Genomic DNA, 61,460 nt, shown 5'->3' with positions numbered 1-61,460 from the left:
AATACTCTACAATGCAATCTCTTTTGCCTTTGCTGGAGAGTAGGGATTCCATCCTCTATTTAAGCCCTTCAGAGTCCTTTCAGCTGGTAGAAGGGGAGAAGCAGAGCTCACAGACTCTCTTTTCTGCAGCAGTGAATGCAGTCTGACATTTCTAGAGGTTGGCTATTGCTGTTTTTAGGGTCCTTCTTTTCAACACATCTGACATCATAGCTATAACAATTGTATGTCTGGAGGATTTGGGAAAAGATTTGACATTGCCAGCAAAACTCCAGCCTGAAATAGAGTAGAGTAGAGGCAGAATTCCCACCAATAAAAAAGCTAACGTTTTTTTCTACACTCCTACATATCACTGCCCAATTTGGAGGGAGATATTTGAAGGTGTTCCCAATGACAGAGCTGCCATAGCTGCATTTTTAAAGCTCCCTCCTCCTATGCTCAAGAGATAAAACACCTATCACATCAAAGACACATGTTATGCGAGTGTTGGGCATGCCCCTGCCCCAAAGTGGGGATCCTTAGCCATGACTAACATATGTGACACAGATAAAATGGCTGATAACCCATGATGACCTTTTTATCTACCAAATCTGCTCCTGCCATGCAGGCGGGGTAACATTTTGTAGATGGGTCTGCGTAACAAGCCATATTCATTTAGGTTCTTTCTATTTGTTCAGGGGCATATTCCAAATAACTCTTTAGGATGCACTCCAAAATTTCAAAAAACATAAAAAGCACTATAAAGGCAACATATATAAAAATCTAACTTTATTGCTGGTGTGTTGTGATCAAGCATAGGCTAATTCACTCTGTACCATTTCACACTTTGAAGGAATGAGAGATAATCTGTAGGAGATTAGACAATTATTTGGTATATTACAGTGGCAAAAGCTGCACTGTGCAGCAAAATTCGTTCAGCAGTCTTAGGGTTTCCTGCAGGAACTGGTCTGGTATTTCCTGTTATTTTCCGCAGTTGAAGTGTCCCGGTGAAACACACTGGATCCACAGGATTACTATGGATCTCTTAGCTTGATGGGGCTAAAACATGCTGTTTTGTCTCAATGATATTAAATTGGGGCTCATAACGGGTTCCTTAGTTAGGGGTAGTATCCGGGGAGAAGTTGGTGTCATAAGTAACCTGATAGCCGTCATTGTACATATAAAGCTTTTGGTCGTTGGGGTTGTAGCTCAGGCTCTGCACTGTCTCCATCATCTTGTCAAGCATTATGCTCATTTTCCCTTCTTTGCTGGTCTTGGTGTCATACATGTAGAATATCTCCTCCCGTCTGGTGTTCACCGGCCTGGTAGCATAAAGAACTCCACAGATCATAAAGGCATTGGTCACCCCAGGTTTATACTGAGTGGTGGTCCAGCTGTTCTCCACAAACAAGGATGAGTTCAGCTTTCCGATGATAATATTTCCTGCACTTTCCTCTGTGGAGTAAAGGACCCAGGGGCCTTCTTCATCGGCCGCAAAGTCAATATCCTGCCAGGTGACTGCAGCATAGGAGAAACGGTTGTTGAACGCAGCATTGACCAAGGTCTTGCGCTCCACTGCACTGGTTTCCAGATTCAACTTACACATGTCCCTGCTGTTGTAGCAGTTGTAGTAAAGGGAATTGTTAAAGGCAATCATGCCACCACCCTGACCGCAGCTGTTGTAGTCATACGTGCTGCCATAGAGTAATCTGGGAAGTGACTTGTCTGTAGGACTTTTGTACAGGAGGAGGTCGTCATAGGACTGGTAACGGCGGAAGGATTCCATCAAACGCGCATCTCCGTTCAATGGGGCCACCCAGTACATGTCCTTATTAGGAGCCTCAGTGTAGGAGTCCTTACCCCAGCCACCATATTTAAAGCCGAAACCTCTCCAGTTGAGCTGCACCACAAAGGGTTTGCTGACATTTGTTAATCCACCATGATTGCAGGAACCTGTTGTAGGGGACAAACAAGGAAATAAATTCAGCATGGTGTGGTGTGACCTTCTGCTTTTATGGTGTGCTATGGCAGTTCATGGTATGTAAAGTAAGATTTAAAATCATCCCTAGATTAATGTTTGTCTGCATGGTTTGTACATTAAAGATTTCCCTAATGTTATTTATTACTGTGAACTGGTGAGACACAACATTGTGTTAAGTTAAATCGTGTAACATGTAATGCATACTTACTTTAAAAACCAGGGGCCTTATTTATGAAAACTGTTGCATCGCTGTGTGAAAACAGCGATGCAACAGTTTTCACTGCGCCCTCGTTGCGGCACGATGGATGCATCATATTTCCTGTATGACGCATCATGTCGCAAGGAATGACAGATACGTCAGTATTACTGACGTATCTGTTAGGGCTAAAATGAGCATTGCTGGAGTTGTGTCGGAAACGTGACGCAACTCCAGCAATGCAGGGGGGAGGGCTATGGTTATAGCACTGCATCACCCTTACGCCTGCTATGAGGCAGGCGTAAGGATTTGACGCAGTGGAGTCCTAGAATTGGTGCCTTGAAATCTGATAGGGAAAACCTGGTCTTAAACAGGCGCAACATTTGCTGTTTCTATGTGTGCTGCATTGCGCAGCATACATGGAAACTGAAAAACGCCATTGATTGTTTATGTGCAGGATGGTGTCCCTTCCAGCACATAATCAATCATTAAAAAAAAATTATATCTTGCAACTTCTATGTGTGCTGCATTCAGCAGCACACATAGACGTTACAAAACACCATTTAAAGCTTGTTTATGTGCAGGAAGTGTCACCTTCCTGCACATAAACAATTACTCCCCTCAACGCCAGCACCTGTGCACTATGGTGCAAGGGTGCCTGTGTTGGCGCTGGGCAGCTAAATTTAGCGCCAGCTCAGGGGGAAATGCAGGGCTGCACCATTTTCTTGTAAATGTGGTGCAGCCCTGTGTTTCTAAAGTGATGGAGCGTGTCGTTATCCTAACGTCACGCTTCGCCACTTCCTTGTAAATATGCCTCTCAATCTCTGTTGCCTAAAAACTGTTGAAGGCTTATCAATGTGCTCTTTCTATGTGCATATGTGGCTGTACGTTTCGCACAGGTTCATGCATAGCTATGCATAAGCTAAAACTATTGTTCAGAACCTAGTAAATGGCCTAAACTTTGCTGTTTACTTCTAGGATATGTTCATTCCTTGCTTAATGCCTCACTTTATGAGATTTCACGTTGCTGAAGCAGGAACATTTAAGAAGCTTTTGGGCCAAATGTACTATGAAAGCGGTCACAAACAGCAGTCGCCAATTGCATATTGACATTTTTCAACCACTATTTTATTTTGCAGAACAAAATGTATACGAATAGGCCACTTCACAAAATAATGAATTGAAGGGGGTGTGGAATGACCTACCTAACTGATATTCATTTTTTGTTTTTTTTTGTAAACATATTTTATTAATTTATATTACATTCATCAGTATTATCATTAGACAGAATCATTGTCCATACATCAATGAGTGACTTCGCATCTTTTACATGTATTATGATACAGTCTTGGGAACAACTTCTCTTTTGATGTCTCCGCCTCCCACAACGTACCTGCGACCATCCACCTGGGCAGCAGTTCTAGGACAGTCATGATCTATATCCCTACCTGGAGGATCAATTCCATAAGCATCTCTGCTAGGCCTCGCTCTACCTAACTGGTATTCATTCGGCAGTTTGCAATTTGTGACCTCTTGTGATTGGCTACAGTCACACAGATGATTGCATCTCAAAACAGTAAATATTTTTTCTCAAAAGAAGCCCATCTTCCTTAGGGGAATACTTCAGAGAGGAGAGGCCCCCACAACCTACTCCCCCTGAGCCTGCACCCTGATTTGCTAGGAGAAGGAGGTACAAAGACAAACTTTCCCCTTCGGGAATCAGTATCACCCCATTTGATAGTCCGTTACTGATTAATAGTTTGCAACAGTGCTTTAAATGGGCCGGTACTCACCGGTACTGAGTACCGGCACTTCTTATTTTTATCACCCTGAGTACCGGCACTTCTCCACAGCCATGGAGAGTACCGGTAATCATGGAGGGTATGCGCATTGGCCTTTAGTGGCAGTCGCCTGTGTCTTTAGCCAAATCACTTTTAACCCCTTCGCTGCGGCGTGAATTCCGCCGCAGCACTGGGGGGGTTTGGGGGCTTGACTGCGCCGCTGTGCTCATGACGGAACCATGACGTCATGAGTCACGGGTGAGCTGTGCTCATGACGGCGTGGTTCCGTCATGACTCCACCCACTTGCGCTAATCGCCCGCACAGGCGGGGAATTAGCGCCGCGTGGGAGGAGCAGCCGCCAACGGCCGCGGCATGAAGGAACCACTCCGTCATGAGCACACGGCCCCCGTGGCTCATGACGGAGTGGTTCCGTCATGAGCGGGGAACGGGTTAAAGCCCTGAGCTGAGCCTCCGCTGAACTATTCAGCATGGGCTCGTTTGCATGATATCCCAGTGTTCGCCGTCATGCTGTGTTGCAAGGAATCGAGGCAGCCCAGTTACAGCACAATGAGAAAATGGGAGGTTAAAAGGGCTTTAATCCCACCTGATTCTTTTGTGTGAGTGTCTGCTTATGTGGGTCTGTTCGCCTGCTTGGATGTGCGTGTTTTTGGGAGAAATATCACAAAATAAGGAAAGGTTAAAATATCACTGTTTGACTTTCATTTTGTATAAGGAATTAACCTGATTTGTTTATAAAAAGAAATTTCTCGTGTGTATTGCAACTAGTATATAAGCCAATAAACTTCGCATGTCTTGCATTTAGCACTGCTTGTTTGCAAACCATTTATACATAGGTGACCAAATCACTATTCGGAACAATTACCCCTAACACTCCTTCCAAATTGCTATGCAGTAATACTTTGTAAACCTATTTCTGAATCAAAAAATTGAGTTGACCAAAAAGGTTTTTGCATTCGCAAAACCTTTATTTTTAACATTGGTACATCTGGCCCCTTGTTCTCCAAACGCTCCCTCAACCCTAGCAAGCGACACATTTTATTTTAAATCTAATTTGTTGCACACGGCGCCATCTTTTGACTTTTTGTACTGGCCCTTTATATATCTTTATAACTTTAGCACTGTTTGACGAAACTTCACAAAACTTTCCAACAAAGTGCCTTTTTGCCTTGATAGTGCACAGAAAGTTTAAAGGTGATTTGTTGAGTGGGGCGGGGGGGGGGAGGACTACCCCAAAACATAAAATCCCATGCATTTTCCATAGACTTCTTTAAGTAGCACTATCACAAAAACTACTCAACAGAATTACACCACATTTTGCAGGAAGCTAGATCTTGGTTTGCAAATGGTGCATTTTGTCATCTGGTGTAAATCTGTTCAGGAGTTTTAGAGAAATTAAGGTAAAAAAATATTTGTATATCTTTGGAAACATGTCTGATATAGCCTTGCCTGGTTAGGGGAAATCGTAGATAAACTGGGGACAAGAACAATTTGCAGGTATCTGCTTGTCACGATGAAACAGCCATTTGCAAAGCTGTTTAATTGACCACATTATTTTACGGGAGATGGTGGTGCACGAGGGTTGATTCCATGGTGGAGCTGATACTTTGTGGCAGGTGGAGAGAAATTGAATGGAATCGTGTTTGTATTATATTACATTGTAGCATTTGAATAGCGTTTACTACCCCTATTTAGGATGTTGAAGCGCTTACTTTGTAACCTGTTAGTGTGTGACTGGGAGTGTGTAGTATTTGCATTGAGTATATATGAATAGGGGCAATGTACTGTATTGATGGGAGAGGCGGGGAGTTTGCAGCGGCAGGCTAGTAGAGAGGTACAGTGACAGCTATATGTGTAGGTTAACTGTACAGGGAGTGCAGTATGGTTCGTTTTCCGAATTATATATGCCGGCTAAGCAACTGGAAAAGCAATTGGGTGCTGCTGAACAGTTTTGCGTTTGCTTGACTGCAATTTATGTGTGAGTCTTAGTACTGGAAAGGCTGAGGTACAGAAGAATATGACTGCCCATTCCCATCTGTTTAGAGGGAGCCAGTACTGAGTGAATAACCAAATGTTGCCACATGACAGGATTGAGATGCACTGGCATATCTCACTTTTTGAAGAGCAGGGATGGTGAAGACAAGGTTGAATTTGCCTACTCTGCTGACTAGGGGGTTAACCCCTTAACTGCTGCCCCCTACCCGTTTCTTGGCTATTTGGGGTAGTTTGAGCTTAGGGCTCCATAATTATCTTTTTACACAGAGGGTATCCACACCAAACGTGTGTCCTTTTTGCCAAGATTTTGGGGATTCTAAAGGTAACCAGGGTGTGTGGATTCCCTGGGGTGGGGGGGAGAAAATAGGTAAAATATAGCCACATTTTGATTTTTGGGGGAAATATAGCAAAAAGTGCCCTGGATTTAAGTGCTGTGCTAAAGTCACCATCTTCCCAGCTTTCAGGAATATGCAGAGATGTAGAAAAACACACATTTATTACTACAGTTTTTGCATTTTTCAAAGAGGTAGCTAATTTTTCCAATATTTTGTGCTCTCAACCTACTTCCAGTTTGTGGTGGAAACCAATGTAAAACTGCTAAGTGATACAGGAAAGATATAGATTTCGGAAAAGTAGACACAATTTTAAATTCAGCAAGGGGTCACATGTAGATCCTTCAATATTTGCTCAATGAAACTAACTGTAGAAATATAGAAATATTGAAAATGAGTAGGAAAAATGGGTATTTGTTACATTGTTTTCATCTGTAACCTTTTGTCATGATGGTCGATTTACAAAAGTAATGTACCATTATGTCCGCTAGATCCTTCTTGTTGCGGGGGTATATAGGGTTTGTAGGTTCTCCGAGAACCCAAGGTACCCAGAGACAACAACTGACCTGCACCATACAAAGGTTTTTCATTGTACTGAGTATAGACCAATTCATATGGTGAAATATTTAGAGTGGAAAAACGGTATCAAGGAAACCTATGTATTTCATAAATGGGCACAAGATTTGGAGTTTAGGAGAACTGTTTTTCTTGGTAAAACTCTAAATTTGTAGGAACCCGTACTAGCATATGATTTAGAGGGCATTTTTCTTTCTTACACTCTAGACTTCATTTGGAAGGCTCATGTTTCTGCTGCTGTGGGAAATGGCCAAGCCCGTTGTGAACAGCCCCAACAATATATTTTATTTAAAATATATAACCTGGTGTCTATTGGGCTCTCTGAACCCCCAGGGGTGCAGATTGGGGGTAATCACCCCATCCATCCCCCGGGGGAGCAGAAAGAGTGCTGTCCTGTCGATTGGAGGGTTGGAACATGGCCATGCTCTAGTGGGCAGCTTCCACTCCTATATTTTTACTTTAAAAAATCCCTGATACCTAGGCGGGGTAATTAGCCCCATCTGCCCCCAGTAGGGCAGAAAGACTGTCTGGCTTTTTTGTTTTTGGTGGTGGCATGGCCATGCCCATTGTGGGCAACCCCACCTCTATATTTTTATTTTAAAAAAATAACCTGATGTCTAGTGCGCTTTCTGCCTGCCCCAGGGGTGCATATTGGGGATAATTACCCCAATCTGCTCCCCTGGTGGGGCAGAAAGACTGTTGCCTTATCCATTTGGGTTGGGGACATGGCCATGTCTTGGTAGGCAGACCCCAAGCCTATTTTTATATAGCAAAAAGTAGGCAGAAAGACTGATATTTATTTTTGAGGTGGGTTTTGGGGGAGCACAAGCCCTTGCCTAAGGGGCCACTCCACCTATCCCTGAAGGCTAATGGGTGGCTCCCTGTTTGGGGATCGATCTCATGTGCTGAAACCCAAGCAAGGATACACTGGGGGGAGGTACCTCTAGAAAGGGGAGATATTCACCTTTCCTACGATACTTCTCCCAAGAGAATCAATACTCGCGGCTGAGATATTGCCTCGAGCACTGCTCATTTTACTTTCACTTTAAGAATTTATGCCCTGTGCACTGATCATCATTACAAACAAAAAAAACAGACAGGCTGCTTGGGAAGCTCTTCCTGAGCAGCCCAAGCTGCATAAAAAAAAGTAAACCCTCTAATGCAAAGCACCAGAGGGGCCTTTTTAACCCTCCCAGTGTCGGTCAATGGCTGACAGACGCATTGGTGAGGGAGTGCGCTGATGGCCGCACTTAACGGGTTAATATGGTAGGTAACTCTACAGTAGGATTAAAAAGCAGTCTCATTACTCACCGTAGGTGGGAGTTGAAGGAGTGGGCTTCCCTTGGTTTGTCTCGCAGTCCTGGAGCCGCTTCCGCAGGGCCATAATGTCACGCCGCACTGCTAGCACATTGTTTTTGTCGTAAGATTCCAGCTGATTCACCATCAAGGAGATGTTTTTTATCTGTACGAAAAGAAAATTTAAATGGCATCACAAGAGACTAAAGCAATCCATTTTGTGGTGGGGTGCCAATGGTGCAACCAAATGTATTTTTGTCTGTACTCATAAAATCTTTGCATTTATTCATAAAAACTTTTGTATCTATTAATACAAATTTCCACAGGTCTTTCGATGCCCGAAAAGGATTCAATGGGCTTTAGAGAAGTTACATGGAAAACTGCATTCATTTCATGAGGTAATTGAATTAATAAATGTAGGGGTGATGAATGGAGGAGGTAGCTAGAGTGAGTGTGTACACACAGCTTTAAGATTGAACATCGCAGACTGCCATTTTTCAAGGGGACCACTTGTAGCTTGCAAAGATGAGTATGGGTGGTGTCTTTGCTAGGTAAAGATAGGAATTTAATATTAGTACAAAGTTCAGTAGGTTATGGGGTGAGATCAGCAGTGGCATGCATTCCTAATGAGGAGTGTCCCAGAGTCTGCCTTGTGCGAACTACAGGCATTTCCAGGAAAATGAATTGCCATATATGTGGGTGGCAACCATGTCTGAACAGAGTGAGCTCTCATACCAGGTACAATATTCAGCCTGTTGGTACTGAATTATGGTCTCATTTCAAGTTTGGGTGTCCTTGGATCGCCAAATCTGCGGTGGCACATCGGTGGCGGTCTGGCCACTGCTGCACCGGCGGTCCAACGGCCAAATTACAACTTGGGCAGTCGGACCACCGTGGGACTGCTGAAACTGTCAGGGAGCAAAGATCCCTGGTGGTGGCGTGGCAGTCTTGAGGCTGCAATATGCTTGGTGGTGCCCTGCAGCAACGCCAATCATATTGCGACTTTCCTCACCACCAGCTGTCTCATGGAGGTTCTTACTCCATGAAACTGCTGGCTGTGAGGAAAGTAGGCCCTACAGGGCCCCCTCTTGGCCCTTTGCACGTGGGAGCATGCAGGGGGGCACATGTTGAGCCCCCTGTGTGCATGCACCCCATTCCTGCATGGCATGGGCGTAACAGTCCATGCCATGCTGGAACGTGCACTGGCGGTCCTGCGGTGGTGCAGTTTAAGGCTAACATATGAGACTTTAAACTGCACCACAGATGGAAAGCCACACTTCCCGCCCCCCAGACCACTAAAATACTCTGAATCTGGCGGGTGGGTGGTTTGTGCTGCAGTTTGGTGGTCCTGGAGCGGGGTGGTGGTGTGGCGGCCAACTCCAGGATCACCAAACACGAAATCAGGCCCTTAGTCCGTAAAGAAGGAAGCCTTGATGTTCTTCGAAATATCATAAAGGTGAACGTCAGCATTCTGAGATTAAAATCAGACTGTGCGAAAGTCTCCTTGTAATGGTCATGTTACAAGCTGAGGCATAAAATAAGACTTGTAGCAATAACAAAGAGAAATTAGATAGATAAACTCAAGTTTGTCCAACACAGGTCCAGGAGGAAGTGTTCCATGTCCTATTTTCATGATTTCCACATAATATAATATCCCTTGCAATTGATCTAAGAGCAAATTATTGCATAGTTAGTGGGTATCACCAGAATCTGAAGGGCATCTTTTACATGTGGACCTATGTTGGACACTTCTGGAACAGATACCTGAATTGCCCCCAGTTCAGGCTGGAAGACATCTGGGCTTGAGAAGCATCAGAAACCTGTGACTGGAATTAATGGCTTTACCACCCAGCAGAAGACTATTGGTGAGGCGCAACAATACTTTTATGGTGGAAGAGGAACAATAGATTTGGATAGATTGTGATTCTGAAGCATTGTCAGTAGTTGGATGTAGTGGAGGGGTGCAGTCCACATAGGTAAGAATGGGTAGCTATTATATTTCTTTTATGTGTGTGTTTGTAGCTCTTCCAACAGAAGGCCTCTTTATAGAAACAAAGTTCAGTGTAAGTGGGATGGTTTACAAGAATCATAGTTGGTGAAACAATCATGATGATTAAGCTAAACATGAACATCATATATAAAGTTTGTCCCCATAGCAAGCAATAGCACTTGATTAAATATAGATGTGCACCCTAGGGTGCCTTGGGGTGGTTGATAGGAAGTGCTTTCAAGGCTAAGAAAGGGGAGTTGCTTGCACACAATTGAATTTGGAGCACATCCTATAGCAAAGTTCTGAGTTGGTCAAAGAACCTGACTCTTGGAATTTAATAGAGTGGTCTTAAGATTTTCAGCAAGTTGTTGTAATAAGTTGTCGTACTAAGTTACGATGACCAAATTGGTGCATATCGTGGAATGGTCTGTGAGACGTGGATAGTTGTTGGGACTGAGCCCCATTGTACCCATCCTACCAACAAACCTCTCACCCCATTGACTGCAGACAGTGCTTACCCACTGACCCGCACAGCCTGGTCACAGGGAAGTGTTGGTATCAAGAGACTGCAGCAGTGTGGATGCATGCCTTGAGACTGTAGTCATTTCGGGGATGGCAATGCATACAACAGGGAGCACCGACAAACAGACAAGATAGAAGGAGCTAGAAGCTTCTAGCAAGGAAACTCTGCCTATCTAGTGAGGCCTCTCTGGAGGTGCCCCACCATCTCTCACAGGGCCAAGCAGAGCACATGACAGCAATTAGCCACCAGGGAAAGGCCTAGGAAAAGGCACAACTACAGAAGGGTAGCTTCTCAGTATCTCACCTAGTACAAGATTAAAGTTGCTGAGCCTGCCTATGTTGTCTAGATCTGCTCCTGCTTTGCAGCCTTGACTGCTTATTTATTTAAACTTTACACTGCCCTTGTTTCAGTTCCTTCCTTACACTCCAGACTCCATCCTTCATTCGGACATCTCCTTTGGTTCTTGTTCTTGTCCACTTTGTACCTCTCCCCTGACCTATCCGATTTTGACACAGTCCATTCCAGATCCAATGCCGCTATCCCTTAAGGATCCCTCTGTCTCCTCTCACATGTGCTTGAGTCAGCTTCCTGTCATTCTCCAGTGGGATTTATCAAACTTTCTGTGACGATTCTACTGATTATTCAGATTATCAGCAGCAGTGCATTCTGGATCAGGTAGTTCACTTGGGAAGTCTGGCAGTGGGGCAGGGATGAATTAACTAGAAAGCAGTCTCACATTGTACCATAAGGACTTATTGATTATTGCCCTTGTCTCCTTTCAGCCCCCTTGGTACCATGGTCATGTGACTCTCTAACCCTGGGGGAGATCCATGCTGTCTATTCTGATTAATACTAGTTAACAGAGGTCCCTTAAGGGGTAGGGAAGGGTGAAATTCATATAATTTGCTTTCACGTAATCACGTGAAATTTCAAGAAAAATAAACATAGCTTTACGTAATTACGTGAAATGCAAAACCATCATTTAATGCTATATTTTTGCATTCAATTCTGGAGAATTGTTTGTCACAAGCATGACACAAAATTCCCAAAATGATGCCAGTGTCATCTAGTAGAAAGGCATCTCTTCAGGTCCACTACTGAAGATCACCTGTTTCCAGTCGCCAGACCCAGACGATGAGTGATTTGACTTGAATAACTTTTAACACTAAGCCGTGCAGTTTTAACGTGGTGCTACATTTGCCTGATAACCAGCTTGCATGAAGTCATTTTTATGGGATGTCATGATGAACTGAGTTTAGAGTTTTAGTTGTTGTGTTGTGATGTATGGTTGTAAGAGATTTTCACCATGTTTTGAAGTTGCCACAGAATTGATGCACAGGATGACGAATATATGTCGTTACTACGCATTCCGTTGCAACGCATGCCTTTACCACGCATGCGTTACAACGGAATGTGTTTTCCACGCTTTGCCGTTACCTCGCTTTTACCTTTACTCCGCTTTTTCTTTTTTTTGGGGGGAGACCCCCCCAAGCCCCCTTTCTTCTTTTTTTTCCTTTTTCTGCAGGTCTCCGCCGACACTGAAAACGGACTGATGCTTTTTTTCGGATTAGGATGACGTTGTTCCGTGATGACGTTGCTTGCGTCGTGAAGATGGTCGTTGAAGCATTACCCGTTGTGAAGACGTTTACAAGGTAAGTGTATCATTGTAAATGTAATGCGTGGGAAATGCTTCGTGGTAAAGGCTGTTTCCCCAGGATGACAGGGACTCTGTGTAAATACTTGCTTGTTGGAAAGAACCTTCCTCCTCCTCAGTCTTTGTGCTTCAGCCCTAAGTGCCCTCTAAGGTCCTCTAAAAAAGCCCACCTGTTCGTTGTGCCCTCTACGCACTGGTGGAAGTCATAGGAGTCCTCCCGCATGAAGGATGATTTCCAGTTTTTTAGTGAGATTGCCAACATTATGATACGATACATAGTTGGTAGACCACGGAAATTGTACCTTGAATAGAAAAAAGATGAAAAGCGTACAGTACCTCGGTGTAGAGTGTCTCCACAATGACGTTGCTGCCATCCATGGACGCCCTCAGCTGTGTCACAAGTGACTCCATCTCCCGCATTTCGACCTTCAGCATCTCGAAGTCCAGCTCAGTGTATGAGACACCACCCAACTCCATCACCTCCACCCTGCGGGTCAGGTTCTGGAGCCGCTGCAGGTACAAGTTAAAGGTGCCCCGGTAGCTCTGTATCTATAGATGCAAAAATATGGGACAGGTCACATAAATGAGAGAGAAGGCACAATCTAGTGCATGGAAACCCTATTAGTAATCAAGAACTCGGAAAGTATGTCACAAGAAAGGATATAGTTCTTTGAATATTTACAGAGATCTATATTTCATCTATAACCGCCCCCCCCCCCATGTTTTGTTAATTGCCGTGCTACTCATGGGGTGAACATGATATCTACTGTAAAATATTATCACCTCAAGATTGTTAAGCGGCAACACAGACAGCATGGGAACCGCATGAGCTGTTGTTCATTCTGCTCATGACTGCCACATATCAGCAATCAGTTCATAGGGTCTGATTTAGAGTTTGTACTCCTTCACAAATGTGACGGATATCCTGTCCACCTTATTACACGTGCATTATGTCCCGGACCACTGCAATTTTACAAGTCTGTGGAGTTTTACCGCATAATTATGGATTAGTCACATTTGCTGTATAATTCAGCATCTGCTGCATAATCTGCAGATTTAACAAAAAAATTGTTTTGAGCCCAAACGGATCAAAAATGACTAAAAGCACAGTGGACATGTTACTGCGCAAACCAAGGCCCTTCACAAAGTTTGGCTGATCACTCCTTGCTGTATAAGGGTGTAAAACAGTACAAAGTAGGTGAAACCTTTACCGAGGGAGTGTTAACATGTAAAAATGAAGTTCCAAGCTATGAGGTCACTATTGATGAAATTGTTCCCCCCTTTGCACATAAATTATTTATACAATTCCGTTATAAGACCTTACCCACCAAATTATTTTGGAGCAAGCGGTGCGGTAATGTCTCCAGTGATGACTTATGCTCATCCTGCAAAACCTGTTCAGAATCCATTGTGCACCTGTTATTTTGTGTCCCCAATACAAATCTTTGAGGGGAAACTGAATTATCCCATTGTGTAGATTTGTAGGCCCTGGACACTACCTTGAGGTGATGAAAACTTTGCTTACTGACACACGCAGGGTAGTAGTTTTGGCTTGGTGAAATATTGGTATGCACTATGGACCCAGCATTTTAAATGTATTGTATGAATTGTTTATCTATTTTTTTATTTTTTATTTTTTATTTTGTGGTAGCCTTGTGCTTTTTTAGAATGTTTTTAAAACTTTTATCTTTATATTGTTCTAACCTAGTTTTGTGCTGTGGACTTTTTAAGATCCTTGTAATCGAAATACAGTTATACATGACTGACTGAAAAACTGAGGAAATAATGAAGTAAAACTATTGCATTACGCATTCTAGTGAATGGTTTCATATGGACTCCTTGGACTTAAAGACCAATTTAAAAAAATCTTTTGTTATGTCCTATGGTCCGAGGAAATGACATATGGGTGGCATTACAGTGGGGACAGAAAGACTGGGGTCTACTAGTAGTTTCCCGTATTTGGGAGTGGTCTTTGCTGCGAACAACTCCTGGAGTGGGCATATTGCCCACTCCAGGGGTTGGTTCTCAAAGGCCATTAACTCAATCCTGAGCCTCCCCCGCCCCAAAAAGACCGTCGTGCTGGTTGCTACCTTAAAAATATATAAGGCCCACTGCTTCCCGGTTGCTACTTATGGAGCTGAGGTCTGGGGAACCGCCAGTTGTTCACACATACTTGCTGAGGAAAATAGATTCTGCAGGAAGGTCCTTTGCGCCCCCATTTCCTCTCCCCACTATATATGCCATAAGGAATTGGGGTTGCATTTTATAGGGGACTTTATTCGCGCCCGCCCTGCTCTTTTTTGGCTGGCGATTTGGAAAAACCCTGCCGCCAAATTGACTAGGGACATCATTGAGGATTGTTTACGTTGTGATAGAGGCATTGCCATTCCTTGGCTCTCTGGGGTGCTGAGTATCCTTCGTAGTGTGAATTTTCAAATTTTTTTTTTTAATCCTACCACTACCCAGCTACCACCCAAGTCTGAACTTAAACAAGCTCTTTATACGTTGTTCAGTAATGAAAGGGTTGCGAGAGAGTCTATGAAACCTAGTGTATCTAGATATCTAGGTCGCAATCTTTTAACTTATCCCAAACCTAGTTATTTAACTCTTCCAATGAGCCACTGGGAGCGAGGCCTTATATTCCGCCTTAGGGCAGTCACTATCAAATATGCTCTCAGTTTTCCGTTATGGAACTACAATGATCAATTTGCCGAGCCATGTCCCTGTGATTGTCGGAGTGACCAAACAATTTTACATTTTTTATTCTTTTGCAAATTTTATATTAAATATATTAAATGGTTTTTAACCCCGTATTTTAAAAAATTGAAACCAATCAGCCTGGATCTTGCATTTTCGATGATATTGTCCTTGGATGATCATGAACTTGTTTTTCGTATGAGCTCCTTTTTAAAAACTGTGGTTCGTGCCAGATTAACTATGTCTTAAAGTTTGCATGGATTGTTGTTTTTATCCTTATATTGTGTATTTGTATTGTTTACTGTATTTTGTGCTTTTATGGATTATTATTAATCCGAATAAAGTTTTGAAACTTGAAACTTGAAGTAAAACTATCACAAAGAATGCCTCAATATGCTTCATAATCTGCCTTTTCTTGCCATATAATTTAATCAACCCTGCAGCATAATTTGGTCATTTCCTGCCACATAATTCTAGTGACCCTGATTATATCCGAATGCACTTGTAACCAGGCAGATGGGATGGAGTATCTGTCTGCGAAACTCTAAATCATGACCATAGCCTTTAATTTGTCAGCAATATCCTATGATAACCAGAAAGTAACCTGTGCCTGTTAAGATCTTGAAGGGTGTTTGAGTACTAACTCATTTTAAGGATGGGAGGGGGTAACCATTTTTAAAAGCCCAAAGTAACCTCTGTGCTCATTTCTAGCTGTTCTGCTCTAATATTTCAAACGCACCTCGAAACCTAACCTCCTAATAGAAGAGCAGACCTCAGTCAGTCTAGGGGCTTCTGCATATTTCTTTGTTTCCTTGGTCCTACAAATGGCAGTAAATGGTGAGCCCTTCTATAACAGTGTAACACACTTGACGGGTCATATCTTCTTTCAAACCCCTTCAGTATTTCCAGTCAGCCCATGTGACTGCTGCTTGTGGCATTCACTCCTGTCAATCATGTTGTAGAAGGAAGAAAGGCAATAGGGTGCCATTGGTGGAAGTGCCCCCTATTCCCTTGGTAGAGCAAGAGGCTTAGCAACCATCGTGCTTTAAAAGGCAGTTCGCTTCTTCGCTTTGCTAACATTATGCATGATCAAATCCCTTTTTGAGTTTGAATTCACGTAGTGGGAGTAAATAACATGAACTTATGCTCATTTAACAAGCATTTTCACCACAATGTTGAATTTAGGTGTGCAGATGACTCAGAATTAGAGCAAACGTGTTTTCTTTTTTGTTTGTGTATTAACATAGCTGAGATGTGTGAGTGTTTGATTGGTTCTGATGCTCCGTCCATCACCACCCCCTTTTGTACCGCTTTGTTCGCCATAAGTTGGCAGGGTATGCTCAGACGTGAGTCCCTTGCTCACTTTGCCACTGGACTCTGAACTGGGGAGGCAGAGTGGGCTAAAGAACGGTGATGGATCAAACCCAGATCTGTTGACTGGGTGTGAGTGTTTGATTGGTTCTGATGCTCCATCCATCACCACCCCCTTTTGTACCGCATAGCTGAGATGTGGCCTCTGGCATGTGTGGTGACTTCAGCTAGATCTAACTTTTTTAGCGAACCTAAGTTTAAATTCCACCATTGCGGATATGGACTTAAATAACTCCACATGCAAAATGCTTTTGGTCAATGTCTAGGTCTGGCAGTAACAAGTATCATACCTGACATGGGGTCACTTTCAAGGTAAAAACATGTGCATGTTAGCTGGTAGTGTATAAGTCTTCCCTTTATGTTGCCTATATGTGTCTTATCTATGCCTATGGGTACTTCTATGTGCTGTACGTCTGCATAAGTATCTGAATCCGTGTTGATATTTGCATGAAAACCTGCAACTTTCTTGCTTTTCCTCATAGATGTATGTCAGCGTGCATGTGACAGTATAGATTTGTGTTTGTTTACAAGCACTGTATAAAAGCAAAACCCACTGTCCATATTATTATTATTAGTACTGCTTCCCATTCAGAAATACATGGTTTACATGACAATGAAAATAATATAACGTAGGATCTCAAGGATTATTTTTTTTAAAAAGGAACACCAAATAAACTCATACTGCACAAAATGTAATAGTAATAATATCATATAATCATGGAATGTGCCATAGAAGAAGTACATTGATCAGCGGCGATGAGCACGTACGCGTCATTCAAAACAGTTTAAGGTTGTGCGACTAGTATAAGCCAGGCTTGCCAGTTTGAGGTGAGTAACGTACAGGGCAAGAGGGTGAGTATGAGACTGAGTTATCAGTGAGATAAGTAACCAATATTCAAGCCTGTTGGACCGGTAGGAGTCAGAGTGACCAGATTAAATGATTGGGTGACCAATATGAGGTTGAGTGGCCACTGTACCAGACTGGTTGACCAGTGTTAGGCAGAGTGGCCAGTACAAGTGTTGTTGACTAATGAGGAGTCATACATGATTGGAAGAGAACTTTGAGGTATAGTGACTAGTATGTAACACTGAATGACTAGTGTCCGGCATACACACTTATATTCAACCCTGGTTGACCCACATGAGGCACAGTGACAAGTGCAGAAGACTTGGTGATGACCAATATGGGGCGGAGTGACTATTATCAAAGATTGGGAGGTCATGATGAGGAGGAGTGGCCAATGTACAAAGGACAACTCTTTTTTAGGTCACACCTAACAAACAGTGCAAGTTGTCTTATTGCACAAGACCTACTATCAACTTACCAAGATCTTCCTGCGGGCTTAAAGCCCATCCATTGCTTACCATTGGTTGGCTTTATTGTCACTGTCGCTTGCTTGCAATTTAGTGGTTTTCCTTGTTAATTCAGAGTTTGCCCTTCTCCTGCAGCAGAGCCTCTTTATATGTATCCTTCCACTGATCACCTTTAGGAAACAGATTTTCCTTTCTTTTTGCTTAAGCACTCCATTGGGGTGCATGTTTTTTCCGTTTGTCTCCCTCATGTGCTTCTCTCTTCCCCCTTCATATTTCTCTCTCTCTCTCATCCGGCTGCTTTTCACCCCACACATTGCTCTCTTGTTTCTTTTTGCTGAAGCACTCCAAAAGTGTATCCGTTTCCAACTGTCTCCCTTCTGTGATTTTCCTCCCTCCAATTCTGTGTTACTTGCTCTCCTCCATGCGATTCTCTCACCCTGCAAAACACTCCAATGTGTGTGTTTCTCTCTCTCATCTGTGTGCTTCTTATTTGTTCTCTCCCTCTTGTACTTCTCTGCCCCCACCATCCATGTGCTGCTTCCCCCTTAATGCCCCCTCCCACTCCTCTTTTAGGGGATGAATGCCCCCCAACACTCAGTCTTTTTTTAAATAGGCTATTTTGTCTAAAAAATATATTTGTTTTTATTTACCAATCAAAGGAACATCTGCCATCATGGATGTGTAAATAAAGAATGAAAGCAAATGGTGCCTGCATCATTCTGCTGGCACATTCATGAATTCTGACACAAGTGCCCGTCCGTGGAATGACGCAGCCACCATCGCACCTTTGTATTTTTCTTTATTTTGATGATTCTTAGCTGAGTGCCAGCCCTGTACTGCACTATTAAAAGCAATTGACAGAGCCAGTAGGACCCGCAAGCTTAGACCTTTTAGGTTTGCCAATGACTGTATCAAAGGAAGGCAGCTATTTTGTTCACTCCCCTGAAGTTTCTGCTCTTTGATCTAGGGCTACCTTGCAATATGATATTTAATAAGCATAAAGAGTCACTTAGCAGACACTGGGCCAGATGTATTAAAGGGTTTTACCCATTCTGTGTCTATGGGAAAATGTGTTCGGACATATGTCCCTCTGTTAAATAAAAACTACTTTGATATGAAAATCAGCAAATGTGGTACCTGAGGCAAATGAACTACATTTGTATTTGTCTCGAAAATTGATATGAATAATGATGGTTTACTAAATATTACAATTAGGCGGCAGCCATTTTGTCCCTCTCACTGATGGAGCAGCACAAATTTGGTTCCAGCAGGGTGGCGGGGGCATTTTTCTCACCTTTGAGAGCTCCTGTTGGACGCTGACGTTCAGATGGTACGCTGTGAACTCCAGGGACTCCATTCGATGCATTGGGAAGGTGTTATCTGGGAGTATCACCTTGCAGAGGCAGCTTCCACTGTCATCTAATGAACCGCTGACATTCTGTCCATCCTGTAGCAGAGAGAAAAAAATGTAAGCAGATGTTAGACTTGTTGGCTCCTTTCAGGTCACGATTCCAAAGACCGCTTGTTGCGTCCGGCGGGTTTAGGACAAACAGACCCAAGCTTTGACAAAGTCATACGATTTTGATTTGTGCTTATCGTGAAACGTAGTCCTTAAAAAACATGAGGATGTGGTTTGTTAAAAAATTTGATTCTGACAAGTTAGTTGCAAAGGGAGTATTGTACACCTGTGAATTCATGAAGTATTTGGTAATACTTATGCCATATACTTTTTTAAATAACTTTATTGGCATATAGGGGTATCACATAGACAGTGCATATCATAAGGAGTCCATCTGTAACTCCCTGCATCCCCCTCACCCTGTCCACACAGATATAAATAAAGCAAATGACATTACTTGTTCAAAGGTACAGTTTTCTCAGAGACAGGGCTAAAGCTCAATGTAGTAGTCAAAAAGACATATGTCCTACCCCAAAAACAATTTAACTATACGGGAGTAACATAATCTGTGCATCATCTACTTAACTCCCTTAACCTGCTTTCGTATTAGACCAGCATAATAAAGAAAGAAGCAAAACATTGTAAGCAATTTCTGGTTACCCTCAGATTTCATAGCCTTCTCCCACCTCTGTTTTTTTCCTGTATTCACCCCGGGGGGGGGGGGGGGGGAGAGGTGGCAACTCGTCAGCTTCTCCTTCAGACACAGGCTCCTCCCCCGGCTCCCTCAGCTCAGACAGCATTGACGACCAGGCAGTCAAATCATCCTCAAGTTTTTTATCTCTTCCCACATCCGCACCTCCTCAGCAGTTACCCACTCACAGTCACCTCTCAACCATGCTATAGGTGTAGGGTGTAGGACTAAGCCATGTGATGGTAATACGCCTCTTCTCCAACACAAGACCCAAAGTAACAAACTTCCTGCTCATTTTCTTTTTCGCCGGGAATGGAAGCAATCCGAGCAACACTTGTGTAATCTCCATTGGGATATCCCACCCTGAGGCCTCGTGAAGGGGGCAAGTATTTACTGCCAATCGGTGGTCAAGTATAGGCAAGTCCACACCATATGGATAAAATCTGCCCTTTGGGCTCTTCAACGTGGGCACTCCTCTACTCCTCTGGGTTGGCAGGATAGATTACATGTAGTGTCTGTGGAGCAAGGTAGGTCTGATGGACAAAGTTAAATTGGAGGACTTTGAAGCACCCATACAGCTGACTGTTTGGACCCCTTCATGGACCTTCACTCATTCTTTAGCCGACAACGGTTCGTTCAACAGGGTGTCTATTTCGTTTCCATAGAAATCACCGCCCGTGGCAGGTCATCTCACAGGGCCTGATAAAGGTGGGATATTAATCGGCTTCCCTGGGCGATATTTAACATGACTATCAACACATTAGACTTGGGAGGCTCTGCAGGAAAAGACAGCCACACCTCCCGGGCAATGCTTGAAATTTTCATATATTAGTGATATTGCCCATTACCCAAATCAAAGGAAGCCGTCGCATCTGCTTGAGTAATAAAACAGTGGTCAGCTTATAGGTCTCCCATTAGATTGCAACCTCCATCCCTCCAACTTTGCACCGACATGGACTCAGCGATGCAGGAGAAGGGCCGCACCGCCCTGAGAGGCATATCCAGTGCATAGGGAGCCAGCTGGATGAGTTGCTTAACACCACTTTCCCAGATAGTTGCAACATGCCGTATAATATAAGTAGGCTTTCCTGTATTCAGTTTCTATTTTTGGTAGATTCTGGTGGGGTTTTTTCAGTGTTTTCAAGTGAGTTCAATACCTCAAAAAATAGTAGTTATCAGTGGTTTCACATTGTCGCGCCATTAAAAACTAGGCCTGGGCAAAATTTCCGTTCCGTTCGCGAAATTTGCGATAATTTGGCATTTCCGCGTTCCGCGGAGAGCGCAGAAATGTCAAAATTTCCACATTCCGCAGCTTTGCGATAATTTGGTTCTTGCTCGCGCTGTAAAATAATACACTCTCGCGCGATCGCCTTACCTGAATCCCCGCGTTCGCCAACAAGTTTTCCCGATCCGGTCGCGTTCTCCATGAGATGTTGTATTGTTTTAGCCATTTGCGCTGTCTCGCGACAGTTCGCGTCCGCAGTGACGTCATGCGTCGCGCGATCACGTCTTTCTTCTCGCGATCATGCACCGCGAGACAACTGAAAACAAGAAGGCCGCGCCCGCGAGCAACTGCAGGGGTAAGTTAGCAACCCGCAACCATGCAGAAAATATCGCGAACGGGCGGGAAAAAAAATTCCGCATCTTCGCAATATTTCCGCTTGTTTGCGGAGATTTTTAACATTTTCGCGATAATTTGCGAAAGTGGCTTCCGCAAATTCCGCCCACCCCTATTAAAAACTACAGAAACAGTGTTTTTCCGGTGTTTATAGAATGTTTTGCTTTTATTATTGCTTGCTTTCTGCACTGATAGAGCATGGTATATAGACAGTGTAAGTATAGTGTAAATGAGGTCCAAATAGATTTTTGAAAATTAAACCTATTGTAGTACACCATACAATACTTCTTCAGTGAGTCGTTGGTCATGTATGCTCGATCTTTCCTTCCCATGTAAACTTCTGTGAAAAGGCCCTCTCAACATTGGCACTTGAGATGGGCAACACCAAAACAGCCAGTACACAATTTGTTAACTCTGGCCACTGACATAGCTTTCCATGCCAATACTGGTTCACATGAAGATTGCGATTCTCAGGGCTGGTTCTGCAACATTTGCGCTGATCTGGGCGCTTATGCCATCAGAGTTATCAAAGTGGTACCACAGTGAGGTTTCATTGACTTCAAATGCCATTGGTGGTGAAGGGACATTTCTATGCATCATTGCAAGTGATTTCTCATACATTGTAAAATAAAAGTTCCTGAATTGCTCTTCACTATCGCTTTGCTTACCAAGCGGCCAGCACTGTTACATGTTGCAGTGCAAAGTCACTAAGGGTGTCACCCAGCCTACTCTCAAGGAGATGTTTCACATCTACACCAATTATGCTGAACACTTGGCAGACAAGGGTGTTTTCCGACTTTAGTTTTTTTTTATTATGTTCACTACAGCAGTTATGTTTTCCTGTAAAAATCTAAGAATGCAGTAAAGTATACTTTTTCACATCACTATCAATATGTGACCAAAGGTCCTCACATTTCTTGCCTTTAGCATCCTCACTCAGCAAACATTCTGTAAACAGTTTCCACGTGGATAATATAGCATTCATAGCCTCTTGGACTGAGAACCATCAGCTAAGGGACACAGTTGGGATGACTCTTTCTTTGATGCCACACAAAGCACAAAATGATAAATATTTACGTTTTAGTTCTTGTGCATAAGAAAACAGTGCACTGGAATGGACTAAAAAGTCAATAGTATTACTCATTAACTCTGAAGATTGTAAGGATGCTTTCAGCATACCATCTAACAAGTGGCAAGGATCTCTTAAAGGGAAGCACTTCAGCTCAGGTATCAATTTTGACAGGTCATCACAAAACTTTTTCATATACGTAGCTGAATCAATGCAAATACAAACAATATCACTCCAATCTTTATTGAACTTGGAAAGAACCTTTTTTGCAGAGCATTCCAAGTGACACAGTGGCCATGTTTTCTAAAAGTCTTGTGTCATGTTTTAACCACTTTCCCAGATGCTTGGTGATAGCACTCTTTTAACATATACTTGTCACTATACCTTGCATTGAATGTTTAATGACTGAGGTGTTGACAATTCGCCTACTATCAATACTGACTCACTAGAAAGTGGGAGCTGATGTATTAAGGGTTTTTACCCATTCTCTTTGGGTAAATGTGATGACACATATTAGGAGAGATTCTTGTGAAACTAGCTATTTTACCTATCAGTGAAAGAGCCAAACGCAGCCAAAATATCAAATATGATTTAGCTATTTCCTGATTCTCTACAGTTTATACAATAATTAAACAAGCCCTAAAACATGCTTCTAAAACCTGCATCTTTAGACCAAAGACCACAAAACAATATTTAGTGGCATCCCTAAACAATAAAACTCAAGCAGAATAATGCTAGCCCAGACTTCTTACTGCTAGCTTGTATAACAAAGTTACATTGTGTTGGCCCCTTCAGGAAGAAAGAAAATGACTCTTTCACTCTCTTTTTCCTTTCTTTGAATTGCATATAGTTTGTGGTTGTGCAGGTGTTTTATCAGTGTTTATATGTTTTCACTGGTGAGGGCTATTTCTCTTTCAGTGGGGTTTTATCAGTTAGTATAGGTTTAAACCTAAAACCGGACAGCCTAAATATAAGGAAACAATGAGGGGACTCAGGATCTAGACATCAGACGAGCCGGCAAAGGCCTCCCATCAAAGGTGCCCAATAAGAGACGCTTTTCCCAGTTATCATCTTCATCCAACCAATATACCGCATGCTACAGCTGGGCTGCCATGAGTAAAACTTCAGGCAGGGAACCTCAAGCCCCCTCTGACTCCATGTTCCCTGTAAAGTAGCAAGTCCAACCCTTGTACGCCCAGAACCCCAAAGGAGGTTTACCATCAAACTGCCTAGTGTACTAAAATAATGCCTGGGGATCACATAAAAAGAATTCTGCACGGTGTAGAGACAGCACCGTAGTATAATTTTCACTATTGGGAATCTGCCCATAAAGGACAAAGGTAATTCCTTCCAGAACCTGATTGAGGCTCGTATTCCCTTCACCGCTTTTCAAATGTTGAGATTTAAGAATTGCAGAGCTGTGTGAGTCAGGTGAACTCCCAGATAGCGAATATCACAGGTAACCCAGGGGAACCTCACCAAAGGCAGCTCATCTTCCCGTACCCCGGTCAGCCCTCCCAGGGGAAATAGCTTAGATTTATCCCGGTTAATCCGAACGACCAAGATCTCTCCAAATGCCTGCATAACTCTGAGTAGAATGGGTGCCAAATAGGCCGGTTGTCGAAGATATACTAGAGCATCATCACCATAAAGGGAGACTACATGGTTAGCATCTTGCTGCACAGGGTCTCCACTCATGGGTCCATGGTAACCGCAAACAAAAGTGCTGACAGAGGGCATCCCTGTCTGGTGCCGCTGTATAACTGGAATGGAGCAGAGATCACCAGGGTTGGATTGGAATTAAAAATCGGCCCAGGCATGCTAAAAAAAAAGTGGCCCACATTAGCATAATGCCTTTCCGCAAAACACTGCTTCGGCAAAATATGCACAGATCAGTTTACACTGGTAATACACACGAAAACAAGTGAGGTCACTTTTGCTCATGCCCCCTGCCCCCGCTCAATATGCATATATTAATGGGCCGGCCCAGCGAGAGAAAGGAAGTGACACCTCTGCCTGTTGATAAAAGGGAGGTAATGGACGCCCATCTACCTCCAGAAAGGCCTCTCAGGCACCCACTGGGCCGCTCGCGGCATCGAACAATGCAGACAACACCCAAATCGGCCCCCCAGGCTGCTCAAAAAAGCAACCCACAGCATGAATTTGGATACCAGCCCCTCGGGCATTGCCCGAGTGCCCGCATTACCAATCCGATGCTGGAGATCACCCCCCTGATCGTACCTAAGCATTTCGAGCAGATTAGACTAAGTGAACCTATTGAGTAACTCCAGAGCCCAACCCTAGTTTTCGGAGCACTTGCCACAGGTAGGACCAATGTGCTGAATCAAATGCTTGGTCAATATCTGGGAGCACCAAAGCCAAGTCATCAGCCAAAAGCCGCAGGGTATGCCATGCATGAGCCAGTTGCAGGGCACCTTTTTGCAATTTTAATGATAATAGTGAATTTTGTTTCAAATGCTGGCACACTATTTCAGTATAGGAAACAAAAACAACTCTGGGACAAAGCCATGAATATTTTAACATAAAATAAATGTCTAGAATGCGTGCTCCAAGAAGTCCTTATCCGTCTTCAATACCTCTTGAGTTAGATATCTCAATAGAACTGTTTTCTTGTGAAGATTCTAGCATTGTGTTTTTACGTTGGCTTGCTCCTGCAGCCTGCAGAGTTGTATCCATTGCCTTGCTGCTTGAAGTCAGCTACTGTTTGTGCCCTGAGAGTGTGTCCTGTATTTCTCAAATCCACTGTAATGGAAAAATCCGTTTTTTGGCAGAGGCACACATCATATACCGAGAAGAGGATACAATTACTGGCAGAAAATGCCATTTTAACTCGGACGACATAGTCAGTCCTTTTTTTATTTTTAATGTTAACATAAAAAGTGTAAGCCACAAATAGCTAACATTCATTATAGCTTACCTGAGAAGTTGCATATTTGAGTGTGTGTTGGATATTTAAATATATACATAGGCAAATAGAAAACACACTTTCTGCACCATTTTACCAGTGTTATACCTGTCTCGAGATTTCCTGTGCATACTGCTATCATGGTTGTCACGAAGAGTGCCACGTCAACACAAAGACAAGACCCTCCTACGTCCCCTCATGTGAAGAAGGAAGTGGGCGTGCCCAGTGCCTCAGTCTGCAAGGTGCAGTGCAGTTATTGTTCTTCCTCAACCCGCCAGTCCTGCTGGACCCTCTTTGGGCCTCACTATGAGGTCCCCGGTAATCCAAATTCCGTTGGTAATGGGAGTAACTGGCCGAATCAAGATTACAAGATCCCCAGTAGCTCTCCTGTTGTGTTTGACTCAACTTAAATTTAGGTGGAGTCACTGTGTAAAATACCAGGGAAATTAATAAATACCAGGAATATGGCCTCAAAATAACAATAATACTTCGTATTTGTAAAGCGCTAACATATCACCCCTGAAGGGTTTCAAGGTGTCCCTTCCTGCACATAAACAATCCTAAAATGCCATTCTGTCACTTTCATGTGTGCTGCTTCATGCAGCACACATGAAAGAGACAAAATTGCGTTTTTTTCAAAGGTTTGTTTATGTACGTCCTTTCCTGTACATAAACAAACCATGGCATTTTGCTTTTTCCATGTGTGCTGCCCAAGGTAGCACACATGGAAAAAGTAAAAACGAGGAGAAATAATGCATTTCTCCTCATTTGGCCAACTTAAGACAAGGGTTTTCCTGGTCATAATTTTTGTGCTGCGTCCTATGTACGCCACCCTTGTCCATAAGGGGCAGTGTCAAATACAATGGATGTTGCGGTGGAACGCCCACCACAACACCCACAGCACACCCCTGTCACGCTAACCATAGCGTTAAAGGGTGCCTTATGTACATGGCATCACTAAGCGCGCAGCCCCTATCGCCACCACATCGTCTGTAAAAGTGAAGTTGTGGTGGCGATAGGAGCTTGTACATATGCCCCATTGTTTTTCTGTGTGAAATTCTTATCACAAAATAACTTTTAAAAAACGCCATTTCCATGCAATTCCTTGCATTCTGGTGACACCTAGTGGTAAATAAATGTCTTCTTGCAAACATAAATTTGTTTTACTAGATGGGCCCTTTGAATGGACGTTGTGGTATATTTACAGGCTCCCGGCAATCCTTATATATTCTGTAACTCCTGCTGATGATAATTGTGCCAAAAACCGCTCAGTAATTTGACCCTGGGTTAAAGGTCATGCCATATCTGCTCTCACATCACTCATCACACTGCTGAAAACTGAAAACAAAGCAAGCCTGGGGGCACGATTTTTTCAAGTGCAAGACATGTCGACGGCCCCAATTGTAATCTGAAGGTACAATAAGAGCACAGACACTGGCGCAAATACCTAGTGAACTCCCGGAACCCTTTCCGTAATACAGCACTTTTAATACTGTACGCCTGCATCGTGGAACAAGCAGAGGTGAGATATCTGTCCCTCTGATGATATACAACTCCCTGAATGGCAGGGCAGGAAGCATTTGATCTGAGGCCGTACCGTGTAACCCACGATGATCCTTAATCAGATTGATTGACATACCCAAAGCGAGGTGATATATTACACGAAGCCAAGTGTTTAAGTGGGCCGGGTCCTGCCGGTGCTCAGCACCGACAGTTCTTAAAAGCTGATGCTAAGACGGGCCCCTATCGGGCTCTCCATTTTTGCCCCCATCCTCAGGGTGAAAAACATATCTTAACTTCTGCAGTACCACCCTTCACTGCCTGTGATGCATCTTTAACGGGACTCGTTATAGTTCTTTCAGAGTCTCATCATTTCAGAACTGAAGCATGTTCAGTATAACATACAACGCCATAGTTGTTGCTTATTTAGCTTATGCAAGGAACAACCACTGACAAAGCCAATAGTCCTGGCTTCTTGCAGGTGTTGTACTATATATCTGGATGCAGTGACAGAATCGGCAAAATACCAGTCAAGCAAGGCGGGACACTATGTTAATGACAGATTCTTTGCTTACTGATTTTAAGCCACGCCCTTTATTACATCGGCCACGCCCCTTTGAGAGACCCCTCTGTTTTTTTTCATCCCACCTAAAGCCCTGCATGAAGCTAAGCTCTCCACCAATCGTAAAACACAGGTTAGTTTATACTTCTTTTTACACTGGAAGACACCGTGCCCCGCCACTATCATATGCACCACACTGCACCACAGCTTTCTCCCAGCCTAGGTGTTTTCACCATAGCAGCACATTCAGTACTTAATTTGGAAATAAACAAGTGCCAGGGCAGAAGGAATAGGTCAGGGGGCCGCTGTAACGTACACTACCGATTGAAATTTCCAGCACTGGCACATACAAGTATAAACGCTTCCTATTTAACATCACAGTCCTCTCAATGTTCCGCTTTGTAAATTTCAGTTCATCATAGCATTAAGAATGGCCCGGGTGCGCTGGAATTACTTTTGAAGTCTGTATTTAGGGTCTTATTTACAAGCCCATTGCGCCACCTGTACATCACTTTTCCCATGTTACAAATGATGCAAAAATGGTGAAAGAGGCTTGTAAATTAGCTCCTTAGGGGCAGATTTACAAGCCTTTTGAGCCACTTTTGCATCATTTTTAACATGGAAAAAGTGAGGTAAGGGTAGTTCAAGGGCTTGTAAATAAGGCCCTCAGTCGTTAAATTGATTTTCTCCCTCAAAAATTGAAAGATGACGCTACCATGTGGTGACTGTCATAAGTGCCTTTGTTAAAAATGTATTTCCAGTGCTGAGTAATGTCAAACCCCGGCCCAAATTAACCAATGAGCACATTGTTATCCTCTCATAAGCCTCCATGTTAAAACCATCCAAAATATGTTACAAGAAAAAGAAAAAGAAAATGACCTCCTTGCCACATCTCTCCTACGTTGTCTCTCTGCGTCCGGCCGGAACTGGAAGCACCCAGGCTGCCCTAAGTCAATCACAATGCTGCAATGCAGCGTTGTAATTGGTCTGAGCCCCGTGGTTCGGCGCTTACAGAGGACTGGGAGCCTGGGCATGTTCTCCACCCAAGTAGTAATATAGCCTGGGTGGAGAACATGCAAAGTGCACATGACTGTTTGTCCAGCCTGAGACGGATGGCAAAACATTCATGCGCACTTACAGAGTGCCCACCACTCCTACCCCAGCTCTGCGAGTAGAGCAGACCCACACGCAAAGTTGCCACAGCAGGAAAAAATTAAATGATAATAACATTGAGTTATTATAATTTGATTTTTCCTTTATTTACACTGCTGAAAAGCAGTGAGACGACGCTCCTCTGCCTTAGCTAAGGAGCCACCACTGGATTTAACATCCAGTGTCCAACGCCCTGTTGACGAGTGGTTTATAAAAGACATAAATACATCGAGAGTTCAAGGTTATTACCACAATTTACATTTTGTTCACCCCCAAACTAGCACCAGATTTCAGGTTCTCAGATGTAGCAAAATAAAAATAAAAAGTCAATCGTGAAAAAAACATGTATCAGTGAAAAAACACACTTTTAATACAATAGATTGAAGAGGGTGTAAATGGCACCGTTAACGAACAAGGGGGCATATCAGCAACAACCGGCGATAATTATCGCTAAGCGCACTTAGCGCTAGGATAATTATCGCCAGCTAGCGTGGATTTTTATCGCTGAGATAGCGTGCTATTAGCAACGCTTTTCTCAAAAGCGATAAAAATCCTAGCGCTAACTGCCAAACGTGAGATTATCGCTGGAAACCCTGCGATAATCCCACGAAGTTTGGCGATAGGTTGCTGATAGGGCCTCACATACTTAGCCATGATATCCACCTTCCATAGGATATCATGGCTAAGTCAGTTTCAAAGCAGGAGTAAGGAAAGTAGTGATAACAGAGGTTATTGTTACTTTTCCTGTCGCTATGCTGCTTTGCGTGAGGCTTGATAATAGGAGAAATGTCGCTTAGTGACATTTCTCCCGTTATCCTGGGGAGGAACGCCCACTTTACATCTCATTAGAGATGCACGTTAGGAATTCAGGCGCTAAGGCAAGGTTTCACGCGTTAGCGTGACCTTACTAATATAGCGATAAAATTATCGCCGCTTTTCGGCCAAAAACGGACGCAAAAGCAGCGATCATTTTATATCGCCGCCTTGTAGATATGCCCAAAGGCTATCATAGCGCATCAAAGTAGCTGGGCAGCATTGGTATCCAAAGCCATTTTAAAGTATGTTCAAAATCTTGAAAGAATCCCAAATACAGCGCGACCTCTGTGTTCCTAAAAAATTATAGGGCATATTAACAAGCCTGGCGATAAAATTATCGCCGCTTTAGCGGCAGAAAACTGCCGCCAAAACGGCGATAATGGGCTTGATAATATGCTCTATGGAATTCCAATTGAAGCCCATGTTAGATGTGAAGGACATCTAACATGGGCTTCAATTGGAATTCCAAAGAGCATATTATCAAGCCCATTATCGCCGTTTTAGCGGCAGTTTTCTGCCGCTAAAGCGGCGGTAATTTTATCGCCTGGCTTGTTAATATGCCCCTTAGTTGCATTCTTGAGCTTTAAGCGGGAAGTAAGGTTTCTAAAAATAAAACCTGCTAGTCAGTCGCTACGAACTGAAAATGCCAGGGGGCACTGTCAGGGAAATATTAATGTTGTCTATCTTGGAGGCATGGCAGGCTTGGTACGGATGAAGAGCGTGAAGCAAAGCTGTCGATTGCACACAGATCTCTCGAGCAGGCGCATTAACCAAAGGAGCTATCTCACCAACAGCCCCGCCTGACTGCAACAGAAGTGTCCTCGAGCTCCCGCGAGCGAACGGGGAACGCACTTAAAAATAGTACCTCAGGCGCGGAGATGCGAAAATACCAGTCTGAATAAAAGGTGAGCGCCTATATTCAAATATACAGCTGTGAGTATCCTATACAGACAGGGTATACTTAGGCATGATAAAGAAACACGATAGCTCCGGAAAGTGCATTCGAATGAAGGCTGCAATCAAAGATATAGGACCAGGGTGAAAGTGGAAAGAGCCGAGAAACGTGTAATGCTTGGAAGTAACGCACGTGAAGGTGCACGGCGCCCTAGATTGAGTAATACTCACGGCAAGTCTTTGAAGGAGGAACACGACGAGAAGGTATGGCAGCATCTTGAGCACCCAAACTGCCCTCGGACTCGCTCTGCCCCGCTTCACGCATCACTCGCCCCTTTTATAGCCCTTTCTGTCCAGGAAGGGTGTGCTAAAATATCCCTCTAGAGACAGAAAAAAATAGCTCTCTTGAGTAAGTCTCGTGCAAACACAGGTTAAGAAATACCCCTTCCTGTAAAAGAGATAAAGCAGCCCTGCCCTGAGGGGATCAGGCCTGGGGCATTTCTGGAGGAGTTGCACGTCCTCAATCAAAGCCTCTCTCTCCTTCCACACCCACCCCCTTCTGCAAACATTGGTGACTGAGTTACAAGATGCTGGAATTTCCCCCCAGGACATTGTTTTGTTACATTATTTATTGTAATATGCTTAACTCGCAGGAGCACATTTGCAGGCTTAAATGCCAACAGTGACTGTTGGTAACCCTTGCTGTGCGGCACGTGCGGCATGTATAGGCACTGTTTATGGTAAGGCATGGCAAGCAACCGCGGGTCAGATTTATGAAGGTTTTGTGTCGCCCTTGTGCCACGCAAGGGGGACGCAAAACCTAAGGGAGATTTATCAAGCCACGCAAGGCCACTTTCATGACACAAGTGGAAATCGCTGCCTTGCGGCACTCTGCCCCAGGGAGGCGTTCCATGTGTGGAGTGTGGGTGTTCTCACGCACCCACCAGTGGATTTTGGTGCACTCTTAGATTTACCATTAGTGGTAGGCCTGGGAATCAAAATGCTACGCCTCCTCAGATGAGGCGTAATCAGGAGAAATATCATCATATTTCCTCTTTTTACGTGTGCTGCACGCATTCTACAGCACACATAGAAAGAGGAAAATGTCTTTCTGGATTGTTTATGTGCAGGAAGGTGGCCCTTCCTGCACGAAAACAATCTTGCCTACAACACAGACACACTTGCACCATGACGTAAGGGTGTTTGCATTTGCACTAGGCAGCAAAAAGTGCTCCAGCGCTAGGTAAGGACAGGAATGTGCCATTTAATGTTAAATACTGCACATTCCTGACCTTTACCTTTCACGCAGCGCAGCAAGTTGGCTTGCTGCATTGGGCTGCATGAACAAATGATAAATATGGAGCCAGATGTCTAGCCTGGGCTCGGTAAGAGGAGCACCTGCACATCAGGTTTCTTTTCACGTGTCTCATCACACACATTGACCCGCTGCTTCAACAATCATAGGGGCATATTTACAATAACTGGCGCATCCCTGTATAACAGCAGGGATGCGCCAGTTAATGTGCGCTACAGCTCCGCCAACATGGATGTGCCGCATTTACAATGCGGCGCACCATGGAGCAAAAACGGCCCAGATGCGTGACGCATCTGTACCGTAAACGTGGCGCATTGCTGGACTTGCGTCGCAAGCACGACACAGCTCCAGCAATGCTCTGGGGGGCCCTATCTTGCTAATGCTGCGTCAATCCTTACGCCTGCTTCAGGCAGGCGCAGGGTTTTGACACAGCATGGGCCTAAAAGTGACTGAGTGAAATCTTGTAGATTTCACTCAGCCACTTTTAGGAGGCGTTCCTGCGCCGGAACGCCTCCCCCTGCGCAGGAACGCCTACATGTGGCGCAGGGCTTTACAACATGACGCATCTCCCAGATGCGCCACGTTGTAAGTACCCCGCACCATGGCGCAGGATTTGCGCCGCCGCTGCGTCACAAAAGTGACGCAACGGCGGCGTAAATGAGGCACAAGGGGCTTGTAAATCTGCCCGTTAGCACCTAGGACAGCAGAGCTTTCAAGTTTCTGAAATGTGTACTTGATCAACTCGTTCATTACAGGTTCTTACTTGCCATTCTGGGACTTCTTTTCACATTATAGAACCAGGAGTTCCAGCCTCAGAATGCAGAGTAAAAACCTGAAGTCCTTTGATAGCCCTGAGGAATGCCCGTGAGCAACTTTCTGGCATTTTGAGCGGGCAGAAAATGTTGGTGCTTGCTAAGGATGGTGGGATTATGGTACCCCTAGACATCCAATAATTTGTTTGCTTTTAATCACAAAAGGCAAAAAATTCCCTTCTGTGCTAATCAAATCTATGTGTAACCAACACATATCTCTATAACCCAGTAAGGATGCACCAAACATATGTTTACATCAATAGTAAATAAAACGAAATCTTGCTTTATCTCCTTATTAAAAATGTCATACTTTTTTATTGTTGTCACCAAGATTTAAATATAGTAACATGTCAATATTCAAGAATACACAATTAAAAAACTCAGTGTACTACACTGTTATAAAACAAGTATTATATACAATGTGTGCATCATAAAATCATATTTTCATTAATCATCACATCCATAGACAGTCTCATCCTGGTTGTTACATCCATCCACATTTGACACAAGGAATTCGCAAGGAAAATAAAGACAACAAAAATAATCCTTATTACGAAAAGTAATAACATTTAGTCCTTGATCTTTGTGTTAAAAATCACTTTCTCTAAAACAATGTCTGTCGATGTGGCATTTCGATGGTACCTGCAGTTGATCCCCCACTTTCTTCAGGACAAATATGTATATAAAAACGTTTTCACACTAAAATCATATATTCTCAATCTTAATATGAAAAATCCCTCCCAGCAGAGGTCAGGTGGCTTGATTCAATTGCCACCAGCACTTCGTAAATCTTAATATTCTGATGCAAGTATAATCAATCGCTTCTCTCAATTCTAATCATTGGTTTTTCATGGCTTCTTTAAATGCATATCTTGAAGTACTGGGTTCTGAAAAACCCAGCGGTGCCAGGGAACACACCCTAAGACTTCGAGTTCTTCCTGTTTCAGACTACAGAAACACAGAGTCTTCTTGGTGAAGTCAAAGATCGTATTTATTGGCTGCAACCAGTAACAGGTATCCTAGAAGTACAACACGGTGTTTATTCTCAGGAGACTGCTGAAACTTACAAAGCCAGCCTACTCTTTTATACAAAATATTATGCTTTAGGCAAACATTCCTTATTTTACAGTTGACTATTCACATATTTTCACTACAAAGAAAAAGCGGAGTCATGATGACAAGCCCATATTTCAGTTTGTCCAGCCCTCAATCAATTACCTGGCAAGGCTCAGTACTTTCATCAGATATCGACGGACCCCCAATAAAAACGGGCACCTCCTCCTCGTAAAGCAAGTCATAAAGTAAGAAACAAGGACAGGTGTGTGTAAGATTAGGCATGGTTTGTGTGTGATGAAAGGTTTTATGATATGTTGTGCCTTGATACTAATCACATTCGGCCACTGGGAAAGGAACTGGCCGAACAGGTTTGGCTTCAGGCAGTGGAGTCAGCTTGCCCAGGTCACAAAGGAGTCACTAAAGATGTATGTGTCCTTCAGACTCGTTTTTGGCATTAGTCATTGGCCTATGTGAGGGCAACCACAAAATGGCTGCCGTTCAATGGAGACCGAGGAAACAGGACGGAAACTCAGATTTCAGGGTGATTTCGTCACCCGAATATGACGAAAATGTTTGTGCACAGTATTCTAATCATTCTCGGTCTGCTGATACCAAAATCATCATGATACGACGATGTTTATAACACGAGGCCAGAATTTTCAGTACCACAGACCCTCCTTTTGCCCTTACATAGGCAATAACCTATACTCACGTTAATCTGAGTCTAGGTCTGAGTCCAGGTCTATATTCATAAAGTCGTTGAGATGTTGCTGTAGCATCATCCTATTAGTTAGCTCGTCTCTTGATACAGGTTTCCTTACACACGATGTAGCACAGAGGCCACATATTGCAGGAGCACACTGTACACGCAGACAGAACAGGAAAAGAATGGCTAAGATCATCCCAATGACTATCAGAATTTTCCATCCCCAGGCGGATATCAGTTCCCAGAACCACCCCATCAATCATCAATCTCCTTTATCCACGTGAATAGATTCGGAGATCTTATGCAGTTTGGAAATGGCCTGGTAAACTGTCGGAGCGTTATCTGGAATGAAAACACAACAACTTGATTGGATCACTTTACATACCCCACCTCGGTCTGCAAGTATGACGTCTAATGCGACCCTGTTCTGAAGAGTCAAAAGGCGATCCGACTGGAGCTCAGCAGTCAAATTACTAAGGGCACCGGCGGTTTCATCTACCGTGGATTCAACCACCCTTGTCAATTGCCTTATGTTCCTGCTGTTAACCATAGGCCCCCAAAACGGCAGAAAACCCTTTACGAAATCTCCAAATTTTTGTCCTGTAGTGTCTTCTTTACTGATGACACCTCTAACTATCCTTGTCTTATGGTAATCTGCCGTGGCCGTGTAGGTGGGAGGCAACAGGAACGAAACAAAGCATGTGCCTGAGAAGTCAGGGGGCAACCATGTATAGGCTCTATTATGGCAGATGAAATAGGTACCCTTAGCTGCTAAGAACGAAGGGGAAGTCTGAGACGCAAAAACATATGTTTCAGTGCAGATACTTTTCCCTAACTGCGCTCTGGGATTCTTGCCATTACCTTGCAGACATAGATGGCCCTGATGGGGTACAATCTAAATCGGGGAGGATCTCTTTGCTTGCTGGTTCTCACTCAGAGTAACTCCATATCCTGTTATGTTCCATCCAATATATGCTAGTGTCTCATCTCTCGGGATAGTCTCATAGGAAATATCTTCCCTAATCATATCTACTATACCTTTAACTAAAGCACTATTCTTAGCATTATCTTTCACAGAATGTAGGGGGTTGGCTTCATGAGCGTATATGAATATCGTTCTATATGCCCACACAGAACCATTATGGCTGAAAGGCAGGACCAGATAAGGGATATCTTTATCAGTAGTATGAGGCATAAGACCACACACCCAACAGTTAGTTGTGTTCACTACTAATTGGTGTTGGTGTAGAAGCTGAACGAATGAATTATTGACAAATTCTAATCTTCTAGCGGACTCGTGTTCAGGCAGAGGGTAAAAAGAATGTGAGGAAACAGTAGAAGGAGGTATGGGCTGTGTAGTGGGTGCAAATGTCACTTGAAAAGAGAATAAAACATATCCTATCAAAAACGTCATCACACTAAGCAACATGAAAATACATAATATCAAAAATCGTTTCTTTGTCATCATTATACACATTCTGGCTTTAAAGTCCATATGTTTGGCAGGTCTCTCATTCTCGAAAAACTCCATCCTCTCTAATTGCTGCTCGTGGTGGTAGGGTGTTCTATGCTAAGGAATGCTTCTGTCAGTCCAGGGCAACTCCCTTGGACCGACCAGAACTGTCGACCTAACGTCTTCAGCTGCACTCCAAAGACTTGGGCAACCACGACCCTACACCTGAACCCGGATGGCGGTTCGAAGAACAAAAATAAGAACGTTTCTCAGATGAGAGAGCTGCACTTTCAAAAATAGCAAAGAAAATAATTTTTATTTGTCCATAGTTCTCGGCCTCAAATTGTAACGGCTTTTTCCAGGTACTGTCTGGTTCTGGAACAAGAGTTCAGGCTCTGTAGTGTTCAATCGAATTGACGGTGGCACAGCTTCTTGCAAAATATTGTCACTTTCTTGTTCAGAAAGTGTTCCTTTTACACGTGCATCACTAAAAGGCAGAAAACGAGGCACAGTCTCAGTCTCAGAGTCTGCGATCCCCTCCTGGACCCACCGGTCGTACGGTAGAGGTAAAGGGACTCTCTTGCAGTGTACGCCGTGGATCCAGTTCTTTTTCCCTTCCACTCGAACAGCTGATCTTGTTGAGAGAAGGACGAGATGGGGGCCGGTCCAACGGGGCTGGTTATTGTTTGTCCGCCTGAAATTTTTGACCAGCACCCATGATCCAGGATCGATAAGATGTCCTGGAGTTTCAGAGACCTGAGGCAGAGTATCGTGAACCTGTTGGTGTAAAACATGCAATTTAGCCGTCAATTCATACAGATAATCAAGCAGTACAGGGTGTTCTATCTCACTGAATTTTGTCGGCCTTGGCACTCCCCATATGTTCGCCGGGCGGCCGAACACAATTTCATAGGGACTAAGTCCCACTCGCGAATGCACAGTCATTCTTGTTGATAGGAGTGCTAAAGGCAGAGCGTCAGGCCATTTAAGACCAGAGCTCGCTTGTATTTTTGCCAACTTCAATTTGAGCGTGCCATTATAGCACTCTACTAGTCCAGCTGATTGGGGGTGATTTGCAGCATGGAATTTCTGCTGAATACCTAGCCCCTCACATACTTTTTTCATCACGCGACCCACAAATTCACTCCCATTATCACTCCAGACCATTCTCGGCATTCCAAACCTAGGGAAGAATTCTTTGGCAAGGGCTTTAGCTGTGGATAAGGCAGTGTTGTCTTTTAAGGGATATGCTTCTACCCATCTTGAAAAGGCACAAACAACAACGAGTACGTATTTCAAATTGTTGCACCTTTCCATGTGGATGAAATCTAGCTGCAAAACCTCGAACGGATACGTTGGAGGCGCAAAATGACCAGCTGGAGTTGGGGTTCCCCTACCAGGATTGTATTTCAGACACACCATGCAATTCTTGACCACATTCTCTGCACATTTAGGAATTCCAGCATTTTGCCATACTGGAGTCAACAACTTACAAATCCCTTTCACACTGATATGGGCCATTCCATGAGCCATTGTCACCACTGCAAGCACATACGCATCGGGTAACAACCATCGCTGATGTTCTGACAGGTCAACCCAACAACCATTTTCATCCAATTTACCCGTACTTTCTCTCCACACACTCAACTCTTTCTCTGAAGCTTCAGCTTGAAGAGACTTCACACTCTCTATCGTATCTTCACACATTCAAACGTCACCAACCCATCTTGCAGCGCCTGCAACATACATTCGATTCATCACATCTTTTGCTGTTTCTTTTGCAATCTCGTCAGCAAATGCATTACCACGACCAACATCATCAGTCACCTTCTTGTGTGCACTGCATTTCACAATCGCAACTTGTAATGGCAAGGTCAGTGACTCAAGAAGCTCATTCACCAACTGACCATGCTGAATCTTAGCTCCATGCGAAGTCAGGAACCCACGTTCTTTCCACAATCGTCCAAAACTATGAGCCACACCAAACGCATACTGGCTGTCGGTATATATGGTCACTTTCAATCCTTTTGATAACACACACGCTCTCGTAAGTGCAATCAACTCTGCTGCTTGAGCTGAATTATGTGGTATACGTGCAGCTTCAACAATCGTATGCAAAGTCGTGACAGCATATGCTGCAGTCGTATCACCATTCGGAAGCTTAAAGCATGAACCATCCACCCATAAGGTACCATCACACTTTACAAGAGGAGTATCTTTAAGATCTACTCTCCCTTTCGTTTCTTCTTCTGTCCTGAGAAAACAATCATGCTGTTCCACATCATCTGTCTCTACTGAAATTGGCAATAACGTGGCTGGATTCAACGTATTGCATCTCTTTATGTGCACATGACTCGCTAACAGTGTCAACTCGTAACCTGACAATCGAGCACTAGTTAAGTGCTGTGTCTTGGTCCTGTTTAACAACGTGTCCACTGCGTGTGGAACCATCACAATCAGCATAATATTCATCACTAACCCAGCAGACTGTCTAATAGAAACAGCTGCTGCCGCTGTGGCTCTCAAGCAACTCGGCAATGCTTTAGCTACCGGGTCCAAAGTCGACAAAAAATACGCGCATGGACACTGCTTGTCTCCAAAAGACTGTGTTAGCACTGATAATGCACAACCCTCTTTCTCATGGACATACAGTGTAAAGGGCTTACTGTAGTCGGGGGTACCCAACACAGGAGCCGAACATAATGCATCACGCAATTCGGAAAAACTTTTCTGACAATCTTCAGACCACGGAACGGGATTCGGTGTATCTTTACAAGTCAATGCTACCAAAGGTTTGGCCAGCAAAGAAAAATTAGGTATCCACTGTCTGCAGTATGACGTAATGCCCAAGAAAGCACGTACTTCTCTCTGTGTCCTTGGCACACTCAATTTTGCAATTGTCTGAATTCTTTCGGGGTCAGTTTCCTTGCCTCCTTCGATAAGAGATGACCTAAGTAGGTCACTTCTTGTCGACAATATTGCAATTTTGAAAGAGACACTTTGTGATGTAAATCAGACAAATGACGCAACAACGACAAGGTGGCTTTTTTACAAATCTCTTCAGTATCTGCAGCGATGAGCAAATCATCGACATATTGAATAAGGGTAGCGCCATCAGGTAAAACAATTGCATCAAGCTGTGTTTTTAAGGCCTGACTATATATCGATGGACTTTCACAGTAGCCTTGAGGAGCGCGTTTGAAACGGAAGCTTCGGCCTCCTAAACTGAAGCCAAAAATATCCCTGCTCTCCTCGGCAATCGGGATGCTGAAGAAAGCATTCTTCAAGTCAATCACCGAGAACCAGGTGGCAGAAGCTGGAATCATAGCCAATAGGGCAGTGATATCAGGAACAACTGGAAACTGTGGCACAACTATTTTATTAACCTCTCTAAAATCAATCACGAACCTGTAAACAGGTGGCTGAGAAGGGTCAGTACGTTTCAAAACAGGCAGAACAGGACTATTACAAACGTTGCCTCTTGTCTCTTCAATTACATCTTTTTCAATCAAATCATAAATGATCGCTAGCAACGCCTTTTCACCTTCACTAGAGATCTTGTATTGGGGAATGCGTGGCAATTTAACATCGACTTTCAATGTCACAACATATGGCGGTATTTCCAAAAGACCCACATCATTAGGACCAGTAGCCCAAAGAATATCAGGAAGAAACGACAATTCTGTCGGAAGTTTATCCTTCGACAAATACATTGGAGAGATCACTTTCCTACCCAGTGTAAGTTGTACTCCTGAAGGAGAACAATATAATGTCGCATACAATCTTTTCAACAAATCCAATCTTAACAAGTTTTCACCACAACCTGTCGTTAGAATAAGGGGTGCTTCCAATTCACAAGGTCCAACAGAAAGGGACATAGGACTAGAAATCGGGTTCCTAACCGGGGCGCCAGAAAAACCTACTGAAACATTCATCTTGCCAGACAAAGGTGCGCCAGGGAGTTTTGAGTGCATAATATAACTCTTGTTAGCACCAGTATCCAACAGAAAAGGCTCTGACACACCTGATGTAATCACCTTAACATATGGTCCACTCTGATCTACTGGAACTGAAACAACTCCCTCTCTTTGTCTATGGCTGTCCTAGCAATCATTACCTTCGATATTCTCATCTTCTGCATAGTAGTCGTCAGCATAGTACTGAGCCGTCCTACCAGACGCGTTATTTTGCTGGTCAAAACTATTCATTGAATTCTGAGGCGGAAGGGAATGCTTGTTCTCGGGTAAACTTCCACGTCCTCTACCTCTAGGAGCTTGTTGAACACCTCGACCTCTTGCGCCAGAAGCACCATTCGTACGCTGTAACAAAATAGGACAACTATACTTGAAATGACCCTCTTCTTTACAATATGAACACTGATTGGGACCTACAGGAACACGTGGTTGGGAATACTCGAGCCTTTGCGAGTTTCTCTGAAACTGTTGAGGTTGCTGATAGTTACTCTGACCACCACGTGGCGGATACGCCTGTTGTAAAAGAACCTTCGTCTTTAATTCTTTGGTTTTCTTGTCTGCTCTATCCTTCTCATCTTTATCCCTATTTTCGTAGTACTGTGCAGTAGCCAATATTTGTGCTGAAGAGGAAACAGCCCAAGAACTCTCTGAATCTTTCAATTTCTTACACAGCTCGGGAAGCAAATTGTGCACAAACTTGTCAACGAACAACCGTTGACCACCTTCTGTACTCATGTCTTGACCACTGTGGTCGATAAACGTTTCTTCAAACCTGGTGAAGAAATCAGACACTGTTTCATCTTTCTTCTGCTTACACGCAGACAATTTATCCCAATTCACACGCATCGCAGGCATTAAAGTCTTCATGTAAGTAATGATCCTAGCAGGAAGTTCTGCTACCAAAGGCTCAGGCTTGGCACCACCAACTTGTCTATCATTTGCAGTACTAATATTAGCCCATGAGTCCCCTAACTCTTGCGCATGATCGCATGGCGAATCAATCTCCACAAAGGCTGTGGAACAACATTCCCAAATAACATGTCTATGTCGGCTAAATTCATAATGCATGAGTCTGCAGTCTGTGATAATTCCTTATAATACCCTGCAGGGTTTTTACGGGGGTCAGGCAAAGTCTGCTTAAGGGCTAAAACTTCAGCTCGCTTCCAAGGAACATGCACCCAAACACGCTGAAAATGAGCTGGCATAGCACCAATGTTATTAATGGCATCAGCCGCAACGGCGTCCTTCCATACTGGAGGGACTTCTCTCATTGGGTACTGTCTCACTTTTTTCTTAACAGAGGAGTCATGTTCAAACAGTGACTGGGAAGGATCCTTATTCCTAAAGGACAACAACGTCGCAACTGCTTTCTCAACATCGGAACCCACAATCGTACCTTTTGAAAACTCAAACCGTACACGGCACAAATCAGGCGGATTTGTTTCTAACTCATTATCCTCCAAATCCTCACAAAGGAAAGCACACAATTTCTCAAAAACGTATCTTTGTTTCGGTGCTTCCCATTGACGGAAAACATCCATAACAGACTCCACATTATATTTAAAAGGGAAAGTAACCCATTTACGCGCCATATGGTCAAACATTTCTCTCTCTCGAGAATTAGGCAATTGACTACGCGACTGCTTATGCTCCGAATCAGGGGTCACACCAGCTGACCCGAAGAGAGGAAATATAATGCTAGCAACAGTATCAGTCATTCTCTGTCGGATAGAAGGAGAAGTTGACAAAATGACAGGAGGAAAAACAGAGGGAGACAAGGCAGACGCAGAGGCAGCATCAGGAAGAACACTAGAAGAGGCAGTCGATGTAGCAGACAAAGTCATAGGAAGTACAGATGAAGCAGGTGGCAAAGTTGGCGGCCCTTGAGGGGGCTGCGCCATAGGAGTAGGAGCCAACTGAAGAGGAGCTGGCGGCTGCGGAAGAACCTGAGGCACAATAACCGGAGGTTGCACAACTAAAGGTTGCGGAGGTGCTGTAGCACTCTGCGCATAAGGGGGTGGCGAACTCAACAAGTGTGACATTAAAGGATCTTTCTCAATTTCTTTCGCTGCATCTTGTTGAAGAAGCGGCAAAACTGGATAACATTTATCGATCACCATTTTACGTTGCCTGTGCAACTGCTCACTTATCTGTTCTTCTTCATTATCTTTAAACTGCATAGCAGCTTGCATTATCAAGATACCCTTTTCTCTCTTATTTCTCTTTGCTAATTTAATTTCCTTCTGTTTGGCTTCCTTACGCCATAGGCAGAGTCAAACTTCACCGGCCGGGCTTTCTTCTTAAAAAGTCTAACCTCCAGATTATCCAGAATCTCTGTGTCAAAACTACCATATTGGGGCCATTTGAAAGCACCATCTTTCCTGGTGTATCGGATCCATACTTCATTATATGTGATGGGGCCTACGCCATGTTTCACATATAGTTCATAGGTTGGAGTTCCAATCGGAGGAACCGGACACGAGTCCTCCAATCGGGAATCCCTATTACCACCAAGACAAAACAAATTTCCAAGTCTGCTAAGACCAGGCATCTTCGCTCTCTAGTCTAGCTTCAAACTTCACAGGATTATCGAATACGATAGTCTTGTGAATACACGAGTCCCTCGGCTTTGGTACTTGCAAGTTCCAAATCAAAGATCCCAAGGGGATACCAAACTAAGAACCAAATTAAGGACTGGGAGACGCTCCACTTATACTTAACTGAGGTATCGATGACGTCACCAGAAGACTCGTCTATCGTTTCGCTCTACCAATCATCAAGGGTCCAAAACAGGGCGATAGTCAGGGCAGCAGTCCTTCGTAGCCGTCGGGAAGCGGGGAACCTCGCAGCAAAGACTTTCGGACCACGTCGACATACAGGGGTCGATGAAGTGGCGGCCTTCCTCTAGAATTTTCACACGAAGCTCCTCACGAACCTCTGGCTTGGACCGGTACCGCTGAAATCGCCCCACATTGGGCACCAACTGAAGTACTGGGTTCTGAAAAACCCAGCGGTGCCAGGGAACACACCCTAAGACTTTGAGTTTTTCCTGTTTCAGACTACAGAAACACAGAGTCTTCTTGGTGAAGTCAAAGATCGTATTTATTGGCTGCAACCAGTAACAGGTATCCTAGAAGTACAACACGGTGTATATTCTCAGGAGACTGCTCAAACTTACAAAGCCAGCCTTCTCTTTTATACAAAATATTATGCTTTAGGCAAACATTCCTTATTTTACAGTTGACTATTCACATATTTTCACTACAAAGAAAAAGCGGAGTCATGATGACAAGCCCATATTTCAGTTTGTCCAGCCCTCAATCAATTACCTGGCAAGGCTCAGTACTTTCATCAGATATCGACGGACCCCAATAAAAACGGACACCTCCTCCTCGTAAAGCAAGTCATAAAGTAAGAAACAGGGACAGGTGTGTGTAAGATTAGGCATGGTTTGTGTGTGATGAAAGGTTTTATGATATGTTGTGCCTTGATACTAATCACATTCGGCCACTGGGAAAGGAACTGGCCGAACAGGTTTGGCTTCAGGCAGTGGAGTCAGCTTGCCCAGGACACAGAGGAGTCACTAAAGGTGTATGTGTCCTTCAGACTCGTTTTTGGCATTAGTCATTGGCCTATGTGAGGGCAACCACAAAATGGCTGCCGTTCAATGGAGACTGAGGAAACAGGACGGAAACTCTGATTTCAGGGTGATTTCGTCACCCGAATATGACGAAAATGTTTGTGCACAGTATTCTAATCATTCTCGGTCTGCTGATACCAAAATCGTCATGTTACGACGATGTTTATAACACGGGGCCAGAATTTTCAGTACCACAATCTGTAATCTGCAATCCAATTATTTATGATGATGATATTATCCCAGTGCATATATTTGTACCAGGACCTCTCAATAGGCAAGGAGTCCTTATTGATTGTAATTCTGTCAATAATAATCTCACTGGTCACTTAAGATCCAATGTGTATGTGCTAAAAGCTATGTCACGTGACATGTCTTAACTGACCAGTAGAATTATTATTGACAGAATTGCAATCAAATATACACACTGGGGTAATACCATCATCAGAAATAATTGGAAACATGTGTTGTACATCCTTACAGGGTTACAGAAATATAAGTGTGGGCTACACATAGATTTGATTTGTACAGAAGGGATTTTTTTTGTGTTTGGTGCATTCTACCCCATCCCTTTTAGTTAGAAAGGCTGACTCTTCTTAGTTTGAAGTTTACTTTTAATCACACCTAAGATTCCACAAAATAAGGGATACCCCATGGTATACATTAAGGTATTTTTAACTTTAGCTGTATCCCAGTACTGTCCAGATAACTAATACATCTCAAGAACTCCCCCACAGATTGGTCAAGTCCAACCTGGTAACCTTTGAACAAGCCCATTGCATTGTGGGTGGTAGGGTGTGGTAAACGTATAGCTTACTCCACACTCTTTCCACATTGCAGTGATGTATCTTGACATGAAGTTGGTACCTCTGTCAGTTAAGACCTCCTTAGGGAAGCCCACCCTGGAAAAGATTCCCAGGAGGGACCTAGCCACCACAGGAGCTGTGTGGGCCTAAGGGGAATGGCTTCTGGATATCTAGTGGCGTGGTCCACCACCACTAGTATGAAACTATATCCAGATGCTGTTGGAAGGTTTACGGGACCAACAATGTGCATCCATACCCTTTCAAAGGGAACCCCAACCACTGGGAGTGGAATTAAGGGGGCCTTTGAAGTGCCACCTGACTTACCACTGGCTTAGCAGGTGACACAGGAGTGACAAAATTCCTTGGTTTCTTCAGACATATGCCTGTTTCTTTGAACTCCGGGTGGGGGCAGTGAACTTCAACCCCCAGAAGCCTACGCTCTTGCAGCCGTTGCCGCCACCATCATCCCACGCCTGGAGGTACATAAATTGCCTACACGGGTCCCGCAGCGTGTAAGCCCCTTTCTTTGAACTCCGGGTGGGGGCATTGAACTTCAACCCCCAGAAGCCTCCGCTCTCGCAGCCGTTGCCGTCACCGTCATCCTGCGCCTGGAGGCGCATAAAGTGCCTACACGGGTCCGGCAGCGCGGGAGCCCGATTCTTTGAACTCCGGGTGGGGCCAGTGAACTTCAAGCCCCAGAAGCCTCCGCCACCGTCAATTCGTGCCTGGAGGCTCATAAAGTGCCTACATGGGTCCCGCAGCACGGGACGAGTGCAGGCTTTCCCGGGTCAAGTGGGGGCTCGTCTGCACCCGTCAGAGGCCAGAAGAGGCCGGGCTGGGCCACGTTATTGTCACCTTTTGATCCAGTGGACTTCTAATGGACCCTTGTTTGGACTGTAACAGCAAGGTATGAGGACATAACGTAGTTGTTGTAATAAATGTGAATACAGGTACATGGCTCAGAAAACAATGAGCAAAGGCAAGTCACTAACAGGACAGGGGGTTGTGGGGACACTGGATACCTTCTTATTAAGGGCTGAGTCTGCTCTTATTCATGAAATGGCTCTTTCTGAGCGCAGACTGTCTCTAGAACCTCAACGCTCCCAACCCAGCTCACAACGCCCGACCCTGTAAAGTACATTAATTCCAAACTTATTTCACCACCGACGAACGAGCAGTTTAATTTGGTACTTGAGTCAGAGTCTATTGACACCCCTAAGGCAAGTGACATTTCTACTAGGCAAAAGGTAACAACTAGAGGTCAAAAAGTTAAAATCAGCCAGGGGAGCAGCCCTGTACCCCCGTCCAAGAAAAGAAAGGGACAGGTTCTCCATAGGCAAACTCACCCCCTCCCTAAGAGAGGCAGTAAAACTAGAACTGCAGAGGTGGATTGAGATTAGTCTGGAACCTAATCTGGTTCACAAAGATTACACCCCAATAATTTTAACTCTGCCTCAGGCTATTGATAATGGGGAGTTTTGGACAAAAATGGGTCTGGTTGTCTCAGCTTTATTGAACCCTCTGATACTTAAGTTAGATTCACTAGAAGCGAGCATAGATAAATTGGAAAAGCTTGTGGGCAGTATCTCTCCTTTTCTGATTGACACCTGTCAATGCAGAACTAAGGTTGCTCTGCCTAACAGAAACGAGAGAGCTATGTCTACTCGGGGGGATATTCCTGGGCAAGGTAATAGGAAAGCACCTCAAATTGCCTCCTTGAACCCCTCACTTTAATCTCACAAGGCTCTGGAACGTCACATATGGGAGAAGCACCCCTCACTTGTAAGCAAGCACATACAGCACAGAGTACACCTACTATCTAAGAGCGATTGATGAACTTTCAAAAAGAACCCCTCCCTGCCAGGCATAATCATGTACGTAGAGAGGGAGCCCAGATTTTACGCAACCCAAAACAGCAAAAACAGCATCGGGGTAATTTGCCCTGCTGAAACACTCTGCACCTTCCCCCAAAAGCAACGCCCTGTACCTTCGTCCTGGCTAATGTCCCTCCTTTGCCGAGTGGAGCTATGGAACACTGGTCAGCGCAAGGACGGGATTATCTAACCCACTTTTTGCAGAGTTAAAGATGGTATGGCGGATTGGGTGGATAGGAAGCTCTAAAATGTCCCTAGAGGGCGACTGCGTAGTTTTAACACTTGGGTCACCAGACTTGGTCTGAATCAATTTAGATAGGGCGGGCAAACGACCAGTCAGAACCACAGGGATTAATATTCTACTCCTGGGTTTTTTCTATAAACCTATTTGTCTCCCACAGTTTATGACAGGGGTAGATAGAGACGGGAGTGGAGACAGCCTAGATTTGCTATTCCAGTCAGTAATTATTTTGATGTCCTCAATACGTTAGAGGATAATGACTGACTGTTACCATCAAATGAGTGCTTAGATCTTGAAGTGGACCTTCCCATGGGCTGTGGGGCTGTTGCACCTTTATATAACTGCATTGCAGAACAAGAGGCCTCAGTTCTTAGGTTACCTGGTGCGATAAATGAAAGGGAGGCCACTGAGAGAGATGCTACGAGCAGTACCATAACTACCCTCTTGGAACCAACCGAGGCCCAAGCACTACCCTGTATTAACAGCCCCTACCCCCCTCTGAGTTTGTCTCCTCCGAGAATTATGCTGATCGGTGATTGTTTGCCATGCAAGGTTATTTCCTGGAATATTGCAGGGCTCCGTAATAAGACAGATAATCAAACATGGAGTGATTTTATCACTGCTCATGACATATTATGTTTTCAGGAAACATGGGTTAGAATACCAATTCATTTAAACCAGGGGTTTCCAACCTTTTATGCATTGAAGAACTACTTCCGCTCAAGGAAAGTCCTGCCGAGCTACTAGCATATGCTATCACTGTAAAATAGTGGCTACGTGTGTTAACATTACACTATGACCACTCTAAGCAGGATTATCAGTAGTGACCACCCAAGCATTCCAGGCAAGATTACCAGCAGAAATGGCAGGAAAACGTTTTGCGATTTTAAATGCCCCCACCTCACTAATGAAGTTACATTCAAATTATCAAATTCTCCGCGGCACAAAGAACAGTACTAGAGCAGTAAATCCCACCCAACTCAGCTTAAATTATCATTTGTCAATCAACTTTAAATGTGTTTTAGAACTCAAATATTTTGTCTTCGTCAGCATATTAGTTTTTGAAAATATGCATATTTTTTCTATAAAATACCACTTTCTATTTTTGGCAAACAAACTTAGTTTTCAGAATAAAAACCTTTTCTGAAAAAACATATTTGCCTTTAAAATATTAGTTTTCATTTTTAGAAAACACACAATCCCCAAATATCAGTACTATCATGTAAAAATGCCTTACATAGACAGATTCTGCTTAAAGTGCCTAAGTATCACAATCATAGGTAATGGCTACTCACCATAGCACCAAGGATGCCTATGTTATGTGAATAATGGCCACCGTTATACCAGGGCCAACGTACCAAGGCTGGACACCATAACATCCAGGATGCCCAATGTATATCAATTATGGCCATTATTATGCAAGTAACAGTCCTCATTCTGTCAGGGGTGGCTAAAAGTAGGCCAGTCATGCTCTTAATACGTCAATGATGGCAGCTGGTATGGGAACACTACACTAAAAAAATACCCGCATTAATCAAGGATGACCATTATTACACCATGCCACTATTATGCCATTATACAGACACAATTGCATTAAAGATTAAACCCTTATGCACTGTTTTGGGGGAGGAACACCATGTCAGACAGGCACATAAATTAATGCAGATGAGGCTCTTATTTGTTCTTTGCTCTGGATCGATACCCTGCTCCTCTAAGCTCTTGGGTTGATCATGCTCCTAACAAATTTCTCTCTGGCTCCTACATTCCCACACTTTGGTGGGTCAGCACAGATTACTACGGTCACTCTTTGATAGTGCCTTGTTCACATATGTGCTAAGACTGATAAGGCAGGATGTATTACATGGCCAATCTCCTTGTGATTTAGAGTTAGAGTGGATATAGATGGTCATGTGGCAGACCCCGTAACACAACTCAGTGTGTGTTTGAGTGTCATTATAAGGCTCTGCTATTGGTTTGGTTGGCTTTCACTCCAAGTGTTTTGAGATGAGTGGTGCCTCCTTCTTGAACATGCATAGACTCTTTGAGATTGTCTTGGTTTGTCTCTAACTCTTAGAGCTACTTTCAAGGTGCTGGTTAGCTACCAGTAGCTCCCGAGCTACTCATTAGAGACCCCTGATTTAAACGGATATAAAACATTCCACACGCCCGCAGTGAAGGAACGAGGGGGTAGAACGAAGGGAGGGCTCTGCATGTATATCTCAAACAAGCTCCCTCTGGATAAAATAGAGCCAAAATTGGGGAACATCTATTATCAGTTGGTAAAATTACATCATAATTTGATGTATTGTATTATCATGGTTAATTTTTATAATAACATCCTCGCTGATAACTTTGGTGATGTTATACGAAATCTTGACAGCGACCTTAATCTCCTGATCAATGCCAGTGCTAAAGAGACAATTATAATCTTTGTGGGTGATTTTAATTGTGCTTTATGTCCACATGAGGATAGTAGGATTTGTGGCAATACTGATGATGATGGTATATGTGGTACCCATTTTTGTCATACACCGATGGTGGAGATGTATAATGAACTGATTGTGAGCAGTGAGCTTGGTTTCATGAATGACCTACTGGCTAGACCTTTTCCTATGCCTTATACATTTAATGGAAGAGGCTTATCCTCAACAATAGACTACATACTGGTTTCATTCAATCATACATCTAGGTTGCTTTCTTTTATGATGGGTGATAATCCCATCAGTGACCATTTCCCCTTATGTCTAGAGGTCAACTTGCCTTCACATAAGCAAGCTAGGCCCGATAATGCTATACAGTTGACGGGTAAGGTTATACTCAATAGAACTAATGGGTACAACCTGCGTTGGACAAAGGTTGATTCTGATGCCATCCTTAAGAAGCTAGTAATAAAATGTAAACCAGCCTTTGATAACTGTTTGTGTGAAACCGCCCCACAGGATGATATTTTATTGTCTTTACAGCAAATAGCAGCTGAGGTTAGGGAGCTATTATGTGTACAATCCCGCAACAAGGCTAAAAAAACAGGGGTGGTTCACCACAAGATGTACACGAGCACTTACCAATCTAAAGCACGAGTTGGGCAGACAACCGAGAAAACTCATTAAGGTCAGACGGGCAAGATTAGATTATAGACTGGCTCTCAAGTAAAGGAGATGTGCACAGAGAAGGGAAGCATGGGAATCCCTTCACAGTGTGGCACAACTGAAAGATAGTGCTGCCTTTTGGAGAGCTGTGAAAACCCCGTTTTAACAATCCACAGGTGGCCCAACAAAAGAAATCACTTCTCAAAGGTGTATAATGGACAGACGAACTCTTGCCTTCCAGTTAGCGATATGCTAGTGGAGGCCATTGATTATGCAGATTTACAGTTCACCTTGGGGGAAGTGGAAAGAGCCCTGTTAGTGAGTACCCGTGGACTTGTTTAAGTCAAATATCATCCTCTGGGGGCCCATTATAACACAAGTTATTAATGCCAGCTGCATGTCCCCTATGCTAAAGACTTGGGCGGAATCCATCATCGTCCCAATTTTTTAATGAAAAAGGGGACCGAGATGATCCTGGGTGCTACAGGCCTATTTCCTTAATAGATTCAATGGTCAAGGTAGCGGGACGGGTTATCTTAGAACACCTGCAAGCCTGGACAGAAGAGAACTCGGTCCTATCAGACATACAATACGGTTTTAGAGAAGGCTTGGGGACGATTGAGCAGAGCTTAAATTTGGCCTTACTGATAGGTAAATATATGAGAGCTAAAAAAGGCAGTTTTTACCAGGCTTTCGTAGACCTTACAGCGGCATTCGATTCTGTAAAACATGATAGACTGTGGGAGGCTCTCGGGGTTCTTGGGGTTGATCCTCATGTTATCCTTTTTTTAAGGTGCTTGTACGGTGATGCAATGGCGAGAGTGCGCTTTGGTTTGGGTGGCGAGCTCACGTCTGCCTTTCCCGTTAAAAGGGGGATCCGGCAAGGCTGTGTGCTAGCCCCCTTCCTTTTTAACCTATATATTAATGGATTGTCCCCAGCACTCCTTAGAAACAATCAAGATTTTCCCTCTGTGAATGGACGCCCCATACCTGTTCTCCTCGACGCAGATGACGCAGTATAAATGTCAAGAACTCAATTTGACCTCCAGAGGGTTTTAGATAGTTTTAACATGTTTATGGAGGATCTTGGTCTTAAGATTAATATTTCTAAGACCTATACAATGAGCTGTGGACGTGGAGCCCAGAGGATGAAAAGCATGTTTGCGGACATGCAAAAATAAGAACAGACCAAGAGTTTTTCTGACCTCGGCATCTTATTTTATCAAGGCGACTCGTGGCCTCAAGCCATTCTTGCAGAAAAATTGGCACTCGTTAAGACAACAGCCGCCCTTGCATCTTTCTCAAGAAAATTAGGAAGGAAGCTGTAAGGGGAGCTCATTCAAATTTACAAGGCTAAATGCACTGCTAATGTAATATACGGGGCAGGTGTATGGGGTTTTGCTAATATCTACCCCATACAAACCGTGGAAAACTTGTTTTTAAGATATATTTTATCGATACCTGCCAGCTCACCCTCTTATGAACTGGGTCTTTCTTTCATTTTTGATCTTATTAAGTTAGGACCAATTCTCCTGTGGCACAGGATCTGGACAAGGGATCAACCGAAGCTAAACAGGGAGATCCTACAGGACTGCCTAAAACTGGAAGGGGCTGTAAAGATCCCCTGGGTAAAGTATGTGTGTGATTTTATGAAAGATATTGATTGATCACCCAGAATACTTTACTGATCCTAAGTCCATACAGACAATTTCTAGAAAGGCCCTAAAAAAGGAGTGTCTTCAGCTATTGATCACAACAAGAATGACAGGAGAAATTATTAAACCCAGTGTAAGGCAACATCAGTTAATTGTAACCACCTTTAAAATGAAACCTTACCTTACTTTTGTACCTGGCACTAGGGACAGGTGGTTATTAACTTGGTTCAGGCTGGACATTATTTACATACTTGTGACCTTCCCTAAAATCAATGATTGGTCACAGGTTTTGCCTTTATGTCCATGTGACAATCACTCCACCCAGTACGCCATCCATCTGGTTTTATTTTGTAAATTTTATGTAGCTTCCAGGAAAGCGTGGATTTTACCGAGTTTAAAACTACAGGGACTGCGGCAATGCTGCCCAGCATTGATTAGGCTACAGTTTTTAGAGAATCAAATAACTGCCTGGTGCTTAACTATGTTCTTCAGGAAGGTACTTGCTCAAAGGAAAATCATGACGACGAATGAAGTATAGTAGAACGGACATTTGACACTTTTATGGTTTTTATTACTGTAGTTTCAACATTAATTGATATTTTAATGTCATTTTGGATTGCTGTTTTTTATGCGTGTAATTTTGTGATGATATGTAATTTTGTTTTTATTCTTGTGCTTTTATGACTGTTACAACAGCAGTCGAATAAAGCTTTCCTTGACCTGACCAGACATATGGGGCCAGTAAAAGTAAGGGACAATCCTGTCCCAAGCCTTGCTTTGCCCAAGGTGTCCTGCAAGGGGAATGTCATTTGCTGGGGACATCCCTGAACTTCTGAGGCATGACTAACCTCCTGGGAGCACCCAACTTGGGGTCTCTACTTTCAGAGTATAGGATTCCCTCTTCCCAGTAGACCCTGTGGGATCCACGGACAACCCCTGATTCCACAGCAGCAGCTTGCTGTGTGAGTTGCTCAAGAGAGGGGCAGGCCTTCTGTTCCAAACTCAGGTCTGCCCTGGAAGCCCCCCCTGCTCCCAAGAACTCTGTCTGGTCAGGCCCAAGTTCCTTTGGGGCATTTCCTTCACAGGGACTGGGGTCATCTCCCTTAGGAGACTGACCCTCACTGGAAGTTTGGGCAAAGGATAAATCATTACCCTTCCTGCTTCTACTTTTTGGAGTCAACTGGTCCATTGTTCCAGGATCCAGTGCTCCATTAGTGCTAAGCTGTTTGGCCTGTGCCCTGGTGACAGCACATGCACTGGCAGAGATGCCCATCATCTCTGCATGAGCCCTGATCTCCACTTCAGCCCAGGCTGAAGTTTGTAGATCATTGCCCAACAGGCAATCTACAGGTAGGTCTGGAGATACCACAACTCTTTGATGTCCAGTTACCCCTCCCCAGCTGAGATTTACAATTTCCAAGGGATGGTCAATCCTGACATTGCTATCATTGGTGACTTGGTACTGCTGATCAAGTATGATCTGTTCAGGTGGCACAAGTTTTTATGTCACCATTGTGACACTGGCCCCTGTAGGCCATTGTTTCTCATCCATTAAACAAAGGCTTTTGCCTGTACCGGCCCATGTTAGTGGGATTTACTAGCAGGGTGGCAAATTCTATGCCACCATCACAGACAAGGACAGGCTGGGTAGTAGATTTGACTAGGCCAGAACCCATCACAGAACCCAAGGTTAACCCTACTAATATCTTGGGGGCAGCACTACCACTTGTACTAGAGCCAGAAGTTGCAGTCACCTTAGGGGCAGTGGTAGTAGCTTTCTTGGCTTTAAGACAATTAGCATCTTTTGTCCAGTGGGTCTTCACCTTAAAAAAGTAGCACCAAGGTTTCTTCTTGCCCTTTTTAGAGTTCTTGGACCCACCCTCAGATGCAGGTTTTTGCGGGCCATGAGAAGAGTGTTTCTTGTCTTTGTTTTTGTCCCCACCCCTATCTTGAGATTTAGAAGAATCCTGCTTCTTCTGGTCACCTCCACCACCTTAATTTTTCAGCTCGACCATGGTGCAAGCCCATTTGTCTGCCTTCTTTCCCAATTCTTGGGAAGAGGTCAAATCAGAGTCCACCGGGTACAGGTGCAAAAGTTGATTCTGACAGTTATTAAGGATGTGCTCCATCATCAACAAATTGTACAGTCCTGCACCTTGCTTCCATGAAGCCAGCCTTCCAGAGCCTTAAAAGCACTATTTATAAAATCAGTCCAGTCTTGAATGGGTGCCTTCTGGGTGTCTCTGAACTTAATCCTGTATTGCTCAGTGGTTACGCCAAACCCATCTATGAGGGCATTCTTCAAGACAGTGTAGTTGTCAGCATCCTCTTCCCTAACAGAGAGGAGCTTATCTCTTCCTTTGTTAGCAAAGGAGAGCCACAGGATAGCTGCCCACTGCCCTTGAGGGACTTTCTGTACTTTACAGGACCTCTCTAAAGCAGTTATACATTTATGGTTGTCAGCCCCCTCCTAGTGAGGAGAGACTATCCTGCTCAGGTTCCTGGTGTCAAAAGAAATTTTTCCTAGCCTTCTGTACGTCTAAAGCCTCCTTTTCAAGGGCCAATTGATCCTTCCTGAGCTTGAGTCTCAGTTTCTCAAGTCGGATACTTTGGTACTCCTTATCTATGGAGTCATCCTTCTTGTTAGAGATCGATGTTCCTACAGAAGTTTCAGTGGCAATGGACTCAGCAGAGGAAGACATAGTCCTCCTTTTCCTACCCTGTATCCTCCTAGGTGGAACAAAGGGGGACCTACTTTTAAGGGCACCATCTGCACTATTCCATGGGGGATCAGAGTTCAACAGGGTGGAGTCATTGGACTCCTCCTGCTTAGAAACAGAATTTGGGTCGAGGAGGGTAGCCCCTGCTGACTCCTCTTCCTGCTCCTGCATGTCCACCGTGTCCTGCTCATCTGACCCACCAGCCTTCTGGAGGTCATCTTGCAATTACACCTCTAATAGGTGCTGGGTGCTAGGGCTTTTCCGTGTGTTAAGTTTTCTAGAGGAGCACAGGGTCCTCAGTTCCTGGAATGTGAAGCCACTGTACCTAAAGGACTGAGATCCACTGTATTCTTCAACTAAAGAGATACTAGGTGTAGTGTGGTGTTGCACCTACCTAACCTAGTGGGAACTAAACTTCCTACTATTGGAGAAAGGGTGTGCTAAGCCCTTAGCAACCAATCTGCAAGTACAGTAGAACTTACTTGCCTATAAAAAGTTTTATATGTGCCTAATGTTAGTGATGTTTTTTCATCCACACCTAGATTAGCTGGTAAAACAGTGCAAGCTTGTATCCCAACTGCTGCACCCCAATGTAGGAGGCTGGCTTGGTATATGGTGCACACCTATTCAAGTGTGACATCCGGCACCAATCCAGACAACGCTTATTAAGTTTTTAGTGGTTAAGACAACCGCAGAAAACTCTCTAAGTGGTAGCTGTGGAGAGCAGCTTTTAGGCTTAGTCTAGGAGGAGTGTAAAGCAGCTTGTTTCACCATCATCTGTTCTTGTAGTGCAGAGTAAGTGAAAAGAACCACACAGTGTAGTTATAAAAAATAGCTATTTATTACAGAAACTCACTAACCCAATGCAATATCTCCTGCCTGGAGATATAATTACAATACACACAATACTTTGATAATACTACAGGTAAGTAGCGCGAAAATACAGTGGGCTCCCTTGGGAGACCAAACCAAATAGAAAAATAATGGAATGAGACTAGCGACTGAAGTCCTGAATGGACCCAGAAGACTTTAAAAGGCTGACCAAGGAACCATCCAAGGTAAGGACCCAGGAACCCCATGGAGGCCATGTGTTAAATGAATTCACGACCGCATGCTCAAGGTAAGTCAATTGGGAAGTTGCGGTTGTAGTTCTTAAGAAAAAGGACCCTTTCCAGAGGGCTTGGAATACAGTGGAAGATGGACGGTTCGAGAGTCAGCCCAATCGTGGATAGCCATGAGACCAGGTTACCTACACCGGGGAAGCTAGGTGCATAGGTACGAAGTGATGTCTAGAACAGTGCTAGACCCCAATAGAGGACTTCAAGCAAGATGCTACTGGTGAAGAAGCTGTAAGAGTACGTTGGAATACTAGGGTGTATTCACGAGGAAGAGTACCTGCAAGAACAGGGGACAGAGTCTAGGTCCGTCACGAGTGACCAGAAGGCACGGAAGTCGAGCGCCCACCAATGTTGGCTGTTACAGGAGAGTTGATGGTGCCCTTGTTTATGCAGCTACATGGGTCAGGTGATGCTGAGGATGACCAGGAACAGTGTACGAACTGTCCCACGTCAGATGTCGATATCCAGGAAGTCCGTTTCCGGCAGGAGCACTAACAGGCCTTGGCAACGGCAACACGTGGAAGAAGACGAAAAGGTACTGTGTCGGGGCCAGCACGGTCTAAGAGACTCACCGCGTTCAAGTAAGTCAGAGTAGGCCCAGAGCAAGCAGGGGAGCCTACTCGAGTCAAAGAAGATCCTCAACAGGGTCTGGAGATCACTGGAAACAAGAGTCGCCCAGCCTTAGCAACGGCCAGCCGATGAGATGCACAGAAACTCGGTTCCGGCAGTGTCGATGAGATGAGGGATCCTGGCCTCAGACTCCGTCTGAAGACAGTTCGGGCCTAAAAGACATTGTAGAACTGCCTTTTGTGTTACAGGGCCTGTTGGAGTCTGTAGGAGCCCAGGATCAGCGATTCCGTTAGCTATGTTGCGGTGTCTGGCCTTGCTGGTTTCATTCGAAGCAGATGCAGATACTTTTTTGATCTTCACTCCAAAAGAGATTCCTTTAGATGTTTTCGGATGTCCACAGGCCCTGAATGGAACCTGTATATAGCACGGACACTGATGGAGCAGTGGGCTTGCAGACAGAGTTTTCCCGAATGCAGTCTCAGTTCTCAAAGCGAAGTTCGATGTGGTCAGTCCGACACGTTCAGTACAACTCAGTCAGGATGTCCAGACGGTTGAAGAGGACGTGGAGTTAGATCTGGATCAAATCCCTCAACAAATCTATGGACCCACCCTCAGTTCAGTTAAGCCCTTAAGAACCCTAAGTAAAGGGTTGGGATGATTCAGTGGTCCATCCCAGAGGAGGGGCTGGACAGTGGGGAGGATACTCCAATGTCCTTTGTCCAGTTTCACACCAGAGCGGAATCCAACGGTTCCCCAAACTGGTTTGAGCTGGAGTATGCACGGAGGGCACCAAATGTGCCCCTCAAGCAGTCTGAGTGGCACTGGCAAGAGACCCCACCCTGTCCCAATTCACTATACCCTGTCTGGGAGGTGAACACAACTTTCTTCAACAGGATACCTATTGTGCTGCCTTCCCCTGCTCGAGCTTGGCTCAGCAGCAGGAGGGCAGAATTGTTTCTCAGTCCTAGCTTACTGTCCGCTTCTGGAAGACTGGTACCGGGAGCACTGAGGGTTACAGTTACGGTGTGAGGGTATGATTCCAACATGTTTGATACCAAACAAGACAGGGTTTGTTGCAGCCAGTTTAGAGGTGGCTATCACGTAATGACGCACAGCCACTCTATATATCGTAACAACTGATACATTGACAACCCAGGAGAATGGCTGCGAAGGTTGTAAGGGTGTCCTGCTTGTGCAGGGCCACCCCCACACTTAGAACTGAGTACCCTGCCGTCGGGACTGAAAGGCGTACTAGAGGAGTGACTTATAGGTTTTAAGTGCAGTGATGTGAGATATAAGGACACATATCTTTTGTGAGAGGTGCATGCACCAACTCACACAGGCTGCAATGGCAGGCCTGTAGTCAGAGTTTGGAGGGTCCCTTATGGGTGGCATAACACATATTGCAGTCCATGGGGGACCCCTGGTGTACCTAGGCCCTAGGTACATTACTAGGGACTTACTAGGGTACACGAGCAGCCAATTAGGAATGTACTCAACATAGACAATAGACAATTTTGGGAAGAAGCACAGTGACTGGGGTCCTGATTAGCAGTATCCCAGTCAGACTAATCAGAAAAACACTATGACAGCAGCAAAATGGGGGGGGGGGGTAAACATGAAAGCATGTCCTACTTTCCTACATACTTCCCTACATACGTTTTTTCTCCTGGGAAGAAAGAGGGACAGCAAAAAGGCACAGAGGGGAAAGGAAGGAGTTTTTCCTTTACTCTGTGTCTCTTTGCAGTGCATTCCTGCTGTGTGATTGCCAGGGGGCAGCAAGCACGCAGCAGGAATATACCCACTAGACCACCAGGGATTTTCTCTGCGTATTGTTTTGTAGGAGAGCGGCCCCTTGGGCAAGGGTCGCTCCCCATTAATTTGGGCACTGTTTTGGACTTTTTATGCTCCCCCTGGTGGATATTAGCCTTGTTTTTAGGGTCAGAATGCCACTAGACACCAGGGATTCAAAGTAATTAATATGTTGGGGAGCGCCCCTTTAGGCAAGGGTCACTCCCCATCACAGCCTTATCTTTAGGCCCATCTGCATCCAGAGGGGGACAGAATGCCACTAGACACCAGGGATTCAACATATTTATAAGTTGGGGAAGGGTCACTCTCGATCATGGGGACAATGTTTGAGTCCTTTAATTAGGCCCCGCTGCCCCCAAAGGAGGCCAAAAGCCACCAGACATCAGGGATTTTCTTTCTTTATATGTCAGGGAGCGGCCCCTTGGGCAAGGGTTGCTCCCCATTATAGGTGCAATATTGAGACCGTTTTCTGCCCCCTTGGGGCAGATCAGCCATATTATAAGAGCCATCTACCTCCAAGGAAGAAAGAAAACCACTAGACACCAGGAAAGGTTTATGTGTATGTATGTGTGTGTGTGTGAAGTGGAGTTTGGCTGATGACCTGCATGTAATATCGCTTGGCTGGCGGTGAGTGTAGACTTGCACTTGGCTGGCTGTGCATTAGCGCGTGGCTGATGCGGTAAGTGAACTAGAGCTTGGATGGCGATGCGTGTGGACTTGAGTCAGGCTGGCAGTTTGTATAGACTGACACTTGGCTGGCAGTGTGTAGGCTGGTGCTTGCTTGGCGGACAGTGTGTGTAGAGTGGTGCTTGACTGGTGGTGTGCGTGGACTGGTGGTGTGGTGGTAACTGGTAGCCAGTAAGTGTATTGACTTGCTTGAGGTGTGTTTGTCAGTTGTTTGGTGTTTGGGTGCTTGGTGTTGAGATAGGTGTGTTACTATTGTTGGTGTATGAGAGGGATTGGCCCATGAATGGTGCTATTTGTAAATGTAAGTGTTACATTGTGTTGGGCCTGCAGCTGGCAGTGTGAATGGTTTTCTGTGTCTAACGCATGAAAGGCATGTGAATGGACTGTAAAGCAGTTGGTGCCTTGACGTGGCTTTACAGCTCACGAGTTATAAGTCAGTGGTGCTTTGATCTAAAGCTAAAATTATTAAGAATGGGGCCGATTCACAGAACTAATCTGAGACAAAATCCTAAACTTACTACTTTTGGTATTCACAGAAGGCACTTACGATGTATGGTATTCACAGAAATCACTTACGACTACTAACTTTACGTCCGCACTTAGGCCGGAATTTCCGCACTCGGAGCGGAGTTTCCGAACCAGGAGTGGTTTTGCAAGGGGGTCACCTGTGTTTTTGGTCCTGGGCTCGGCAGCCATCTATGGAAATCTACCAAACCCAGACATTTCTGAAAACTAGACACCCGGAAGAGTCCAAGGAGGTGTGGCTTACATGGATATCCCAATATTTTCTAACCCAGAATCCCTTGCAAACCTCAAATGTGGCTAACAAAACCACACTCATTTCTGTGTAGGACAGTTGTGGGATAACGAGGCAGGCAAAAATTCTTACCACCCAGCATTCCCCCAGGTCTCTTGATAACATTGGTACCTCACTTGTGTAGGCAGGCCAATTGCTTGTGACAGGAAAGGGCTCAAAATGTATTGTAGAGGCATCAAAATTATTTATCACCACAATGACTTGGTTTTGCAGGGGAGGGTCATCTGCTTTTTTGGTCCAGGGCTCAGTGGGCATCTAGTGCAGTGCTTGAGGCTGGAGCTTCTTGGAGCTTGAAGATCTGTCATGAGGGAGTCATCAAGCTTTGGTAACGGCAAACAGACAGAGTGCACAGGGAGGCAGTTCTCGTCGGGTGAAGAGGGATTACAGTCGTCCAAGTTGCAAGGAAGACTGGTCAGGGCTTCAGAGAGCCAATTAACCACCACCTGTGTTGCAGAGTCAGGCAATGTCCGTGGAACAACAGGATCAGCAAACTGTTCGTCATAGTAGAGGTGTGTGCGGATATAGGGACGGGACTCCTTCACTCCAAGGGCGATTCCTTCTAGCTGGAATGCAGGCTGAGTTCTTGGTGACTCAGATGATGCATGGCCACAGAGTTGCAGTTCTTGGAAAAGCACAGGGGAAAAGATGCAGCAGGAATCTTCCCACCAGAGCAGTCTTGTCGAAGGTACTGGCTTAAAGAACAGCAGAGTTCCAGTGTCCACCAACAGAAGAATCTTTGGACAATCTTCAGACGTCAGGCAGTTGGGACTAGAAACTGTTGTCGGGCAAATCTAAGGACCCACCCTCAGGAGAGCCCTTAAGTAACCCTTAAAATGGGGAGGGTCTGGTGGCCCACCTATCAGAGGGGGTCAAGAACGCTACTCAGCTGTCCTAGCCAGTCAGATGCTTGCAGGGGCCGAGATTTTCAACATGTCAGAATCAAGTGGCCACATGGAGGATTCTGGGCACCTCCCTGTGAGGAGCTGTACATGGGCATGGCCACTCCCCTGTCCTTTGTGTTTTTTTTTGCCAGAGCAGGAGCCAAGGGCTCCTGAACTGGACCAAACTGGAGGGTACCAAATGTGCCCATTCAATGCAGTCTGGTGGCACTCCGAAGCGCCTCCACCCTACCTAATTCTGAATGAGAGGTAGTCACACCTCTCCTTCAGAGGAAATCCTTTGTTCAGCTTCCCCTGCCCTAGGGAAGCTCATCAGCAGTGGGGCAGAACACTGTCTAGGGTCGGCAGCAGCGCAGGTTGGCAGGCAGACCCTGTAAGGCTCCACAGATATGTATTAGGAGACTCTTCTAAAGAGCACCCCAATACATGGTATCATGCAGCTAGCACTGGAATAAGTATAGGTGCATGATTTCAACATGTTTGATACCAAACATGACCAGGTTGGGGCAGCTATTAAGTAGTTGGACATCTCTAATTGCCAGTGTTCACTACATACCTTATAATGGCTGTTGTGCACTTACAAAGCCCAGAAAATTAAGTCCCAGGTTTGTGGGGATACCTCTGCTTGTGCAGAGGTACCCACATACTTTGAACCATGCACCCTGCTCTTGTACTAAAGGGCCTACCTTAGGGGTGACGTATAGGTTAAAAATGCAGTGACTGGGATATAAGGGAAACCTCATATCCAAAGTGAAAGGTGCAAGCATCATTTCACACAGACTGCAATGGCAGCTCTGCAGACACAGTTTGCATTGGCTGCTATGTTTGTCATAACATATGCTGCAGCCTATAGGAGACCCCTCCAATTGTGGGGGTGTACTAAGTACCTACCAGAGAATTTAGAGGAGAGAGCACTGCCACTGGGATCCTGATTAGCAGGATCCCAGTGAACTACAGTCAAAGCGCACTGACACCAGGCAAAAAGTGGGGGTATCTATGACCAGAAAGATCCTACTTTCCTACAGTGTCCACTTTGCATTTTGCGCCATTTCCTGTCGCGGGCACTAGGCCTACCACAAAAGTAAGATGCCATTTTTATTGGGAGACTGGGTGGAATTCTGGGTGGGTAGAAGTTTGTGGCTCCCCGCAGATTACAGAACTTTCCATCACAAGAGTTTTAGGAAAAGGTGTTTTTTAGACACATTTTGAGGTTCGCAAGAGATTCTGGGTAAAAAGCATGGAGAGAGCCATGGAAGTCAGCCAATCCTAGATTTCCGCACGTGTCTAGTCTTGAAAAATGTACAGGTTTGCTAGGTTTTCCTAGATACCAGCTGAGCTACGGCCCAAAATCCACAGCGCCACATTGCAAATAAAGGGTCAGTTTCAGTGGAAAAATGTGATGTATCCTTGTTGTGTTTGGGCCATTTCCTGTGTCGGGCACTAGGCCTACCCACACAATGAGGTAACATTTTTATTGGAAGACTTGGAAAAATGCTGGGTGGAAGGACGTTTGTGACTCCCCTCAGATTCCAGAACGTTCCATCGCAGCAATATGAGAAACATGTGTTTTTTTAGACAAAGTTTGAGATTTGCAAGGGATTCTGAGTAACAGAAACTGGTGAGAGCCTCACAAGTCAGCCCATACTGGATTTCCGTTGGTGTCTAGTTTTCAGAAATGTACACGTTTGCTAGGTTTCTTTAGGAGCCGGCTAAGCTAGGGCCCAAAATCCACAGATAGGCACAATGCATAAAAAGTTGGTCAGTTTTCAGTGGAAAATTGTGATGTGTCCACATTGCGTTTTGGGCTATTTCCTTTGTGAGCACTAGGCCTACCCACACAAGGGAGAAAGTTTTTAAGAGGAGAATTAGGGGAACACAGAATAGAACAACAAGT

General features: G+C 44.4%; 1 protein-coding gene across 1 annotated transcript; it reads right to left on the bottom strand.

Annotated features, from left to right (window-relative positions):
- Window positions 1-748: 748 nt before the first annotated feature.
- LOC146798062 (olfactomedin-4-like) lies at window positions 749-30,708 on the bottom strand. Its single transcript, XM_085625285.1, has 5 exons — window positions 30,560-30,708; window positions 18,996-19,148; window positions 12,656-12,868; window positions 8,168-8,318; window positions 749-1,929 (listed from the first exon to the last, which is right to left on the bottom strand). Exons 1-5 carry the CDS (start codon window positions 30,602-30,604, stop codon window positions 1,091-1,093), a joined length of 1,401 nt encoding a protein of 466 aa, XP_085481411.1. The 5' UTR covers window positions 30,605-30,708; the 3' UTR covers window positions 749-1,090.
- Window positions 30,709-61,460: the final 30,752 nt, after the last annotated feature.

Source organism: Triturus cristatus, chromosome 9, assembly GCF_964204655.1.
Source record: "Triturus cristatus chromosome 9, aTriCri1.1, whole genome shotgun sequence".
Lineage (NCBI taxonomy): Eukaryota > Metazoa > Chordata > Amphibia > Caudata > Salamandridae > Triturus > Triturus cristatus.
This window is presented reverse-complemented; position numbering and strand designations above follow the sequence as displayed.

Excerpts from the sequence above, each read along its gene's own strand:
- LOC146798062 (XM_085625285.1), bottom strand. The coding sequence starts at position 30,604 with ATGCTGCCATACCTTCTCGTCGTGTTCCTCCTTCAAAGACTTGCC. Across the intron at positions 12,869-18,995 it reads TCCAACAGGAGCTCTCAAAG|ATACAGAGCTACCGGGGCAC; the intron begins GTGAGAAAAATG and ends TTGCATCTATAG. Across the intron at positions 8,319-12,655 it reads TGGAGACACTCTACACCGAG|ATAAAAAACATCTCCTTGAT; the intron begins GTACTGTACGCT and ends CTTTTCGTACAG.